This window comes from Triturus cristatus, chromosome 8 (assembly GCF_964204655.1).
Source record: "Triturus cristatus chromosome 8, aTriCri1.1, whole genome shotgun sequence".
NCBI lineage: Eukaryota > Metazoa > Chordata > Amphibia > Caudata > Salamandridae > Triturus > Triturus cristatus.
Genome location: NC_140591.1, coordinates 104794533 through 104866621, shown reverse-complemented (window position 1 = coordinate 104866621; position 72089 = coordinate 104794533).

Here is a 72089-nt window from a genome sequence, read left to right as displayed (position 1 = left end):
GACCGTGGGGGGTGCCTGAAGCCCCCACGGTCCCGCCAGCTCCAGCCTCCTGTGGGAGCCGGCATTGCTCTTTACCCCCAGTGAGCTGTTAAGATGCAGCTCCCTGGGTGTAAAAAGCAATGGCTTTTTTTTAAACAAGCAAGAGCAAAATGCTAGCGCTGGCTCTGGGGAGTGGTGGTCCTCAGGGTCGTTTACAGTTCCAGGAGGGGGTCCGCATGGCCCCCTCCCACTTTTAAAATAGACCCGGGGAGGAGGTGGTCCCCGGGGCTGCATGGGGGGCTGGAGCCCCCCACGTATCTTATTTCAATATAGCCCCGGGGAGGGGATGGTTCCTGGGGCTACGTGGGGGGCTGTAACCCTGTCACGCATTATTATTATAATAAATATAATAAAGTATATCCCCGGGGCTGCAGGGGGGCTGTGTGGCCCCCACCACAATTCAAACTATTAGCCCCCGCATCTTTATTTTTAATTGCCCCTATGACTTGGACCACCAGGGGGTCTAAAGTAAATGAAGCACGGGATCCCTGCTTCGTTTTTTAAAAAACTTTCTGCGGGATCCACGGATCCACCGCGAATCCTGCCAATTATTATTTTTAAGTGCTTTTGTTTGTCCCTGGGGTCCCTGTGGGACCCTCTGAACAGGCTTAGGGGGTCAGGGTGTTTCTACCCTGCCTCTTTTTCTTTAAAAAAAAATGTTTTTATTGTAATTCGGTTCAACTGGGTCACAGGATGGCTGCCAACACGTCTTAGTTTGAAGTGTTGGCAGCCAATCAGACCTCAGGCACGAGATTGGGAGGGTTCACAGATCCACCAGGGCCATAGTTGTATATCTGAGAAATCTGTACATTTCTCAGGAACTACTGGACGGATTAACAACATTTAACAAAAAAGTGCTTTCTGTACCAAGAGCTACCTGTCTGCCAAACTTGGTGTAATTCCGTTCAGCAGTTCGGGCTGTAGCCTTGTCTAAAGTTTCCTATGGAAATTAACATAGAGAAAAAGCATTTTGGGACCCCCCTTTCTCTAAGGCCCCGCTTGATGGATCCTCCCGAAACTTTCAACACAGCAGCTGAAGTGCGTGAGGTATTAGTTTTGAAACTTTTGCAAAGATTCGTCAAACGGCGCTAAAGATATTGGCAAATGGAAAAAACGCTCTTTTATGGAAACCAGGTCCTCACTATAACTACCTCCTGGCGACTGCCAGTAGGTAAGATATATTTATATATTCCCTGAAAAAAACCATAGGTTTCAGGGACGTTATAGTTAGTTGGACATTTCACTCATACAAAACCATAGAAATTCCCCCGTTATAGTTAGTTCAGCTAACTATAACTTGCGCCCCGCAATGCACTGCTGAGGACGTCACATATTACATAATTCATGACATGGTCAGTGACATCACTAATGACATCACTGACGACTTCTCAAATGACATCACTGATGACATTATCAAGTGACTATGTTTCTGTAAAGTTTAAATATGTTTTATATATATGCAAAGGTGTATTGAAGAATAAGTGGGTGTATAAGTGTCTGGATGAAGGATTTAGTAGGTACGTGACTGACTGTATAAGTGAGTGGTTAAATGTGTCTCACTGAATGCATGAGTTAGTGACTAAACTGTCTGAATGTCTGTATCAGTATGTCTGTTGTTGTGTAAGCTGTTGAATGTGTTGGTCAGGAGCTACATGAGTGTCTATATGGGTTATTGATTGGTTGCCTAAGTTTTTGTATGGGAGACTGAGTATGTGTGTGGGTGGGTGGGAGGTGTGTGATTCTGTGCATAGATGTGTGAGTGGTTGAATCACTGGGTGTATGGGTTCAAGAGTGCATGTGGAAACAGCTGTATGGGCCGGTAAGTGTGTGTATGGGTATATTAGTGAGAGATGGGATCCTTCAGTGTCACATGTCCAAGTAACTACATATGTAAAAGGCAGTGTATGTGAGAGTTAGATTATATAAATGACTATATGTGAGTGTCAGTGATTGTGAGAGTGGCTGTATGGATGAGTGTGTACTTTCATCAGTGATTGTATACGAGAGTAAGTATGTGTTAGTATATGTTTGAATAAGTGAGGTGGTGTGTGTATAACTGTGTAGGTGAGGAAATGGGAGTGTGATTGATTCTTTGCATTAATGACTAGGTGTGTGAGTAACTCCATGGATGAGTGGTGGTGTGTGAGTGTCTGTATAGGTGTATGAGTGCATATGATAGTGTTGTATTGATGAGTGACTGTATGTATGAGTGATTGTATGGGTGAATGAGTGGATGTGTTTGTAGACCTAGGAATCAGTGAGTGCCATTGTAGTAACTGGTATTGGTGTGTCGATGGTTTCGAAAATGGTAGTCTGTATTTTACAGTGGGTGTATCAAAGTTTATATTAGACTGTGAAGAGGTGCATCAGATTTTCACGTGGATGACGTCATCAGCGATGTCATTTGAGATGTCATCAGTGATGTCATCAGTGATGTCACTGACCATGTCATGAATGATGTAATATGTGACGTCATCAGCAGTGCATTGCGGGGGCGCGAGTTATAGTTAGCTGAACTAACTAAAACGGGGGAATTTCTATGGTTTTGTATGAGTGAAATGTCCAACTAACTATAACGTCCCGGAAACCTATTGTTTTTTCAGTGAATTTCAATGTTTTTTTAAATGCTAATTGCTAACTATAAAGTGCCTGAAACCTATGTTTTTTCATAAATTTCAAAGGTTTTTTAAACGCTAATTTCTAACTATGCCTACAAAGGTAGGACATGTGAAGAAAGAAGAAGAAAAGCGCAGAAAGAAGCAAGACAAATGCAGAAAGAGGCAACAGAAGTCCATAAAGACAAAGAAAAGTACAGGAAGAAACAAGAGATGTGCAGAAAGAACCAACAGAGGAGCAGAAAGTCCTCCTGTGCCCCCACCTTTTTACTGACGGGTACAGGTGGTAACTGACTGACTAACCCAGGACCGGAGCCAGTGCTATGCTAAAAGACACTTAGAATACAGTGAAAACACCTACATACACTAGGGAACATTATGCGTTGGGGTCCCACTGTGATTACCATGAACTCCTTGGTATTTACCATGAGTTAGTGCGTGGGTCATTGCATGAGTACATGGGTACTGACTGGAAGATTAGAGTACTGCAAGTAGAGCGCATGGTGAATTTATAAGTGCTTGGGTTTTGGCGGAGTGATTGGATAAGTACATGGTGCTGGCTGGGTGATTGGAGGAGTGCAAGGGTAGTGATAAGGAGATGGCTGGACTGCATCAGTAGTGCTTAGGGGATTGTAGCAGTGCATGTGTTAGTGCCTGGGTCATTACATGAGTACATGGGTAGTGACTGGATGATTAGAGTGCTGCAAGGACAGTGCATGGTGAATTTATAAGTGCTTGGGTTTTGGTGGAGTGATTGGATAAGTACATGATGCAGGATGGGTGATTTGAGCAGTGCATGGGTAGTGACATGGATTTCTGGAATGCATGGGTACAACCTGGGTAATTGGAGGAGTGAATCAGTACTGTGTAGGTGGTTAGAGAGCTGCATGGGTAGTGCACAGGGGATTGTAGCAGTGCATGTGTTAGTGCCTGGGCCATTCCATGAGTACATGGGTACTGACTGGAAGATTAGAGTACAGCAAGTAGAGTGCATGGTGAATTTATAAGTGCTTGGGTTTTGGTGGAGTGATTGGATAAGTACATTGTGCTGGCTGGGTGATTGAAAGAGTGCATGGGTACTGACAGGGTGACTGCTGGACTGCATGGGTAGTGCTCAAAGGATTTTAGCAGTGCATGTGTTAGTGCCTGGGTCATTGCATAAGTACATGGGCACTGATTGGATGATTAGAGTACTGCAAGGACCGTCCATGGTGAATTTATAAGTGCCTGGGTTTTGGTGGAGTGATTGGATAAGTACATGGTGCGCGCTTGGTGATTGGAGGAATGCATGGGTAGTGACAGGGCGGTGGCTGGACTACATGGGTACTTCTCAGGGGATTGTAGCAGTGCATGTGTTAGTGCATGGGTCATTGCATGAGTGCATGGGTAGTGACTGAATGATTAGAGTGCTGCAAGGAGAGTGCATGGTGAATTTATAAGTGCTTGGGTTTTGGTGGAGCGATTGCATAAGTACAAACATGTCACATCAGGCCCCGCCCCCTCCCTTCACCACTGTGCAATCGCACCCCCTGGCGGGTTTTAAGTTGGGGATTAATTCCCCTTGAATCCTTTGCGTCCCTGGGGGTCAACTAGCCCACCAGGTACCTCCAGTAAGTGCCACAGAGCTGCGTTGCAGACAGGTGGTCTGAGGCCACGCCCCTTTTTACACCTCACTGCAACGCGACTCTGTGGCGCTTACTGGATGTACCTGGTGGGCTAGTTGGCCCCCAGGGACCCTCAGGATTCAAGGGGACTTAATTCCCCAACTTAAAATGCGCCACAGGGCATGTTTGCACACTTGTCACATCAGGCCACGCCCCCTCCCTGCACCACTGTGCAAACGCACCCCCTGGTGCATTGTAAATTGGGGGATTAAGTCCCCTTGAGTCCTGAGGGGCCCTGGGGGCCAACTAGCCCACCAGCTAGCTCCAGTAAGCGCCACAGAGCTGTGTTGCAGAGTGGTGTAAAAAGGGTGTGTGGCCTTGGACCACCTCTCTGCAATGCAGCTCCCTGGTGCTTACTGGAGGTACCTAGTGGGCTAGTTGGCCACCAGGGACCCTCAGGATTCAAGGGGACTTAATCTCCCAACTTAAAACGTGCCACAGGTTGCGTTTGCACACTTGTCACATCAGGCTACGCCCCCTCCCTGCACCACTGTGCAAATGCGCCCCCTGGAGCGTTGTAAATTGGGGAATTAAATCCCCTTGAGTCCTGAGGGCCCTGGGGGCGAACTAGCCCACCAGCTACCTCCAGTAAGTGCCACAGAGCTGCGTTGCAGAGAGATGTAAAAAGGGGTGTGGCCTCGGAACACCTCTCTGCAACGCCGCTCCCTGGCACATACTGGAGGTACCTGGTGGGCTAGTTCACCCCCAGGGACCCTCAGAATTGAAGGGGACTTAAACCCCAATTAATGTGCCCGGGGCTGCGTTTGCACACCTGCTATTTCAGGCCCTGCCCCCTCCCTGCACCACTGTGCAAACGCGCCCCCTGGCACGTTGTAAATTGAGGGATTAATTCCCATTGAGTCCTGAGGGTCCCTGAGGGCCAACTAGCCCACCAGGTACCTCCAGTAAGCGCCACAGAGCTGGGTTGCAGAGAGGTGTAAAAAAGGGGCGTGGCCTCTGAACACCTCTCTGCAACGCAGCTCCCTGGCGCATACTAGAGGTACCTGGTGGGCTAGTTGGCCCCCAGGGACCCTCAGTATTCAACGGGAATTAATTCCCCATCTTACAACGCGCCAGGGGGCGCATTTGCTGAGTGCTGCAGGGAAGTGGCGGGCCTAGCCGAGATGCATTTCTCTTTCCTTTTTTTGGGCCCTGGGGACCCCATCCCCCGGGGCATGGCCATCATTTTTTATTATTATTATTTTTTTAAATGTAGGAGGGGGGGCTGCGTGGCCCCCCTCCTGAGGCCTCAATTATAATCCCCGGGGATCCCATCTGCCGGGGCAGTGCCTCTTCTATTCTTTATTTTATTTTTATTTGAAGGAGGGCCCCCCTCCTAGACCACTCTTGGCCCCGAGGGCCCCATCCCCCGGGGCCTGGCCTCTCCGTTGGGGACCGTGGGGGGTCCCCAATTCCCCCACGGTCCCACCGGCTCCCCGCCTCCTGCGGGAGCCGGCATTGCTTTTCCACATGGGGAGCTGCTGACATGCAGCTCCCTGTGTGGAAAAGCAATCTGGTTTGGATTTTGTAAGTGAGAGCAGGAAACCTGCTCTCGCTTACAAAATCCAAACCAGAGTTTGCTATGACAGAGTGGGAGCCACATGACTCCCGCCCTGCCAATCGCAAACAGCAGTGTCCCGGGGTGGGCACCCTGGGACACTGCAGGAGCTGGCCCTGGGGGGTAGCGGTCCCCAGGGCCATCAAGGGCATGGCCCCCCTCCCACATAATGCACAGCGGTGGTGGCCCCCAGGGCTTGGGGGTCTGTAACGGACCTCCACATTTGAATATTAGTGCTCCGGGGAGGTGGCGGTCCCCGGGGATGTGGGGGGGCTCGAGTCCCCCACACAGGTGCATTTTTTGTAATAAAAAGCCGGGTGGCGGTCCCCAGGGCAGTGGGGGGCCGTGTGCCCCCGCAAAATAAATAATAAAAGCCCCGGGGGGTGGCAGTCCCCAGGTCTTGGGGGGCCTTTGAGGCCTCCCACAAATTAAAAAGAAGCCCAGGGGTGGCGGTCCCGAGGGCTGCGGGGGGGCTGTGTACCCCCGCAACTCATTAATCTTGCTCTGGGGAGGTGGCGGTCCCAAGGGCAGTGTGGGGGGATTGGAGCCCCCCACACATTTTTTTCACTGCCCCCGGGACCTGGCCCACCCGGGGGCTTCAATACAACGAAGCGCGGGAGCCCGTGCTTCGTTTTTTTAAATTTTCTCTGCCGGATTTGCGCACCCAATTCGAATTTGGTCGATTTTTTGTTGTTGAAAAAATGCTCTTTTGAGCCCTGGGGGCCCTTGTGGGACCCCCTGAGCAGGTCTAGGGTGTCAGAGTGTTTCTACCCTGCCCCCATTTTCTTGTTTTTCGCGTTTGTTTTTCTCTTTTCTTGTGATTCGGTTCTACCGAGACAATTAGAATAAAGCTTGTGGTCGGGAGGGTCCACGGATCCACAGCGCCTCTAAATATCGAAACTTTTATTTTTTGATTTTCTCATCAACTACTGAATGGATTTACACCATTTAACAAAAAGGGCTCTTTCTGAACCAAGGGCTACCTTTTTGCCAAATTTGGTGTAATTCTGTTCAGCAGTTCGGGCTGTAGCCGTGTCTAAAGTTTCCTATGGAAAATAACATGGAGAAAACACGTTTTGGGACCCCCTTTTTTCCTCAGCTCCCGCTTTGTGAATCACCCTGAAACTTCCAGGATAGGAGCTGAGAAGAGCGGGTCACAAGTTTTGAAAATTTCGCGAACATTCGTCAACCGGCGCCAAAGTTATTGGGAAAAGAAAAAACGCTTTTCCTATGGAAACTAGTTCCTAACTATAACTACCTACTGGCGACCGCAGTAGGTTTTATATATATATATATATATATATATATATATATATATATATATATATATATATATATATATATATATATATATATATATTACCTACTGGCGGTCGCCAGTAGGTAGTTATAGTTAGGACCACGTTTCCATAGGAAAACCTCAACATTCTATTTTGAATAACTTTGGCGCCGGTCGACGAATCCTCGCGAATTTCTCAAAATAGGTGGGGCGCTACGCTCCGCTCCTACCCTGAAAGTCTCGGGGGGATCCGTCAAGCGGGGGCTGAGATAAAAGGGGGGTCCCAAAACGCGTTTTTCCCATGCATTTTTCCATAGGACCTTTAGAACGAGCTACAGCCCGAACGGCTGAACAGAATTACTCAAAATTTGGCAGAGAGGTAGTCCCTAGGTCAAGGAAGTGCCTTTTGTAGGTTTGGTGTAAATCTGTTCAGTAGATTCTGAGAAAATAGCCTTTAAATCAATATATATATCTGAGCCCGCTTACGGTACGCTTACCGTACGCTTACGGTAAGCGTACGGCGGCGTGCGCGAGCGCGATTCTGATTGGCTGTTAGATCTTAGTAAACATTCGAATCGGTCGAAACCAGGAAGCGGCGGCCGCCATTTTGTGTATTTCACTCTGAAAAAAAAGAGTGAAAACAAGGAAAGGGGGCAATGAGGAGAGTTACAGACCCCCTAACATTTGTAAGGGGGTCAAAGAAGGACAGAAAAGTACAAAAAAAACATTTATTGATTTAAAAAAAAATCACGGGGTACGCGTACGGTAAGCTTACGGTAAGCGTACGGTAAAAAAAAAAAATAGATAAATGAAAAGCAGATTTAAGAGTTTAGAAATTAGGGAGCTCTAAAAAGAGCTGTTGTGTTTATGAAGTCATTTTTTTAGTGGTACCTACAAGTAAGTACCGATGCAGAGTCTAAGGTTCAAGAGGAAGACTCTGTTCCCTTCATCATTGAAGTGCACACCATCTCCTCTATAAATGTCTTGCATGTCATAACGCAAGTTGTTGTGGTAAATGGCACCCATACCATAGTCACGGAGGAAAGCAGAAACAGATTTGTTGACGTGCTTTCTTGCTTTGTCAATCTGTGGACAGAAATGATTGGACCAGTTCCATTTTTGCCTTTGGCATATGTTGGAAAACACAAAGGCAGTTTTAGGGAAAAGTGTAAACAGTTGTGCAAAGGTGTCCTTCATAAGCATTTCCAGACCTACCCCAGTCAAAGTGCCTAGGTCATTGCCACCACAGTGCACTATTATGAGGTCAGGGTGTTGGATTTGAATGAAGGATTTCACCAATGGCATCAATTGGTGCCACTTTAACCCTCTCTGACCAATCCATTTAATGTCTACATTTGGCAAAGCAAGGTCTCTCACCATATCTGTTTTCTCTGCAAACTTTTCACTCCAGAAGACATAGCTGTGCCCTACAATCCACACTGTGAACATCTTCAAAGGAGAACTGGATGCACTCAGGAGGTGTCTTTCAGTAGAATGGCAATATGAAAAGAAAGACAGTTTGGAAATGGAGGCATACATATTTTTTTAAAACAAAAAGAACTGATTGGCTGTTTCATACCATTCTAGAATAAAAACTAGGCTGTATGTGAAAATTAATAGAAGCATGTTTTGTATTGGTACAAAAAAATGTGTAACCAAAGAACAGTACTATGGATTTGCTGTAAGGTTTGAAAAGTCAAGCACTCTTGCTCTGTGGAATTGAAACATTGTGTGTCGAACTTCTGACCTAACTGCACACAGCAGTGTTCCATGAGCTGTTGCTATGGTAGCAGGCAGAAGTCAAGTTGGGGGAAGGGTACTAGGCAGAAGTCAAGTTGGGGGCAGGGTACTTTTGGAAAAGGGTTGGTTTTCAACCAATAGAAATGTGTGATTACATTTGAAAAAAAGGGGGAAGCACTGAGATTTGAAACTTACATGTATATGTGTGGAAAAATAGAGGGAAAGTTTGCCATTATCTGGTTCTGCTGAGAGGAGAGAGGTGAACACAACAGAGATCCTGGCTCTGATAATCTGCTGTTTGAGTGTCACATTTCTTTCACAACTAACTAATTTTAAAGGTGAGTTTAGAGTTTGAGAGGGGATGTATGTGGTAACTTAAGAAATGAATAATAGAAATGGGAATTGTTTTTGTTGTAGTTACACATGGTGGTTTCATAATGTGACAGTGTGTAAAAGTGATTTACACTTGCCCCGAAAAAAAAAAGAGCAGTAAGTGTGCTTTCAAATTGGCAAAGAAATTTCGTTTTGGGACTAATGTGAAAACATGACTCTGTGTGCATAGAAGAATTATAGGCAGAGATTTATTGCGTCTTGCTCTGGTGATTTCACAGTTGCATTAGATGGAAAGGGGGAGCGAATTTTTTGGGGAAGAAGCAGAGGCTTAGCACACACCCATGTGCTTGCCATGTATAGTCATGCACAGTATTTAGAAGCCAGTGGGGTTTTCAGGTTTAAGTCTGTAATGCAAATACATTCAGCATCACTAAGGCTGGTTGCCCTTGGTGGAGTGTAGGCAGTCACAGAGAATGCACATGGTGGTGGTCTGAAAAAAAACAGCTTGGACACGTGCAATTAAATAAATCAAAAATAGTGGTTTCATAATGTGTCAGTCTGTAAAAGTGATTTCAAATTGTAAAAAGAGATTTTCACTTGGCCCGAAAAAAAAAGAGCAGTAAGTGTGCTTTCAAATTGGCAAAGAAATTTCGTTTTGGGACTAATGTGAAAACATGACTCTGTGTGCATAGAAGAATTATAGGCAGAGATTTATTGCGTCTTGCTCTGGTGATTTCACAGTTGCATTAGATGGAAAGGGGGAGCGAATTTTTTGGGGAAGAAGCAGAGGCTTAGCACACACCCATGTGCTTGCCATGTATAGTCATGCACAGTATTTAGAAGCCACTGGGGTTTTCAGGTTTAAGTCTGTAATGCAAATACATTCAGCATCACTAAGGCTGGTTGCCCTTGCTGGAGTGTAGGCAGACACAGAGAATACACATGGTGTTGGTCTGAAAAAAAAACAGCTTGGACACGTGCAATTAAATAAATCAAAAATAGTGGTTTCATAATGTGTCAGTCTGTAAAAGTGATTTCAAATTGTAAAAAGAGATTTTCACTTGGCCCTAAAAAAAAAGAGCAGTAAGTGTGCTTTCAAATTGGCAAAGAAATTTCGTTTTAGGACTAATGTGAAAACATGACTCTGTGTGCATAGAGGAATTATAGGCAGAGATTTATTGCGTCTTGCTCTGGTGATTTCACAGTTGCATTAGATGGAAAGGGGGAGCAAATTTTTTGGGGAAGAAGCAGAGGCTTAGCACACACCCATGTGCTTGCCATGTATAGTCATGCACAGTATTTAGAAGCCAGTGGGGTTTTCAGGTTTAAGTCTGTAATGCAAATACATTCAGCATCACTAAGGCTGGTTGCCCTTGGTGGAGTGTAGGCAGTCACAGAGAATGCACATGGTGGTGGTCTGAAAAAAAAACAGTTTGTACACGTGCAATTAAATGAATCAAAAATAGTGGTTTCATAATGTGTCAGTCTGTAAAAGTGATTTCAAATTGTAAAAAGAGATTTTCACTTGGCCCTAAAAAAAAAGAGCAGTAAGTGTGCTTTCAAATTGGCAAAGAAATTTCGTTTTAGGACTAATGTGAAAACATGACTCTGTGTGCATAGAGGAATTATAGGCAGAGATTTATTGCGTCTTGCTCTGGTGATTTCACAGTTGCATTAGATGGAAAGGGGGAGCGAATTTTTGGGGGAAGAAGCAGAGGCTTAGCACACACCCATGTGCTTGCCATGTATAGTCATGCACAGTATTTAGAAGCCAGTGGGGTTTTCAGGTTTAAGTCTGTAATGCAAATACATTCAGCATCACTAAGGCTGGTTGCCCTTGGTGGAGTGTAGGCAGTCACAGAGAATGCACATGGTGGTGGTCTGAAAAAACAGCTTGGACATGTGCATTTAAATAAAAGAAAAAAAAGTGGTTTCATAATGTGTCAGTCTGTAAAAGTGATTTCAAATTGTAAAAAGAGATTTTCACTTGGCCCGAAAAAAAAAGAGCAGTAAGTGTGCTTTCAAATTGGCAAAGAAATTTCGTTTTAGGACTAATGTGAAAACATGACTCTGTGTGCATAGAGGAATTATAGGCAGAGATTTATTGCGTCTTGCTCTGGTGATTTCACAGTTGCATTAGATGGAAAGGGGGAGCGAATTTTTGGGGGAAGAAGCAGAGGCTTAGCACACACCCATGTGCTTGCCGTGTATAGTCATGCACAGTATTTAGAAGCCAGTGGGGTTTTCAGGTTTAAGTCTGTAATGCAAATACATTCAGCATCACTAAGGCTGGTTGCCCTTGCTGGAGTGTAGGCAGACACAGAGAATACACATGGTGGTGGTCTGAAAAAAAAACAGCTTGGACATGTGCAATTAAATAAATTTTTAAAAAAGGTTTCATAATGTGTCAGTCTGTAAAAGTGATTTTCACTTGGCCCGAAAAAAAAAGAGCAGTAAGTGTGCTTTCAAAATGGCAAAGAAATTTCGTTTTGGGACTAATGTGAAAACATGACTCTGTGTGCATAGAGGAATTATAGGCAGAGATTTATTGCGTCTTGCTCTGGTGATTTCACAGTTGCATTAGATGGAAAGGGGGAGCGAATTTTTTGGGGAAGAAGCAGAGGCTTAGCACACACCCATGTGCTTGCCATGTATAGTCATGCACAGTATTTAGAAGCCAGTGAGGTTTTCAGGTTTAAGTCTGTAATGCAAATACATTCAGCATCACTAAGGCTGGTTGCCCTTGCTGGAGTGTAGGCAGACACAGAGAATACACATGGTGGTGGTCTGAAAAAAAAACAGCTTGGACATGTGCAATTAAATAAATTTTTAAAAAAGGTTTCATAATGTGTCAGTCTGTAAAAGTGATTTTCACTCGGCCCGAAAAAAAAAGAGCAGTAAGTGTGCTTTCAAAATGGCAAAGAAATTTCGTTTTGGGACTAATGTGAAAACATGACTCTGTGTGCATAGAGGAATTATAGGCAGAGATTTATTGCGTCTTGCTCTGGTGATTTCACAGTTGCATTAGATGGAAAGGGGGAGCGAATTTTTTGGGGAAGAAGCAGAGGCTTAGCACACACCCATGTGCTTGCCATGTATAGTCATGCACAGTATTTAGAAGCCACTGGGGTTTTCAGGTTTAAGTCTGTAATGCAAATACATTCAGCATCACTAAGACTGGTTGCCCTTGCTGGAGTGTAGGCAGACACAGAGAATACACATGGTGTTGGTCTGAAAAAAAAACAGCTTGGACACGTGCAATTAAATAAATCAAAAATAGTGGTTTCATAATGTGTCAGTCTGTAAAAGTGATTTCAAATTGTAAAAAGAGATTTTCACTTGGCCCTAAAAAAAAAGAGCAGTAAGTGTGCTTTCAAATTGGCAAAGAAATTTCGTTTTAGGACTAATGTGAAAACATGACTCTGTGTGCATAGAGGAATTATAGGCAGAGATTTATTGCGTCTTGCTCTGGTGATTTCACAGTTGCATTAGATGGAAAGGGGGAGCGAATTTTTTGGGGAAGAAGCAGAGGCTTAGCACACACCCATGTGCTTGCCATGTATAGTCATGCACAGTATTTAGAAGCCAGTGGGGTTTTCAGGTTTAAGTCTGTAATGCAAATACATTCAGCATCACTAAGGCTGGTTGCCCTTGGTGGAGTGTAGGCAGTCACAGAGAATGCACATGGTGGTGGTCTGAAAAAAAAACAGTTTGTACACGTGCAATTAAATAAATCAAAAATAGTGGTTTCATAATGTGTCAGTCTGTAAAAGTGATTTCAAATTGTAAAAAGAGATTTTCACTTGGCCCTAAAAAAAAAGAGCAGTAAGTGTGCTTTCAAATTGGCAAAGAAATTTCGTTTTAGGACTAATGTGAAAACATGACTCTGTGTGCATAGAGGAATTATAGGCAGAGATTTATTGCGTCTTGCTCTGGTGATTTCACAGTTGCATTAGATGGAAAGGGGGAGCGAATTTTTGGGGGAAGAAGCAGAGGCTTAGCACACACCCATGTGCTTGCCATGTATAGTCATGCACAGTATTTAGAAGCCAGTGGGGTTTTCAGGTTTAAGTCTGTAATGCAAATACATTCAGCATCACTAAGGCTGGTTGCCCTTGGTGGAGTGTAGGCAGTCACAGAGAATGCACATGGTGGTGGTCTGAAAAAACAGCTTGGACATGTGCATTTAAATAAAAGAAAAAAAAGTGGTTTCATAATGTGTCTGTCTGTAAAAGTGATTTCAAATTGTAAAAAGAGATTTTCACTTGGCCCGAAAAAAAAAGAGCAGTAAGTGTGCTTTCAAATTGGCAAAGAAATTTCGTTTTGGGACTAATGTGAAAACATGACTCTGTGTGCGTAGAGGAATTATAGGCAGAGATTTATTGCGTCTTGCTCTGGTGATTTCACAGTTGCATTAGATGGAAAAGGGGAGCGAATTTTTGGGGGAAGAAGCAGAGGCTTAGCACACACCCATGTGCTTGCCGTGTATAGTCATGCACAGTATTTAGAAGCCAGTGGGGTTTTCAGGTTTAAGTCTGTAATGCAAATACATTCAGCATCACTAAGGCTGGTTGCCCTTGCTGGAGTGTAGGCAGACACAGAGAATACACATGGTGGTGGTCTGAAAAAAAAACAGCTTGGACATGTGCAATTAAATAAATTTTTAAAAAAGGTTTCATAATGTGTCAGTCTGTAAAAGTGATTTTCACTCGGCCCGAAAAAAAAAGAGCAGTAAGTGTGCTTTCAAAATGGCAAAGAAATTTCGTTTTGGGACTAATGTGAAAACATGACTCTGTGTGCATAGAGGAATTATAGGCAGAGATTTATTGCGTCTTGCTCTGGTGATTTCACAGTTGCATTAGATGGAAAGGGGGAGCGAATTTTTTGGGGAAGAAGCAGAGGCTTAGCACACACCCATGTGCTTGCCATGTATAGTCATGCACAGTATTTAGAAGCCACTGGGGTTTTCAGGTTTAAGTCTGTAATGCAAATACATTCAGCATCACTAAGACTGGTTGCCCTTGCTGGAGTGTAGGCAGACACAGAGAATACACATGGTGTTGGTCTGAAAAAAAAACAGCTTGGACACGTGCAATTAAATAAATCAAAAATAGTGGTTTCATAATGTGTCAGTCTGTAAAAGTGATTTCAAATTGTAAAAAGAGATTTTCACTTGGCCCTAAAAAAAAAGAGCAGTAAGTGTGCTTTCAAATTGGCAAAGAAATTTCGTTTTAGGACTAATGTGAAAACATGACTCTGTGTGCATAGAGGAATTATAGGCAGAGATTTATTGCGTCTTGCTCTGGTGATTTCACAGTTGCATTAGATGGAAAGGGGGAGCGAATTTTTTGGGGAAGAAGCAGAGGCTTAGCACACACCCATGTGCTTGCCATGTATAGTCATGCACAGTATTTAGAAGCCAGTGAGGTTTTCAGGTTTAAGTCTGTAATGCAAATACATTCAGCATCACTAAGGCTGGTTGCCCTTGCTGGAGTGTAGGCAGACACAGAGAATACACATGGTGGTGGTCTGAAAAAAAAACAGCTTGGACATGTGCAATTAAATAAATTTTTAAAAAAGGTTTCATAATGTGTCAGTCTGTAAAAGTGATTTTCACTCGGCCCGAAAAAAAAAGAGCAGTAAGTGTGCTTTCAAAATGGCAAAGAAATTTCGTTTTGGGACTAATGTGAAAACATGACTCTGTGTGCATAGAGGAATTATAGGCAGAGATTTATTGCGTCTTGCTCTGGTGATTTCACAGTTGCATTAGATGGAAAGGGGGAGCGAATTTTTGGGGGAAGAAGCAGAGTCTTAGCACACACCCATGTGCTTGCCGTGTATAGTCATGCAAAGTATTTACAAGCGAGTGGGGTTTTCAGGTTTCAGTCTGTAATGCAAATACATTGAGCTTCACTAAGGCTGGTTGCCCTTGCTGGAGTGTAGCACTGTGGACATGGGCTTTTTAAAAAATCTGAAAAGTGGTTTCATAATGTGACAGTTTGTAAAAGAGATTTTCACTTGCCCAAAAAAAAGAGCAGTTTGTGTGCATTCAAATTGGCAAAGAAATTTTGTTTTATGACTATTGTGAAAACAAATGTAGTAATATATTTAAATACAATAAAGGATTTTTTTTTTAGTTTTTTTCAGGTATTGCTGAAGAACAGTGAACAAAATTTAAGATGCCTACAAAATCTCGAGCTCAAAAAACGCTAAAAAAAAAACTATATTTGAAGACAACTGGAGGACCAAAGTTAGTAGAAGATGCTCATGTTGGGAAAAAGAAAAAATCTTCTGGTAAGCAGAAAAAACAATTTCTTAACAAAATATTCAAAACAAAGAAAAATGTACAAAATGTCTGTCCTCGGAAAAATGTAACAAAACATAGAGAACAGCAAAAAATTGAGAATTTAGTTAATGCAAATATACCTTCTGCAATTGAAAAGTTTAACATAAACAGAAAAACAGCGTTTAAAGAGATACGTAGAAAAATGTTTCAGAGAAGAGTTATGTCCAATTTGATAAAGGATGTAAAGAAATATAAGCAAAAGGCAAAATATTACAAGAGAAAAAAAGAAATTGAAGCCATTGCAGCAAAAGCATTAGAATTAAAAAGGAAACTATTCATATTAATTTTGAATAGGATGCGTACATTAGATAAAATGGTTAATGTACTGAAATCACAAAGCAAAAGCAAAAGAGTAGTGAACAGAACAAACTTTTGTAAAGTGTTTTTAGGAAAGTGGATGCATAGTTCAAGTAGTGAACCTTTTTTTAATGAAGAGAGCTATTTTCAAAGTAATAGTTTGCTGCATGCAGTTGACACCAGAGGTCGTTCATACGAAGTAAAAAATGGTTGCATAATGGAGAAGGAGATAATGGTTCCAAGAGATGAGGTACAAGTGATGGCAGATGAGGCAATGGGGAGACGTCCTAAAGCCCCAGTGTACACTTGGAATTGTAGTAGTATTTGCACTGTGCGTCAGGAATCTATTGACAGATTTCGAGAGTTTCTAAGAGAATATAGTAAAAAAAGTGTAAAACAAAAGATTAAGGTGCTTCAAAGTCTGGATCCATGCAGAGTGAGAGAGAATACTGGTTTGCAGGGTCATTCTCTTGCTTGTCTATCTAGAAAAGTGTGCAATAGTGTTTTCCATCATTTTAGGATGCTGGCTGTTCATCATACTGAAATGAGAAAGTTTGTGAGACGGTTGTATTTTGCCAAAAGTCCAGCAATAAAGTTAAATGAATTGAATAGGGCTCTGTTCCGAGGAACGGTATCAGATGTAGAGAAGGTTGTTGATGAAATTCAGTTTTGTTACTTTGGTCCTGAACAAAACAGTGCAGAGAAGGACACAGTAAATGAGGCAGAAGTGGAAGAGAATGTAGAACCCTCTGTAAGTAACACATTTAATGATCACATAACAAAATTTGCAATAGTCTCTAATGAAAGACCAAATGTTACTTGTATTTGTTGCCGCAGAACTCATTATAGAAAACAAACTAGGAATGTTGATCTCTACAGAAAGAGTGAAAATGAAGATAATTATAAGTGGATGGATTTTGCCACATATATATTTCTTGAAAATTGTTTTGAATTGGGTGAAGATCAGCGTATTTGTAAATACTGTTACAACAAGTTAGAGGAAAATAGAATGCCGACCAGAGCTGTACATAATAATTTAGAATTGGATGCTATTCCTGCTGAACTTTCTGAATTAAATACATATGAGTCTATACTCATTCAATGTGTTCATCCGTTCCAGACCATAGTACGTATGGAGCCCAAAACTGGTAAATTACCTCCTTCAGATTTACTGAGAGGTTTAAAAGGTAGAGTGGTGTATTTGCCCTTGGATTTGAAAAAAAATATGGAAACTATTGATGCGGATACTTTGGAAACTGAACCATTAATTATTCTGGTTAATGGTGTACCTACAAAGAATAAGAAGATTTGGCAGGAGCTGGTAGATGTGCGGAAAGTACAAAGAGCAAATTTGTATTTGAAAAAAAATAACAAATGGTATGAATCAATTTATATAGAAGAAGAAGAAGAAGAAGAAGATTTTCAAGAACACACAGAAACACCAACTGGACAAATTGAAAAAGTGGACAAGTCAAAGGAAGAAGAAATTTATGAACATTTTAGCATACATCCTCTCCATTCGAAAGAAGTTATGGGAGACAATATTGATCTCTTTCAGATGAAGAAAGCAAAAGGAAATCCCGTGAGTGTATGGGAGGAGAGCTTGGAAGCTCGATGTTTTCCCCAGCTGTTTCCTAAAGGAAAAGGAGGACGATACGATGAACGTCCAGAACAGATTCCAGCTTCAGAGTATCGGACTACAAGACTATATGCTGAAGATCCCAGATTTCGACAAAGTATTCCTTATTTGTTCCATCTTTTATTTGAAAGCGACTTGTCTGCACTGTCTTATGCAGTAAATCACATTTTAAAAAGTGGAGTACATTTACAAAATGTGTCTGCTAAGGATTTTATGGAGAAAGTGCAGCACCGAGATGATCATTTGGAAACACAACTGATCAATCTGATGGCTTGTCAGCGTGGGACAAATGAATATTGGTACCGACGCCATGGTGAACTAAAATGCATGTTACGCAATTTAGGAACACCAACATGGTTCCTTACCCTAAGCTGTGCCGAGTACGCTTGGGATGATTTACTGGATTTTCTACGAGAGGCCAATTCAAACATTAAAAACATCGAATACAAGACAGCAGGAGAACTGTGCTCATTGGATCCGGTTAATGTTTGCAGATATTTCAATCATAGATTTGAGGCTATGATGTCCTTCATCTGCAATAAAAAAAATCCACCCCTTGGAGAAGTAGTGGATTTCTTTTGGAGAAAAGAGTACCAGGCAAGAGGTGCTCCTCATATTCATATGCTGCTGTGGATCAAGGATGCCCCAAAGTTTGGAACAGATACTGATGAAGCAGTGTTATCTTACATTGAAGAATATGCAACATGTGGTATACCAAAAAGCAAAGAAGAGAACAAGTTAAAGGAGCAAGTTCTACGTTTCCAAAGTCATCGGTGTGGAAAATACTGTCGACGGAAATACAAGAGCAAAGAAAAATACTACACTAAATGTCGATTTGGATTTCCTAGACCTGTTCTTTCAAATGGAAGAGTCAACAGTTTTATGTCAGCTGTGAGACATACTATCACAAGAAAATCACCTAAGAATACCTACAACCTTAAAAGAAAAGAAGAATCAAAAAATATAAATGACTACAACCCAGTCATTTTATCCATGTGGAACGCTAACATGGATATACAGTATGTAGCTGACAATTCCATTGCTGTTGCACGATATGTAACGTCTTACATTACGAAATCAGAAAAAACAGAATTGAAGGAAATGTGGGAAGAGATTTCTCACGAGAAGACTGTCAGTAAGAAGCTGTACAGTTTCAGTTTGAAGATGTTATCGCATCGAGAAATTGGATCCTACGAATGTTCAGATAGGTTATCTTCTGCAAGTCTCTACTCGAAGTCAAGAAGAATAATTTGGGCAAGTTTAGGCCTTGCAGCAATGAGAAATCGGGTACTGAAATCTGTTGGAGAAATTGAATATTTGGCCGAGAATGACCCAGAAAGTACAGATATATTGAAAACAAACATGTTGGACACATATTATCCCAAGAGAAGTCATCATCTGGAGAACATGTGTCTCTATGAAGTGCTGCAGAACTACATTTATTCACGGAAAGCTGCAGAAGACATCAACAGTGGAAAATATAAAGTTGTTGGTGAAGAAGGATGTTTGGTGAAGCAAACCAAAGGAAGTTTGATAAATCACCGGAAGCTGAGTTGCGACACAACCGACAAGAAAGAATTTTACTACTTGGCTCTTTTATAGTTGTTTAAACCATGGCGTACAGAGGATGAACTACTGGGAGAATTCCAGAGCTATGAAGATTCTTTTAATGCTTGCAAAGACAGCATACAATGCAGTACATTCTCAACTTATCTGCAAATGTTAAATGAAGAAATTGAACAGGAAACTACAATTGCAGCAGAAATAGCTAGAGACAGTTCTCAGGACAGCCAAAGTTCAGGAACATACAGTCAAGATCCCCTAGGACAACCAATCGTTGAAAATGAAGCATCAATAGCCATGAATGAAGTGGAAACGGCTATGAATCAAGCTCAAGATGAATTTATAGACTTACAAAATTTGGAAAGACAACTGAATCAAGAGCAGCAACACATTTATGAAGAGATCAAAAACAAAATTGATCACGGATTTCTACATATAAAAAAAGAGTGCTCATGCACATCATTTCATCCAATCAGGATGTATGTAAGCGGACAAGCTGGCACTGGAAAAAGTTTCCTAATTAAAGTCATCAGAAGCTACCTAAAGCAAAAAACGGATTCTACTTTGTCTTGTGTGGTTACTGCTCCAACTGGGTTAGCAGCATATAACATAAAAGGAATCACCTTACATCGTTTGCTAATGTTACCAGTGGAGCATGAGAACAAAATACAATTCAACAAGCTAACTGGAGAAGCATCCTTGGAAGTTTCAAGAGTATTGAAGAAGATGCAAGTTCTCATTATTGATGAGGTGAGCATGGTATCAAACTTAATGCTTGCCTTTGTGCATTTAAGAATGCAGCAAATTTTGAAGACAGACTATGACGTGTTATTTGGTGGAAAACACGTCATAGTTTTTGGGGATCTTTTGCAACTTACTCCAGTTAAAGGACAACCAGTGTTTAATACTGTGACACATGAAGACACGAAGAAGTCATTGGGAAGCATTGGAAATACAAATATTTGGTCCTTCTTTGAGTACAAGGAACTTACAACTAATATGAGGCAAGCAAACGATGAAGAATATGGAAGTATTCTGAAAGATATCAGAATTGGACTACTCACAGAAGTTGGGAAAAAAGCATTACAGAGTCGGCTGCTATATAATTTATTTCCAAAGGAAGAAATAGTTGCAGAGAAAATATACAAGAATATTGCAGAAAACAAAAGTGTCATCTGCTTAATGCCAACTCTACGTGAATGCTCAATATTTAATGAGGAGCTTTTGAAATTGGAAAAGGAAGAGATCAGGAAATTGGAAGCAGTGGACAAAATTGAGGATGGAAGAATTACTGTCACAGTAACAGGCAAACTGAAAAATAAATTGGACTCACTAGAGAAGAACATCTCCAAAACAGCAGGATTAGAAAAAAATCTATATGTTTGCATGAACTGTAGAGTATTTTTAAGGAGAAATTTGGATGTTGAGAAAGGCTTAGTGAATGGAGCGATGGGAAGAGTTGTGGGTTTTATTAATTATCAGAAAAAAGAAGGAATTGAATGTTTACAGATAAAATTTGATCAGATAGATGAAGTTAAAGATATTTGTCGTTGTACAGTTCGTTTTATGCTTGTGAAAGACTTATATGTACGTAGGAAGCAGTTTCCGTTTTCTCTAGCATATGCTGTAACTATCCACAAGTCCCAAGGATTGACTGTAGATTGTGCATTTGTGAACATTGGTTCAACTGTGTTCAAAGAAGGTATGGCATATGTAGCTTTGTCACGAGTCAAAACATTATCAGGTTTATTCATGATAGACTTTGATGACTCAAAAGTTAGTGCTGATACAAACTGTGTAAAGGAGTATAATAGATTAAGAAGAAGCTATGCTCCTCATTTAGGTCAGTATCCTGTGTTGGAGAAACGTGTAGTTTCTCGTAAAAGGAGAAATGAGAATATCTGTAATGAAGATATAGAGAAGAGGAAAAAAAAGAGGAGTGATGTAATTGCAAGCAAAAAGAAAAAGGACAATGAAGAACAGGTTGTAGGATGTCATTTTGAAAATAGCTCTGGTGTCAACTGCTACGCTAATGTAGTGCTGAATGTTGCATTTTATCTGGAAAGTTTGCAAGAGCAGATAATAGTAAATCAGGGAAAAAGATTCTGTTCAGAGCTGAGTCTCCTTTTTCAAAAGCTGAGTAAAGATAAAACTCAAATAGAAAGTGCTACTGATATTAGAAAACTTTTAGATGTATGTTCAGGACGAACACAGTTTTCTCAAAATGAACAGCAAGATGCACACGAATTTTTGATGTATTTTCTTCAGGTAGTGGAAGAAGAAGGAGTTCCCATTGACATTTTTTTTGGTCTCTCTTATAAATGGGAACATAGTTGTGATAATTGTTATAATATATGTGGCTCTATTGTTGATAATGAAAGGTTTATTTATTTGACATTGCCAGAGAGTAAAACAGTCACTTTTGCAAAATTAGTTAAAGATGCTAATCATAGCATGAAATGTGGTGAGTGTAATTCTGACATGTTTTCAACATTAATTTTAAGGGAATACGGACAGTATGTAATTTTAATGATGCAACGATGTAGAGCTGATGGTTCAAAATTGGATACTTTAATAAAGAAGTTTACAGGACAGCAATTATCAATTTCAGGAAAAACTTTTGTAACTGTTGCAATAATTTTCCATGATGGACCTACTGTTACTTCTGGACATTACACAGTTTATCTAAAATGTGAAAAAGGCTGGACACTGTGTAATGATTCCCAATTGATTTTCAAACAACGTTTGCCTTTTGATTTAGCAAATTCCTATCTAATCTTCCTGAAACCTAAATTTTAGAGAGACTTGGCAAGATCTGGACAAAATAATTTTACCATTTTACTGGATTACCATTGCAATTTTGTAGAAAAAATATTTTTAAAATTATCATTTGGCCTAAAGGAAAGATAACCAATTGTAATGTGGACTTTTTTAATTTTTAATGCAATTTTGAAAAACCAATAATTTATAGATAATCGGTAACTTCTGCACATTTTAAATTTTGGAATGCTATTGGACTGCCATTGGAAATTTTTTCAAAAATGATTTAAAAAATTACTATTTGGCCATGTGGAAAAGTAAGCAATTCTATTGTGGACTAAATAAATTATTCAAAAAATTTTCGTGAACCAAAATGTTACAGAGAATCGGTGAGATCTGGACAGATTAAACTTTAGAATTTTAATGGATTTCCCTTGGAAATGTATTCCAAAAAAAAAAAAAAAAATACTATTTGGCCTAAAGGAAATGAAATCAGATGTATTTTGGAGTTATTTGAGATATAATATTGTGATTATACTTCTGAAACAAACATATCAGACGGTATTTTAAAGAAATAAGTATTGTTTTTAGATGATATTTTTTTAGAATAATATGCATTTCTGTAATGATAAGTTTAAGTGAGAAGAGATTCTGGGCTTTTTTAATACAATCTTTGAGATTGTTATTTTTTTTTGCCCGCTGTAAAATGATGAATGCAATTGCTTTCACAATTTATAGTGAAATGCAATATATTCTGAAAACAGCAAAAATAAGGCAAAAATATTTTTTTGAAAAAAATGTAAATATGTATACTGTATTATAAATTGTTAAAAAAATATTAATACTTTTTTCTTTTTTTTCAGATCGATATAGAAAATTTTCGAAAACTACAACCATTTTTAAAACTATTTTTTAAAAAAACAAATGAATAAATATTTTTTTGAGTGAGTATGGTAAGTCAATAATAATAATTGTAGTCTCTCAAGGACCTTGTAATGTGATAATTGATTTTTAGTGTTTTTTTTAAAAAATAAAAAAAAGGTACGCGCACCGTACGCGTACGGTAAAAAAAAAAAAAAAAAGGTTTTAAAAAACATATGTAAAAAAAAGATGAAAGATAAGGTTGGCTCTTAAAAGAACCGTTGTGTTCATGCAGGGACAGAGGAAAGGAAGCATGGGAAAATCATTCAAAGCTACAAATGTGCTGATCTATTTTGTTGTTCACTAGGGAAACACTGGTCTCCCTATGACAAATTAGACCTTTACAAAATGTGCAATGAATATCAACCTTCCGAAATCGAAGGTTCATTTCCAGAGGGCCAGCAAAAGGCGATTCTCCCCCCACAGATGAAGGGCTCACCTGACCTGCAGAAGAAGGAGTCAGCCCTGCAGATGATGGTCCAGGCTGAGCTGCTGTGGATGTACTGGCTCGTCTTTCTGAAGAGTTACCTCCAAAAAGATGACCATGTGTCCTTCTGTGTACATCCTGGAGGTGTCTCTTCATGGTGTGATTCCCAAAGGAATACTTCCTGTTAGGATTACCTCTAGAAAGTACACGCTTACACAGCTTGCAAGTAACTAAGGGTGCATTCACCTTTTGCTGGCCTTCTGGAAAAGTAAAATAATCCCAAACATAAGAAGGCTTTTGTTTCCTCGATCTCTGCCTCAAGACAGTGCTGCTGGTGCTAGCCTCACTCTCAGAAGAGCTCTGCTGTTCTGCCATCGTATCCCAAAGACAAACCAGCTCCTTCTCCCAAGGGATCACAAGCAGAAATGAGGGGAATGGGTGTGGTGTAGGAGAGTTCTAGAACTGAAAGTAGTTTCAACCAATCAAAAGTTGTGTTTCAAGATCACATGACCTACCGTACGCTTACGGTACGCTTACGGTACGCTTACGGCAAAAAGTACGCGTGCGCGTAAAAAAGACACGCGCTTGCGCACATGCGCATAACAGTCACTCCCCGGCACTTCCGCGTAACGTGCGCGTGTGGCGTAAGCGCGCACGCGTCCCACGCGCAGTACGCGCGGCTACGCAAAGTGCGTAACTATACGCAAGCAGCGTAGATAGATTACGGACGTTGCGTAAACCGTACGCTTACCGTGAGCTTACGGTACGCGTACTATAAAAAAAAAAAAAAAAAAAAAAAAAAAAAAATCTGGTAATAAATTTTACATGTTTATTTTAAAAAATATATTAAAAAAAAATATTTAAGGATTTAAAAAATTTAAGCATAGTCTTTATAAAATGAAAGAAAATTAAATTAAAAATATGTTTGAAAAAAATGAAGAATAAAAAAAAAAATTAGCATTTAAAAAACCTTGCAAATTCACTGAAAAAACCATGGGTTACACACACGTTATAGTTAGGAATTAGCATTTAAAAAACCTTGCAAATTCACTGAAAAAACCATGGGTTTCACACACGTTATAGTTAGGAATTAGCATTTAAAAAACCTTAGAAATTCACTGAAAAAACCATAGGTTTCACACACGTTATAGTTAGGAATTAGCATTTAAAAAACCTTAGAAATTCAGTGAAAAAACCATAGGTTTCACACATGTTATAGTTAGCTGGACATTTTACTCGTAAAAAACCAATGAAATTGCCCCGTTATAGTTAGTTCAGCTAACTATAACTCACGCGCCCGCAATGCACTGCTGATGACGTCACATATTACATCACTCATGACATGGTCAGTGACATCACTCATGACATCACTGATGACATCTCAAATGACATCACTGATGACATCACTGATGACATCATCCTTGTGATAGAGTGGCAGACCTCCTCTCACCTTAATATAAGCTTTGATACACACATTCAAAAATAGAGACTAAAATTTTCAAAACAATGGACATACCAATACCAGTTACAACAACCTCTTCAGTAATTCTAAGATCCACATACACATCCACTCATTCACCAACAGTCCTATACAGTCACTCATACATGTACTCACTCATCATATGTACTCATACACCTATACATCCTGTTACATAATGCCACTCATCCATAGAGTTACTCACACACATAGTCACTCATGCTAATAAAGAATCAAACATACATTCACCTGCATATACAGTTATACACACACCACCACACTTACTTCTACGGAAACTTACACATACTTAGTCTTTTAAACAATCACTTATAGAAACACATACTTATTCATACAGGAACTCTTTCAATCTCTCCCTCTCACATATACTCACATATATACACCAATAGTCACATATACTAGTTTAAAACATATGTAGTTACTCCTGAAGACACTATTGGGACAGTCATTCACTCACTAACACACCCATACACACACTCATCCACCCATACAGTCCTGCACACATGCTGTCTTCAACACATACAAACAGTGAGTCACTCATTCATGCACCTATGCACTACGTAATACCCCCCACCGAACCATACAGACACTCAGACTGATACTCAAAAAAACAACTACTAACCTATATAGACACCCATGTAGCTACTCACCAACCCATGCAGCCACTTATACACAAAGTGAGAGATACACTTAATCAGTCAGTTACACAATCAATTTTTTAAAAACAAATCATCCATTTAGACACTTATATACCCATTTATTCTTCCATCGACCTTGAGATATACATATATAAAACATATTTAATTTTCAGAAAAACACACATTCACTGGATGATGTCATCAGTGAGGTCATCAGTGATGTCATTTGAGATGTCATCAGTGATGTCATGAGTGATGTCACTGACCATGTCATGAGTGATGTAATATGTGACGTCATCAGCAGTGCATTGCGGGCGCGTGAGTTATAGTTAGCTGAACTAACTATAACGGGGCAATTTCATTGGTTTTTTACGAGTAAAATGTCCAGCTAACTATAACATGTGTGAAACCTATGGTTTTTTCACTGAATTTCTAAGGTTTTTTAAATGCTAATTCCTAACTATAACGTGTGTGAAACCTATGGTTTTTTCAGTGAATTTCTAAGGTTTTTTAAATGCTAATTCCTAACTATAACGTGTGTGAAACCCCTGGTTTTTTCAGTGAATATATATATATATATATATATATACATATACACACTTATAAATTCACTGAAAAAAACACAGGGTAGAGGGACGTTATAGTTAGTTGGACATTTCACTCGTACAAAACCAGAGAAATTTGACCGTTAAAGTTAGCTCAGCTAACTATAACTCGCGCCCCCGCAATGCACTGCTGATGACGTCACATATTACATCACTGAGGACATCAAAGCGTCCGTGAAAGTGATCAGGCAGATCTTTTCAGGCTGGCAAATGGTGCGCGCGCCCGGCGCACATGCACTGTATTTGGAGTCACGGCCGCTTTAATGTCCTCAGTGGCCGCGCGGCTCACTGAGGACATCAAAGCGGCCGTGAAAGTGATCAGGCAGTGCTTTTCAGGCTGCCAAATGGTGCGCGCATGCACTGTATTTGGAGGCCTGAAAAGCACTCGTTTGCACTTCCAGATCCCCCTTTAACAAAAGCTCTCGCGAGAGCAGCGCTAAAGCGCTGTCTCAGGCGAGACCTAAAAAATAGGTTCTGACCCTCTTGTACTCAGTAACTTCCGCCCAATATCGCTGCAACCCTTCCTGGGAAAAATTTTGGAGGCCCATGTAGCCAACTGCCTGAGCACATTTATGGAACTCTCCCACTACCTAGATCCACATCAAGCGGGCTTCAGGCCTGAACACTCCACGGAGTCCATTATTCTGGCAGTCCACGATGAACTCAGGAAGGGGGCTGATCAAAACACCACACAGGCACTAGTGCTCCTGGATTTGTCGGCAGCTTTCGACACCGTAGACCACAATTTATTTGTTGACCGGGTCGAGAGCGCCGGCATCCAGGGGCCACCTCTAAAATGGATCACGTCCTTCCTCAAAGATCGCTACCAGGCAGTTTGTCTCACCAATTTCTCCTCGGAGATAAAAAGACTGACCTGCGGGGTCCCCCAGGGCTCTTCCCTCTCCCCTTTTCTTTTTAATCTATATATTTTCCCCCTGATCTTAGATCTTCGGAACAGAGAAGTAGTCACTTTTAATTACGCGGATGATCTCCAACTTGTTTTCACCATTGACTCGTCACCCTCCTCTATAGAGAACTTTCAATCGACCATGAATTTTATCAGCAACTGGATGAACCTAAACCAGTTAAAGCTCAACCCCGATAAGACGGAGCTTGTTCTCACAGGGACCCCTGGCAATCCGTGGAACTCTAACTTCTGGCCCCATTCATTGGGCTGCCCTCCCTCCCCAGTCAGCTCTGTCAAAAGCCTAGGTGTAACTATCAGCAGCGACCTTACCATGAAGACCCAGATTAACTCAGTGGTCTCCGCCTGCTTCTTCCACCTGCGAAGAATCCGAAAAATCAGCATATTCCTACCCTTTGAAGCCCTTACCCAAGTCACTCTGGCCTTAGTAATCTCGCGCATCGACTACGCCAACTCTATGTATGCAGGTATCCCCGCATACCAATTGCACCGGCTACAAATGATACAGAATCAAGCCGCCAGGCTGGTCTACGGCCAGCCAAAATACCACCATGTGACTCCCCTTCTTAAAAACCTCCATTGGCTCCCAGTGAACCAGCGCTGTCTCTTCAAACTCGGCTGCCTGATCCACAGAGCCTTATCATCCCACGGCCCCGCTTTCATTGCTACCAAAATCCAACGCTATGTCCCCTCTCGCGAACTACGCTCTTCTAGCCTGAACCTATTGACCCCTTGTCCATTCAAACGAAAAAAACACGGCGGTCTTAGTGTTGCCTCGAAGATTCCTCGGGAGCGGTTCGATGCCAAAAGGGGTCCCTCTCTCGACAGCCCAACCCTGATTGCTGTTAAAGCACAGGAGAGCGGGATGGTCAAGCGGGGGAAGGAAAGGATGGGAACAGCAGGGAGGGAGATCTGAAAAGAAAAAAGACACTAAAACATTAGCCTCCTGGCCCTTAATGGAGGTAACTCCAGCCTGTGGGGGTATTGTATCTAACACACCTGTAAATCAAATAAACTCGTGTTCTCCAGGTGTAATCATCCTGGACTTCACACAATCAATAATAGGTTCTGTATGCCACTATGGTTTCTATGGAGAAAAGGAGACCTGGTAAGTACATGCACCCTTCACAACTCCACCATGCACCAACTCCCAGCCTCGCCCGGTACCCATACACACCAGAGTCAATACCGTGCTTCTCGTCACAGGGGAAGAGCAGACTGCCGCCTCTTAAACCCCCTGTTAAAGCATACAAGGAAAGGTGAGTTAAAATACTTCTTTCAACTCCAGATATAGCGCTGGTCACAGGGTTATAATGCCTCAATAGGGGTACTGGTTTCCTAATCACCTAACCCCCTCAAGACTTGCAGAGGCCTGTCAATGTTACCAGTGCTCAGCTCACAGGAATACAAACAACGCCCGTAGCATATGACTTGCCAAGAGCAACGCGTTCTCCGCGTAAATGTCACGAGAGCCGGTCGGCTCACAAGGTTCACGATGGTGCAGGTGCACCCTTACCCTACACGGGTGGCTTGTAGATCGGGGAATCGAAATACTGCTTAGAAGTCCTCGGCTGCATCCAGGAATAACCAGCAGCGAAGGAAATGCCAAGCGGTGTTTTAAACAGGAGCCGCTTCCGGGTTACGCCCACGTGATCGGCGTCAGTAACGGCGAGCTGGGTCACCTGGGAACTGTAGTCCTGCTGCCTGGCGTATGTTCTGTCCGGACTGTCCGTCTCTGTTATTGTCTTCGAGTTGCCCCCACCACTCGGTCAGCCACCCCCAAAGGGCCTTCGCTTTGATTTCTTGCCTTATGCCCCCGCCACCTCTCCGCGAGGTCAGAGGTGTACACGGTACGCACGATGTTCGGGGGGGGAGGAGCATAACAGCACATCCTTCTTTCGGGGCCCCTTTCCGAGGACCAGGTTTATTCGGATGGTTCTTGTGGAAAAGAGCGACTAGGCGAGGAGCGTGTATATTCGCCGCTGGCTCCCATGAATTTTCTTCGGGTCCGTAGTTTTTCCATGCCAAAAGGTACCACAAGGTCTTGCGTCTCCATTTGGAATCAAGTATTCTTTTCACCTCGTACTCGGGTTCCCCGTCTATTAATACCGGGTTCTGTGGTGGTTGTTGTGGTCTGGTTGAAGGTTTCAGAAGGGAAACATGAAAAACCGGATGGATTTTCATGTGTGAGGGCAAGGCAAGTTTGAACGCCACCGGGTTGACTCTTTTCAATATGCGATATGGCCCAATGTACCGAGGATTAAATATACTGTATTTGCGAAATCGTAAATTTCTTGTAGAAAGCCACACGAAATCGCCTTTCTTATAGTCTGGGCCCGCCCTACGATGTTTATCAGCCTGTGTTTTGTATAGGTCCTTAGTTTTTTGTAAGTTCTTCCTAGCGTTCTTCAAGTTCTCTTGTATGAGCGTAATTCGTTCGTGTACTTTAGGTATCCTTTCATTGCCGTGAGGTTTTGCCATGGGGAGGAAGCAAGGATGAAATCCATAAGTACAGTAGAATGGTGTGAGATTACTAGAACTGTGCCGGGCATCGTTATAAGCAACCTCGGCCAACCATAGTAGATCCACCCATTCCTCTGTTGATTGGTCGACATAGCATCGTAAATATTGTTTTAACGTTTGATTAAGACGCTCTGTCTGTCCGTCTGTTTGGGGGTGGAACGCCGTGGATGTATTGTTTGAAATGTGCAGGGTTGCGCACCAGGTTTTCCAAAACCTGCTGGTGAATTGAGGGCCCCTGTCTGTGATGATGACTTTGGGTAGGCCGTGAAAACGAACGATGTTTGTAAGCAATATCTTTGCCAACTGAGATGACGAAGGGAGACCTGTACATGCAATAAAGTGACCCAACTTTGTAAGGCTATCCACTACCACCAGGATGACTGTGTAACCTTGGTCCTTAGGTAATCCTACAATGAAGTCCATAGATACACTTTCCCAAGGTTTTTCAGGAGTGGGTAACGGTTGCAGCAATCCTGAGGGTTTCCTGTGGTCTGCCTTGGCCTGGCTGCACACTGTGCACTGTTGGATTCTTCCAGTAATGTCTTGTCTGAGTTTGGGCCACCAAAAGTTTCGTGATATTTTCTCCATGGTTTTCTCAATCCCTGCGTGTCCTGCACATGGATTCTCATGACACCAATTGAAGACAGTTTTCCTTAAAATAGCGGTTGGGATTAACAACTGACTTTTCCTCATGGGAAGGCCATCTTTTACTTGCCATTCGGTATTTTTTTCCAACCATTTCTTCCATGCTACACCTTTCATGGCTTGTTTCACTTGGTCCAGGAATTTATCTGTTTGGATTACACAGATAACCTTATCGGAGGAAATGATGGCGTGCAGTTTAGGTTGTTCTACAGCAAGGGAATTGTCACGGCGAGATAGGGCATCTGCCTTCCGGTTCTCAGCCCCTGGTCTATACGTCACTATGAAGTCAAACTCAGCGAAGAACAACATCCATCGTAGTTGCCGCGGTGTAAGCAAGCGGGCTGACTTCATAAATTGCAGGTTTCTGTGGTCCGTATAAACCGTGACCGTATGTTTGGCTCCCATTACATGATGCCTCCACTCCAGAAAGGCGTCTTTGATGGCTAGGAGTTCTTTCTCCGCTATCGTGTAGTGGGTTTCTGCCGTGTTCAACTTACGGGACATATAAGCCACCGGATGTAGTTGCCCGTTATCCTTATTTCTTTGGGATAAGATGGCCCCTACCGCCACATCCGATGCATCTGCCTCTACTATATAGGGCACTTCAGTGTCAGGGTGAGCCAAAACAGGGGCGGTGGTGAAGGCGGTTTTCAACCTGTCAAAAGCCTTCTGGGTGTCTTCAGTCCATGTATAGGCAACGTTTTTCTTCAGTAGTCCTGTTAAGGGGGCTGATACCTGTGAGAACTGCTGGATGAAACGCCTATAAAAGTTAGCGAATCCCAGAAAACGTTGTAGCTCTTTCACATTCTTGGGAGGTGACCAATCTAGGACGGCTTGTATCTTCCGTACCGCCATCTCTTGTCCCTCAGCTGATAGAATTATTCCCAGGAATTCTACCTTTCTCACCTGAAACTCGCATTTGCTTAAATTGCAATATAGGCGATGTTTTCTAAGAGTAAGCAACACTGCCCGAACATGTTCAATGTGGTCTTCTTCTCTTTCTGAATACACCAAAATATCATCGATGTATACGATGACCGTGATATCAAGGAATTCCCGAAGTACATCTGTCAAAAAGTATTGAAATGCGGCTGGGGCGTTACATAGTCCATAGGGCATAACGCAGTACTCAAATAACCCATATCTGGTACGAAAGGCAGTTTTCCATTCATCGCCTTTGCGCATCCGTACCAAGTGGTATGCGCCTTTTAGGTCCAAGCGGGTATATATTACCGCTTGACGTACTTGATCTAATAGCACGGGAATAAGCGGCAAGGGATACCGGTTCTTTATGGTAATGCTATTCAGTGCCCTAAAGTCCACACAGGCTCTAAGTTCTTTGTTTGCCTTTGGTATAAAAAAGAGTGGTGAAGCTGCGGGTGATTGGGATGGTCTTATGAATCCGTTGTGCAAGTATGTGTCCAGATAATGGCGCAGATGCTTATTTTCTGGCTCGGTGAGGGCGTACACTCTTCCACATGGCACCACTGCCCCTGGTATCAAATCTATTTGGCAGTCGTAGCTGCGATGCGGTGGCAATACATTGGCTTGGTCCTCGTCGAATACGTCCTTAAGATCCTGATAGTGGGACGGTAAAAGGACTTCCTTTTCTTCAGCTGTGGCTATCACATGTGTTGGGAAAGGTTCTTTCCCTGGTCTGTGGCTATGGAGGCAATGTTCCTTACAATAGGTTGATGTGAAGTCAATTACTTCTTTCTCCCAATCAATGGCTGGATTGTGCTTTCTGAGCCATGGAAGACCTAAGATAACCCCATACTGGGGTGCATGTATGACGTTGAAACTGAGTGTTTCCCAGTGTTGGTCTTCCCAGGAGATTACCAGATCCTTGGTGCAATGCCGAATGGGGCCCGAAAGCAGTTGCCGCCCATCCACGGTCATCACTATTTCCGGTTCGGATTTGGGTATCAATGGTATCTGCAATAAGGTAGCTAGTTCTTTATCCATAAATAGGCCTGTGGCCCCTGAATCCACCATGGCTGTAAAAGAACACACCCTTTCCTCCAGGTGCATGTGTAGCCGCACATGGAAGTGGGATGTCGGTCCTTCAACGGTGTTTTGAACCGAAGGGATTGTTTTCATGCCCAAGAACCTCCCTTCTTGACTTCTTGAGCCCTGGGGTTTTCCGCCTTTGTGCCTTCGCCTCTCATACGAGGTAACAGCTCTCTGTCCCTCCCTTTAGGTTTTGCTACACAATCCTTCACGTAATGGCCTTTCTTACCGCAGTATAAACACAATCCATTCCTGCGTCTTTGCTCTTTTTCCTCTGTAGTGAGGGGGGCCCGTACCGAACCTATTTCCATGGGTTCAGGTGCTGTAGTATAACTTCCTGGAACTGTTCTAGCTCTGTCATACCTGAGTGTGGGTTTATCTCCTCGTCTTCTATTTTCACGGCGGTCTACTAAGCGATGATCTAACCTCTGGGTTAAACTTATAAGAGCTTTACAGGAGGTGGGTTGAGGGTCGATCGTCGCTAGGGCGTCCTTGAGGTCATCTTTAAGGCCCTGATAAAACAGTGCGCTTTGTTTACTATCTGGCCACTCAGTTTCCGTAACCAACCGTTGGAAGGCGTTTACGTAGGCTACTAGGTCCCTGTTTCCTTGTCGTAATTCTAGCAACTCACGGTCAGCTGTAAAGGTGGCTGCCCTGCGATCAAACACTCGTTCAAATTCCTCACGGAACGCGTCCCAGTCGTACAACAGGGGATCATCTCGCCTTACTAAGGGAACGGCCCACTGGGCAGCATCGCCGTTTAAGTAAGAAATAGTAAAGGCCACCCGAGACTGGTTAGAAGGGAATGCCTTAGGCTTACAAGAAAAATGCAGGAGAATTTGTGTAATGAACACCTGGACCTTATGGGCTTCTCCTGAGAACCGTTCTGGTGCAGCAAGCGGAATAGGCGTTGGTAATTCTACGCTAAATGGGGTGGCTGAAGCTGAAAAGCTCCCTGAGGGAAACCTTCCTATACCTGCATCGAAGGGATTTCGTTGCATCCCTTCGAATCTTTGTTTTAAGGCCGCTGTCTCTTCCCGAGAGGCGGCTAGCTCTTGCTGCACTAGTGACAGGGCACCCAATATCTCTTCTAGTGTTGTCATGTTTGCATTGACCCGCCCAGGAGGAAATCAATTCGTGGGCTGGTTATTCTGTTGCCTCGAAGATTCCTCGGGAGCGGTTCGATGCCAAAAGGGGTCCCTCTCTCGACAGCCCCAACCCTGATTGCTGTTAAAGCACAGGAGAGCGGGATGGTCAAGCGGGGGAAGGAAAGGATGGGAACAGCAGGGAGGGAGATCTGAAAAGAAAAAAGACACTAAAACATTAGCCTCCTGGCCCTTAATGGAGGTAACTCCAGCCTGTGGGGGTATTGTATCTAACACACCTGTAAATCAAATAAACTCGTGTTCTCCAGGTGTAATCATCCTGGACTTCACACAATCAATAATAGGTTCTGTATGCCACTATGGTTTCTATGGAGAAAAGGAGACCTGGTAAGTACATGCACCCTTCACAACTCCACCATGCACCAACTCCCAGCCTCGCCCGGTACCCATACACACCAGAGTCAATGCCGTGCTTCTCGTCACAGGGGAAGAGCAGACTGCCGCCTCTTAAACCCCCTGTTAAAGCATACAAGGAAAGGTGAGTTAAAATACTTCTTTCAACTCCAGATATAGCGCTGGTCACAGGGTTATAATGCCTCAATAGGGGTACTGGTTTCCTAATCACCTAACCCCCTCAAGACTTGCAGAGGCCTGTCAATGTTACCAGTGCTCAGCTCACAGGAATACAAACAACGCCCGTAGCATATGACTTGCCAAGAGCAACGCGTTCTCCGCATAAATGTCACGAGAGCCGGTCGGCTCACAAGGTTCACGATGGTGCAGGTGCACCCTTACCCTACACGGGTGGCTTGTAGATCGGGGAATCGAAATACTGCTTAGAAGTCCTCGGCTGCATCCAGGAATAACCAGCAGCGAAGGAAACGCCAAGCGGTGTTTTAAACAGGAGCCGCTTCCGGGTTACGCCCACGTGATCGGCGTCAGTAACGGCGAGCTGGGTCACCTGGGAACTGTAGTCCTGCTGCCTGGCGTATGTTCTGTCCGGACTGTCCGTCTCTGTTATTGTCTTCGAGTTGCCCCCACCACTCGGTCAGCCACCCCCAAAGGGCCTTCGCTTTGATTTCTTGCCTTATGCCCCCGCCACCTCTCCGCGAGGTCAGAGGTGTACACGGTACGCACGATGTTCGGGGGGGGAGGAGCATAACACTTAGATTCTCGACCCTAGCACCCCAATTCTGGAACTCACTCCCCCCCCCCCCCGAACTGCGCCAGGTTCCCTCTTACCCCCAGTTTAGGATATCTCTTAAGACTTGGCTATTCTCCCAGGCCTACAACTAATTAACTGTCAAGAATTCCTGTCATACGAGGGGAGGAAAACGGTAACCAGCGAAAACGGACTACATCTCCCAGGATGCTTAGCGGTTGAGAGGTTATGTAAACAAGAGAGCTGTTACATAACTCAAGGGAAACACGCCCTTATGTAAACAGGAGAGCTGTTACATAACTCAAGGGAAACACGCCCTTATGTAAACAGGAGAGCTGTTACATAACTCAAGGGAAACACGCCCTTATGTAAACAGGAGAGCTGTTACATAACTCAAGGAAAACACGCCCTTATGTAAACAGGAGAGCTGTTACATAACTCAAGGAAAACACGCCCTATAAAGGGAGGAACCGGGAGGCACAACGCTGTCGGATATTGTGTTTACACCGACGTACCTGCTTCGTGAAGAGCAGTGTTCCGGAGTGGTGCTCCAGTAAGGCAAGAACGGAGGTAGGTCGAGTCGTTACTCCCTGGGCCGTGTCTTGCCCCATCGTCACCTGTGAAGGACCCGGAAGCTCTACCGGTCAACCATTGAGCTTCGCTTTTTGACTCGGCTGAGTCCAAGCGCAGTGGCGCTTTTGCTGGTTGGAGTCGTAACTCCCAGCCCGACCAGAGACACAGGGACTGCCAGCTGTAACGCACACCAGGAGGTGTTTGCCGCGTTACAGACTCGGAAGTCCACAGGATCGATCGAGCGGCTGCTCTCGGTTCAGTCTTCTTGCTTTTGATTGGGGTATCGGTGACGCATCACCAGGAGGTGACTCCGCGTCCCGGTGCAGTCAGAGGAAGAGGTTGAGCGGCTGCTCCCTTCAGGTAGAGACCCCGGCTGGGTGTTTCCCTGACTCCTCGATTCTCCCCAACACTCTTCGTGCCCCTCACAGCCTACCGATTGGCATTGTCGGCCATTTCATTTCTGCCCTCTGTTGGCATACGCCGGGATCGGCGTATATGCAGAGGACGGTTAGGACCATCCGTGCTGTGGGCTGGTAACGTACTTAGCCTGGAGGATTCCAGTGACTATAACTTTTGTTTATTCCTTGTATTATATTTGCCTTCATTAAAATAACTAACCCTTCACAAGTGGTTGCGTCCTCATTGTCGTGTCTGTTAAACGATCCTGAGACGTTCAGGGCGTTACAAAATATCCGACCTTAATAACACTAACTATCTCCCGGTCGATAACAGACATGGCAACACTTGATGATGTGCTGGCTGCTTTAGCGGCCATGCAAGTTGAAGTGGCTGCCTCTAGGCAAGAAACAGCCGATGTAAAAGCCAGACTGGATGCTATCCAAGTGGACCCGCTCACGCCCAGCACCTCCCTCACGAACCAGACACCTGCGGTAGTAGTGGAAATGCCGGTAGCCATCCCCTTGGCGACACCAGAGAGGTACAGTGGGGATCCTAACACAGTGCAGGTATTCCTCACACAAGTGGCGCTACATTTAACGTGCAAACCAAAGGCGTTCCCCACGAGTCAGGCTCGTGTGGCCTTCCTTATATCCTATTTGGCTGGAAACGCGGCACAATGGGCCGTACCTCTGGTGAGCAGGGACGACCCCATCTTATGTGATTGGGGTGCTTTTCGCGAGGCATTCCTGAAGGTATTTGACAGAAGGGCTGACTCGTACACGGCGGACCGTGAAATGCTTGAGTTGAGACAGGGATCCAACGACCTGGTGCAGTATCTCAACGCGTTCCGAAGGCTGGTTGCGGAAACCAAGTGGCCTGTTGCTAAACAGACGGCGCTCTTCCATCAAGGGCTGTGCGATGAGCTCAAGGACGCCGTGGCTCATATTGACCCTCAACCCAAGACATGTGAGGGCCTTATCAACCTGGTATTACGGCTGGAACATAGGCTAAGTGAAAGAAAGGGGGATCATGGGAGAAAAGGAAAATCCCTTCCATCCTATGTGACGGTGGGAAGACCTGAAATTTCCACCGCATCCAAGGAAGAACCCATGGACATCGGCGCAATACGAGCGAGCCTCACAGCCACGGAGAAAGAGTCACGCCGTAAACAAGGATTGTGCCTATATTGTGGCAAAAAAGGCCACTACGTACGTGAATGCCCTGCCAAACCGAAGACGTCACGTTATCGGGCCAACCGGTCGGTAACAGCCGTGGTGGACATACCGGCGGAAAACTAGAGGACTCCCAGACCAAAGAAGGGGCATCTCGGAGTCACTCATCCATCCCTTCACTTTCCAACTCGGTCACTAAGGGACAACGACACCTGTTTCTCACGGTGCACGTGGGAGTGCATGACCAGTGGATACCCGTTGTGGCCATGGTGGATTCAGGGGCCACTGGCATGTTTATGGACCACAACGAGGCATGCAGGCTAGGGCTAGTGCTTCTTCCCAAAGCTGTACCCGAAGACGTCTATGCTGTAGACGGAAGGCGATTGGTGACGGGGCCCATCGGGCAGCACACGGGGGTCCTTCCGATGAGATATGGGAGGAACCATTTGGAACAAATCGATTTTAACATCATCCGAGCGCCCCAATATGGCGTCATATTGGGATTGCCGTGGCTACAGAAACACAACCCCTTTGTGGATTGGCCAACACATCGCATCGAAATGACGTCACCGTATTGCATCCTGCATTGTGGAATAAGAACGGAATCCCTTGACGCAGATGAGAGCGGGAGTCAGACGGTGGCTACAGCGGCAGAAAAAGATGTGGCTCTCCCCCAGGCTTATCACAGTTTTGAGGATGTATTTGATGAGGTGAAGGCGGAAGTGCTACCACCACATAGACAGTTTGACTGCCAGATCGACCTGGTGCCAGGGGCCAGCGTTCCCAGCGGCAGGCTGTATGCCCTGACGGAGCCTGAAAACGTGCATCTCCGGGGGTACCTGGATAAACTCCTCAAACTAGGATTCATCCGCCCGTCCAAGTCTCCGGCCGCCTCGCCACTCTTCTTCATCCCGAAGGCTAATGGGGAGCTGAGAGCCTGTGTGGACTTTAGGGCATTGAATGCGATAACCATAAAAAATCGGTACCCCTTGCCTCTCATCAGTGTACTTCTGGAACAGGTCAAGAAAGCTCGTATCTACACCAAGTTGGATTTGAAAGGGGCATACCATCTGGTGCGCATGAGAGACGGAGACGAGTGGAAGACCGCCTTTAAGACCAGGTTCGGCCTTTTTGAGTACCTCGTCATGCCGTTCGGTCTGTGCAACGCCCCGGCAGCCTTTCAGTACTTTTTGAATGAGGTATTCAGAGAGGAGTTGGATATCTACGTGGTCGTATATATCGACGACATCCTCATCTATTCGTCCAGTGTGGAGGAGCACGTACACCACGTCAAAGCTGTGCTCCAAAAGCTGAGGGAAAACAAGCTGTTTTGTAAACTCAGCAAGTGTGACTTCCACGTCACATCCGTGGAATTCCTCGGAGTGATGCTGAGTCCAGAGGGACAGGAGATGGCAGAACGAAAGATCAAGGCGGTGAAAGAATGGCCGGTGCCCCAAAGCGTGAAGGACGTCCAAAGTTTCATTGGCTTCGCCAACTTTTACAGGCGGTTTATAGATGGATTTTCAGGAGTGGTGGCCCCAATCACACAGCTACTGAGAAAGTCCAAGGAGTTTGTCTGGTCCCCTGAAGCGAACAAAGCCTTTGAGGCCCTGAAAAGCGCCTTTGGTAAGGCGCCGGTGTTGGCTCACCCCGATCCGGATCTCCCCTACGTGGTGGAAGCGGACGCGTCGGATGTGGCGCTGGGGGCTATCTTGTCCCAACGCAACCACGACACAGGGGTGCTTCATCCCGTTGCGTACATGTCCCGCAAACTCAACGACGCCGAACGCAACTACCATATTGCGGAGAAGGAGCTTCTCGCAATCAAGGACGCCTTCACCGAATGGAGGCATTGGTTGATGGGGGCGAGACATGTGGTATCGGTGTACACGGACCATCGGAACCTACAGTTCATGACGGCCACTAGACACCTTTCTCCCAGGCAGCTGCGGTGGATGATCTTCTTTGCGGGGTTCAACTTCCGCATCACATATCGGCCGGGGACGGAAAACCGGAAGGCGGACGCCCTGTCCCGTCAATCTGCAGTTAAGGAACCATTGCCTGCGACCGAGCGTTCCATCATTTCCCCGAGGATGGTATTGGGGGTTATCCAACCGGATACTTTCCTGAGGGGAATAAAGAGAGGGATCAGGTCATTCGCGTGGCGGAGGTGGCTCCTCAGTCACAGAGAATGGCAGCTGAAGGACGGGATACCCCTGAAGGGCAGGTGCCTATTGATACCCACGCCTAGGCTAAGGAAACAAGCATTCATCTGGTGCCATGACTCTCCATGCGCAGGTCATTTGGGCTTTGAAAAAACGGTGGCTAGCATGGGATGGCATTTCTGGTGGCCAACCATGAGAGTGGATGTCAGGAGGTGGGGACAGGAGTGTCCTACGTGTGCTACCATGAAGGCCGACCATGGCCGAACCCAAGGGCTCTTACATCCACTTCCGACCCCGGATAGACCATGGGATAGCATATCACTGGACTTCGTGGTGGGCCTACCGGTAGACCAGGGGATGACGGCAATACTGGTGGTGGTGGATTACTTGACGAAAATGGGGCACTTCATCCCCTGCAAGAGAGTCCCTACGGCCGGGGAGTTGGCGTCACTACTCCTAAAGAATGTGGTACGACTGCATGGATTACCTGGGGTGATCGTGTCGGACCGGGGGTCGCAGTTTACTGCGCAATTCTGGAAGACTTGGTGCACTGCGCTGCATGTTAAGACCGCCCTGTCCACCAGCTACCACCCTCAAACGGACGGCCAAACCGAGCGCCTGAACCAAACGCTCAAACAGTATCTGCGATGTTTTGTGAACCAGGGCAGGGAAGAATGGGTCGACTTGCTATGGGTTGCAGAGATAGCCTATAACAACGCCACTCACAGCTCCACACAGTCATCGCCGTTCTATAGCAACTATGGCCAACATCCCAGGTTCTTGCCGTTTCTACATCCGTTCAGAGAGGACAGGATTCCCGCCACAGCGGACAGGGTGGCACACATAAAAGACACGTTGATGCGCTCAAGGGCTGTCCTAATAGAGGCCAAGAGAAGATACAAGGCTGCGGCAGATAGGAGGAGAAGGCCCGGGCCGCTGTACCGCACTGGAGACTACGTCTGGATATCCACAAGAAACATGAGGTTTCGAAAGAACAGTGTGTTCCATCCCAAGTACATGGGCCCCTATCGAATTACCAAGTGTATGGGTCCCGTGAACGTGAAGGTGTGCTTGCCCCAGTCATTGCGGATACACCCTGTCTTTCATGTATCATTGCTCAAACCAGCACCCTCCAAGCCGTCTGGGACACCTAGGCCGGTATGCGTGGAGTCGGATATGAAGTATGAAGTGTCGGGCATACGGGCGTCCAAATGGCGCAGGGGGAAGCTGTGGTACCTGGTTGCGTGGAAAGGCTATGGCCCGGAGGAGCATTCATGGGAACCGGCTGAAGGGGTTCATGCTCCGCGCTTGGTCTCCTTGTTCCATCGGCGTTTTCCTGCCAGCGCTGGACCCGTGGGGAGCCGCTGAGAGGGAGGATGTACTGTCAAGAATTCCTGTCATACGAGGGGAGGAAAACGGTAACCAGCGAAAACGGACTACATCTCCCAGGATGCTTAGCGGTTGAGAGGTTATGTAAACAAGAGAGCTGTTACATAACTCAAGGGAAACACGCCCTTATGTAAACAGGAGAGCTGTTACATAACTCAAGGGAAACACGCCCTTATGTAAACAGGAGAGCTGTTACATAACTCAAGGGAAACACGCCCTTATGTAAACAGGAGAGCTGTTACATAACTCAAGGGAAACACGCCCTTATGTAAACAGGAGAGCTGTTACATAACTCAAGGAAAACACGCCCTATAAAGGGAGGAACCGGGAGGCACAACGCTGTCGGATATTGTGTTTACACCGACGTACCTGCTTCGTGAAGAGCAGTGTTCCGGAGTGGTGCTCCAGTAAGGCAAGAACGGAGGTAGGTCGAGTCGTTACTCCCTGGGCCGTGTCTTGTCCCATCGTCACCTGTGAAGGACCCGGAAGCTCTACCGGTCAACCATTGAGCTTCGCTTTTTGACTCGGCTGAGTCCAAGCGCAGTGGCGCTTTTGCTGGTTGGAGTCGTAACTCCCAGCCCGACCAGAGACACAGGGACTGCCAGCTGTAACGCACACCAGGAGGCGTTTGCCGCGTTACAGACTCGGAAGTCCACAGGATCGATCGAGCGGCTGCTCTTGGTTCAGTCTTCTTGCTTTTGATTGGGGTATCGGTGACGCATCACCAGGAGGTGACTCCGCGTCCCGGTGCAGTCAGAGGAAGAGGTTGAGCGGCTGCTCCCTTCAGGTAGAGACCCCGGCTGGGTGTTTCCCTGACTCCTCGATTCTCCCCAACACTCTTCGTGCCCCTCACAGCCTACCGATTGGCATTGTCGGCCATTTCATTTCTGCCCTCTATTGGCATACGCCGGGATCGGCGTATATGCAGAGGACGGTTAGGACCATCCGTGCTGTGGGCTGGTAACGTACTTAGCCTGGAGGATTCCAGTGACTATAACTTTTGTTTATTCCTTGTATTATATTTGCCTTCATTAAAATAACTAACCCTTCACAAGTGGTTGCGTCCTCATTGTCGTGTCTGTTAAACGATCCTGAGACGTTCAGGGCGTTACATTAACTCTCTCTACATATATCAACGCATCTCTGCTAAGCGCCAAGAAACCACTGGTGTATGTGTGCTCTATAAATAATTTTATCATTTTTCATATCATATGTGAATCTTGGAGTATATAAATGACTACATGTGAGAGTGAGTGATTGTGAGAGGCACAGTGTATGTGAGAGTTGAAGTATATAAATGACTATACGTGAGTGTCAGTCATTGTGAGATTGGCTGTATGGATAAGTGTATGCTTGTATTAGTTATTGTATAAGAGTGTAAGTATGTGTTAGTATATGTTTGAATAAGTGAGGTGGAGTGTGTATAACTGTAAAAGTGAGTAAATGGGAGTGTGATTGATTCTTTGCATGACTGACTAGGTGTGTGAGTAACTCTATGGATGAGTGTTGGTGTGTGAGTGTCTGTATAGATATGTGAGTGCATAAGATAGTGCCGTATTGATGGTTGACTGCTTGTATGAGTGACTGTATGGGTGAATGAGTGGATGTGTGTGTAGACCTAGGAATTAGTGTGTGGGTATGTACTAACTGGTATTGGTGTGTCTATGGATTTGAAAATGGTAGTCTGTATTTTAGAGTGGGTGTATCAAAGGTTATATTAGGGTGTGAGGAGGTGCATCAGATTATCATGTGGATGATGTCATCAGTGATGTCATTTGAGATGTCATCAGTGATGTCATCACTGATGTCACTGACCATGTCATGAATGATATAATATGTGACGTCATCAGCAGTGCATTGCAGGGGCGCGAGTTATAGTTAGCTGAACAAACTATAACAGCTGAATTTCTCTGGTTTTGTACGAGTGAAATGTCCAACTAACTATAACATCCCTGAAACCTGTGGTTTTTTCAGTGAATTTCTAAGGTTTTTTTTAAATGCTAATTTCTAACTATAACGTCCCTGAAACCTGTGTTTTTTTCAGTGAATTTCAAAGGTTTTTTAAATGCTAATTTCTAACTATAACGTCCCTGAACCCTGTGGTTATTTCAATGAATTTCAAAGGTTTTTTTAAATGCTAATTTCTAACTATGCCTACAAAGGTAGGACATGTGCAGAAAGAGGAAGAAGGGGGCAGAAAGAAGCAAGAGAAATGCATGAAGAGGCAACAGAAGTCCAGAAAGACAAAGATAGGTGCAGAAAGAAGCAAGAGATGTGCACAAAGAACCAACAGAGGAGCAGAAAGAGGCCTTGTTGCAAAGTCATCCTGTGCCCCTAACTTTCTGCTGACGGGTACTGGTGGTAACTGACTCTAACTAACCAGGCCTGGAGCCAGTGCTATGCTGAAAGACACTTAGAAAACAGTGAAAACAACTACATACACTAGGGTACACTATGAGTTGGGGTACCCCGTGATTGTCATGACCTCCCCTGTATGCCCCTAGTACATAATAGGGCAGGGAGATTAAAACTACCTCTAACTAAGAGGTGCAGAAGGAGGAAAGAGAAGTACAGAAAGAAGCAACACAGGTGCTGAAAGAGGCAAGAGAGGTGCAGAAAGAGGCAAGTGAGGTGCAGAAAGGAGCAAGAGCAGTGCAGAAAGAACCAATAGAGGTGTAAAAAGAGGTAAAAAGGGGTGCAGAAAGGGGTAGGTGAGGTGCACAAAGAGGCAAGAGAAGTACAGAAAGAGGCAGGAGGGGTACCGAAAGAAGGAAGAGAAGTGCAGAAAGAGGCAAGAGAATTGCTGAAAGAAGCAACAGAGGTGTAGAAAGAAGCAAGATAAGTGCAGAAAGAGACAGGTAAGGTGCAGATAGAAGCAAGAGCAGTGCAGAAAAAACCAACAGAGGTGCAGAAAGAGGAAAGAGGGGTGGCGAGAGAGGCAAGAGGGGTGCAGACCAAGGTAGGATGGGTACACAAAGAGGCAAGAGAGGTACAGAAAAAGTCAGGAGGGGTTCAAAAAGAAGGAAGAAAAGTGCAGAAAAAGTCAAGAAAAGTGCAGAAAGAGGCAAAAGAGGTACATAAAGAGACAACAAGGAGGCAGAAAGAAGCACGACAGGTGCAGAAAGAAGCATGGAAAGTGTAGAATGAAGCAACAGGGGTGCAGAAAGAGGCAAAAGAAGTGTAGAAAGGAGCAAGTGAAGTGCAGAAAGAGACACCAGAGGTGCAAAAAGAGGCCAGAGAGGTGCAGAAACAGACAAGAGGAAGTGCACAGAGGCAAGAGAATTGCTGAAAGAAGCAACAGAGGTGCAGAAAGAGGTAAGAGGGGTGGAGAGAGAGGCAAGAGAGGTGCAGAACAAGGCAAGAAGAGTGCAGAAAGAGACAAAAGAGGTACATAAAGAGACAACAGGGGTCCAGAAATAAGCAAGACGGGTGCAGAAAGAAGCATGGAAAGTACAGAATGAAGCAACAGGGGTGCAGAAAGAGGCAAGAGAAGTGCAGAAACAGGCAAGAGATGTGCACAAAGAGGCAAGCGAATTGCTGAAAGAAGCAACAGAGGTGTAGTAAGAAGCAAGAAAAGTACAGAAAGAGGCAAGTGAGATGCAAAAACAGACAGGAAAGGTACAGAAAGAGGGAAGATGAGTGCATAAAGAGACAACAGGGGTGCAGATAGAAGCAAATGAGGTGCAGAAAGAGGCAACAGACGTGCAGAAAGAGAGAAGAGAAGTGCAGAAAAAGGCAAGAAAAGTGCAGAAAGAGGCAACAGAGGTACATAAAGAGACAACAGGGGTGCAGAAAGGAGCAAGACAGGTGCAGAAAGAAGCATGGAAAGTGCAAAATGAAGCAACAGGGGTGCAGAAAGAGGCAAGAGAAGTGTAGAAAGGAGCAAGTGAGGTGCAGAAAGAGCCAACAGAGGTGCAAAAAGAGGCAAGAGAGGTGCAGAAACAGGCAAGAGAAGTGCACAAAGACGCAAGAGAATTGCTGAAAGAAGCAAAGCAGTTGTAGAAAGAAGCAAGAAAGTGCAGAAAGAGGAAAGTGAGATGCAAAAACAGGCAGGAAAGGTACAAAAAGAGAGAATACGGGTGCTGAAAGAGACAACAGGGGTGCACAAAAGAGCAAATGAGGTGCAGAAAGAGGCAGCAGATTGCTGAAAGAGGGAAGAGATGTGCAGAAAAAGGCAAGAAAAGTGCAGAAAGAGGCAAAAGAGGTACATAAAGAGACACCAGCGTTGCAGAAAGAAGCAAGACAGGTGCAGAAAGAAGAATGGAAAGTGCAGAAGGAAGCAACAGGGATGCAGAAAGAGGCAAGAGAAGTGCAGAAACAGACAAGAGAAGTGCACAAAGAGGCAAGAGAATTGCTGAAAGAAGCAACAGAGGTGTAGAAAGAAGCAAGAAAAGTGAGGAAGAGGCAAGTGAGATGCAAAAACAGGCAGGAAAGGTACAGAAAGAGGGAAGACGGGTGCAGAAAGAGACAATAGGGGTGCAGATAGAAGCAAATGAGGTGCAGAAAGAGGCAACAGACGTGCAGGAAGAGGAAAGAGAAGTGCAGAAAAAGCCAAGAAAAGTGCAGAAAGAGGCAAAAGAGGTACATAAAGAGACAACAGGGGTGCAGAAATAAGCAAGAAGGGTGCAGAAAGAAGCATGGAAAGTGCAGAATGAAGCAACAGGGGTGCAGAAAGAGGCAAGAGAAGTGTAGAAAGGAGCAAGTGAGGTGCAGAAAGAGCCAACAGAGGTGCAAAAAGAAGCAAGAGAGGTACAGAAACAGGGAAGAGAAGTGCACAAAGAGGCAAGAGAATTGCCGAAAGAAGCAACAGAGGTGTAGAAAGAAGCAGCAAAAGTGCAGACAGGGGCAAGTAAGATGCAAAAACAGACAGGAAAGGTACCAAAAGAGGGAAGACGAGTGCAGAAAGAGACTTCAGAAACTATGTCCTATCCAGAACTACCTACTGTTATAAACAAGCATTTGCAATGCAATAGGTCTCGCATTTATAAGAGTTTGAGCTATTGGCATTGTAAAATTACAATGACTTTTATTTATGTTTTGGTTTTAAAACAAATAAAAGGCATTGTCATTTACAATGTCAGTAGCATAAACTCGCATAAAAGCAGTGTGTGGAGTGCAGCAGTGTGCGGCGAGCAGCAGTGTGAGGCGTGCAGCAGTGTGAGGCATGCAGCAGTGTGAAGCATGCAGCAGTGTGCGGCGTGCAGCAGTGTGTGGCGTGCAGCAGTGTGTGGCGTGCAGCAGTGTGAGGCATGCAGCACTGTGTGGCGTGCAGCAGTGAGCGGCGTGCAGCAGTGTGCGGCGTGCAGCAGTGTGCGGCGTGCAGCAGTGTGTGGCGTGCAGCAGTGTCGTGCAGCATGCAGCAGTGAGTAATGCAGCAGTGTGCAGCAGTGTATGGCATGCAGCAGTGTGCGGCATGCAGCAGTGTGCGGCGTGCAGCAGTGTGTGCCATGCAGCAGTGTGTGCCATGCAGCAGTGTTTCATGTAGCATTGTGCGGCGTGCAGCAGTGTGTGGCGTGCAGCAGTGTGTGGTGTGCAGCAGTGTGTGGCGTGCAGCAGTGTGTGGTGTGCAGCAGTGTTTCGTGTAGCAGTGTGCGGCGTGCAGCAGTGTGCGGCGTGCAGCAGTGTTTCGTGTAGCATTTTGCGGTGTGCAGCAGTGTGTGGCGTGCAGCAGTGTGTGGTGTGCAGCAGTGTTTCGTGTAGCAGTGTGCGGCGTGCAGCAGTGTGCGGCGTGCAGCAGTGTGTGGCGTGTAGCAGTGTGTGGCGTGTAGCAGTGTGTGGCATGGTTTGTAAACAACAAGAAAAGCGGACATCAAAGGAAGGGTGGGAGGGAACGAGCATATGGGGTGTGTAATGAAAGTTAATTGTTGTAAGAGGGGATGCAGGAAGTGAGGCCGAGCGCACGCTGGCGAAAGCAGTCTGCTGCTTTCAAGTCCGATGCCAGATGCCAGCTTCGCGCTTGAATGCCTCACATGCACTGGCCATAAACCGCATTCCTAAGGTCTTGTGCCCCTTACTAAATCTCTCTGAATGCGTGAGGCTGCGCACACGCAGGAAGTAGCTGGTGGCAAATGGAATGCGCGTGGTTGTGCGTGTAACCGCCACCCGATCCGCCTGGGAAGCCTTTGGAAGCATTTTCTGAAGCCCCTACATAAGTCTCGCTGAGCGATCGCTTACGCGATAGCCAGGCGAGACCTAAAAAAGGTGGTTGAGGGTTAAAAAAATGCAGGATTAGTGTGCACTGGTGAAACACACCTGAAAACAAGGGAAGCCACTTTTGCTCAGGCCCCCTGTCCCCGCTCAATATGCATATATTAATGGGCCGGCCCAGCGAGAGTAAGGGAGTGACACCTCTGCCGTTGATAAAAGGGAGGTAATGAGAGCCCATCTACCTCCAGAAAGGCCACTTAGGTACCCATTGAGCCGCTGGCAGCATCAAACAACTAAGAAACAGCCCACATCGCCCCCGGCTGCTCAAAAAAGCAGCCCACAGCTGGAATTCAGACACCGTTCCCTTGGCTATTGCCCGAGAGTGCCCGCGTTACCAATCCGAACCTGCCCCAAAGAATAATTTTGGCCATATGGCTAAATGTTAATAGAAAACTTAGCACCTAGTGCGAAGAATCAATAAGTATATTTGAGGTCTCAACTCAGGCTCCAATGTTGCTAAAGCATTCTGGATTTCATTGCCTATCCTAATTTTGGATGCACATTTTTTTACTTACCTGTTAATAAAAGTATTTTTTTCTAAAGTGAAGGACTGACTGGACATTGAGTGATAACTCACACTGAATCAGAGTCTTTAAACCCCTCCACCTCCAGGAGTAAGTCTTGATTGATCATCTGATAGTCCTGCTACACTGTGGTAGTTCCTTGCTGTAGGAGAGTGGAATCTGACTAATGGTTGCCCCCAACTTTTTGCCTGGTATTTAAGTGGTTTTTGACTAGTCTGGCTGGGGTCCTGCTATCCAGGACCCCCGCCTATCTGCTTTCTCCCTAAAACTGTTGTGAGTACTCTAGGTACAAACCTAATCGGATGCTGGGCATGCCCTACCAGTCCCTTGTAGATGGTACCCTAGGTACCCAGGGCATGGGTCCCCCAGTAGGCCTACCAGGGCTGCAGCACTTATTGTGCCACCCTGGGACAGCCACCCAAACTGACACCACCAGGCCACTACTGTAGCCTGGGTAAGGTGGTGCTAGCACCCCTTACAGGGATGTAGGTACCCTATGTCCCATACCATACAACACATATACTCTCATAGGTCACCCCTATGGCAGGCCCTGGTAATCCTACAGGGCTGGGTGCTGAGGTATGCGTGAGGGGGGACCCCTACGTGAGTAGGACCTCTCTGCAACCTTCGTAAAATCGTTACTGGGTTGTTTGTAATGTAGCCATACCATATACTCTTAACCGCCTTATAAGTTATTGCGTCATCGCTGTAACTTAGGAATGGCTACACAGAACCATATCGTGTTTGGTGTCAAACATGAAGGAATCATACCCCCAGTCCAGCCATGGGCATGGGGGCACGATTCCCCCTTGCTAGGAGGGTGATATGGGAAAAGCTGTAGAATTTGGACACCAATTTAAAAGTGCACATGTACCACAAAATGGCTACTGTTCGCCACCTACACGACTCTGGCTGGCTGTTGCTGGGGAAAACCCCAGCCTCGCCATCTGGACAATAGGGCTTCTGTGGCAGGGAGGTGCCAGCACCTCCCCAGACAGGATATGTGGATTGGAACAGGGTGGGTGCACCAAATGTCCTTTCAGAGTTGCACGTAGGCAGCTGCAGAGCCCCAATTCTGCATACACCGCCTGGAACCGGTTCAGGGGCGTCCTGCCCATCGCCCAGGCGGGAAACACACAAAGGGGAGTGGGTGTAGCCACCCTTTCCCGCCTCTACTCTGATTGGTAGGCTCTCTTTTGGACCATCCCCTAATCTTGGGGATATATGGGAATAACTTTGCCCTAGAGCCTTAGATTCGTACAGGACTTCACAGAACTGACCTTCGACGAGCTGCTACCCAGCTGACTGAAGAAATCTCCCTTGGGATAAAGGAGTTATCCCCCTGCTTGGCAGGCACCTAAAAGACTACAAGATACCCGGTTGGAACTTCGTTGCTCTCACGACCTTCGACGCCTTCCAGCAACCTCGAGGTGGGTCTCCAGTGCATCCCAGCGTCCTGTGAGTGTGCCCAGCAAGTCTGAGCACCCTGGACCACGCGGGTGTCGAGATCCCCGCATACCCCGAGACACCGGCCACCTCTTGTCCAGCACACGACCCCGACCAGTGGGGAAGTTGTGCTTTGGCCCATTCTTGAGCCAACCTTCAAGCAGCATTTGTGCCGACCCTCAGCTCCCTGGCCCGCTCCGGTGGCCCGTGGGAGCCCTTTTACGCACTCCATTTTGCTGCCTTCTGCGGTCCCTTGTCTCTCGACTTGTGGGCCCTGACGGAGGACAATCTTCTTTTCTAAGAGTTCCCCTGGTTGCTCCAGGCCTGCTCTACGCTGCCTGCAAAGGAGAGCACCCTCAGACCACGTGGGTCTGCACCAGCAGCTGCTTTGTTCATCTTGCGTGGGTTGCGGTTGCCAATGCTTAGTGGATCCAATCGGGACACTAACACCGCAGCGACCCTCAGCCGACGTGGGACAGTCGCCCTCCAGAAGCTGGCCTTCCTTGAAGCCTCCCGGAGCCCGTGACTGCAGAGCCCAGCTGCACCTTCCACACCTGAAGCACCCGACATCCACGAGCTCCTTCCTGTGAGCTCCCTGGTCACTGTGCTGTGACCCTGACTCTGTCCCCTCTGCTTTCAGGTTCATCTTTGTCTTTTCTTCAACTCTAATCTTCACGACTTCAACGACACTTCCAGCTAGCAGCAGTTTGGACTCCTTTTCCATAGAAAATCAGCCCGCGACCCGACACCAGAATCGACCTATGCACCCGGCTTCCCTGGGGCAGGTAACAGTGGTACTTCCGTGGTGGTGGGCTCTCCAAAGCCTTAAGTCTCAAGCCTTAACTTTGTACTGTTGTTAGAAGTGTCCTTAAACCTTAATTATTCAACCGCGACATTCTCATAGGCTAACATTGCGATCCCGATAGCAACTTCTCGCACTGCACACGCCTCCCGTGGGTCCCCTTCCTCTTAACTGTGGGTGGATTCTGAAGGGGCCAGCGATCCTGAATGCCCTAGGCATTGCCTGTAGAATTGTCGTGGTTCTTATACCACTATTTTAGTATATGGTTTGGTCCCCCCCTTGGGCCCATTGATTTCTGTGCTATTTATTGTGTTTATAAATGCTTGTTTGAAGTGTAACTTTGCCACTAGCCACATAAAGTGACTGTGGGATTCTGTCTAGAATAAATACATATATTTTATGTATATACCTGTGTGGGCTACTCTTTCATTTGGTGATTCAAGAGGTTATTATGGTAAAACAATAAGCTTAACACTCCTTCAAGACTTAGCCTGAAGGCTGCTCTCCACAGCTACCACTAGGATAGCTTTCTTTAAAGGTTGTCTTAAACCTATCATCAATAGGAGTCGAATTGGACTGGTGCAAGGTGTCCCTATAACTAGGAACAGCATATGCCAGGCCAACTTCTCACATTGGTGTGCAGCGGTTGGATTCAAGCTTGCCATTGTTTTACCAGATAACAAATTGAATTTCTAAAGTGAAAGCCACAAGGTACCAAAGGTACATATAAATTCAAGCTAGAATACAATAAGTTCTACTGAACTGGGAGTTGTGTGTAGAGGGTTTAGCACACCTTGACTACAACTCAAGAGAGGGTTCAGTAGGCCACACTTAGTGTAGGTAGATACATCACTACACTAAACATGTCTTCAGGTGCAGGTGCCACTAAGGCTATGGAAGGACCCCAGAGGGTCCCAGTAGATAAGTATGATAATTTCACCTTTGCAGAGCTCAGGGAAATGTGCACCCTTAGAAAACTGAAGACAAACAAAGGTGCCAACACAAAACGTCTCAGGGAAATCCTGCTCATAGCAGACTTTATGGAGTCCATAGGGTCCAGAGGGACGGACAGAGTGGGTGGGCACCCATCAGAAGAGGACACTCCCAGAGTGGACTCTGATGATGACCAGGAAGAGGATGAAAGTCCTGACCTGGAAGAAACAGACCACTCACAACATGGAGGTGATGGCTCAAGAGGCACTCCCTCCACCCTTAAAAGGAGAGTGGTGGATCCAAGAAGGGACAGATCCCCCTCAGTGGGATCCAACCATTCTAGGAGATCCAAAGGGTCCTCTGCCTCTTCTCAGAGAAGAGAATCCTCTCATGAGAGGAAATGCAGACTGATCAAATTTGAGCAGGCTAAGCTTGAGCTTAAAAGAGAACAGTTAGCATTGGACAGGGAAACCCTGGAGCTTCAGAAAGCTTCAAGAAAGTGGGGTCTAGAGATCCCTGGTGGCAGTAATGAAACCCCTAGAGTTAGAGAGAAAGTCCCTGACGATAGGAACCTCCACAAGATTGTGCCCCCCTATCAGAATGGGGATGATATCCACAAATGGATATCTGCTCTTGAAAGGGCCTGTAGAGTACAGAGGGTCCCAGTAGAGCAGTGGGCAGCAATCCTGTGGCTCTCCTTTTCAGATAAAGGAAGAGACAAGCTCCTCTCTGTAAGAGAAGAGGATGCTGATGACTATTATATCTTGAAAGATGCTTTGATAGATGGGTTTGGCTTAACCACTGATCAATACAGACTTAAGTTCAGAGACACCCAGAAAGCACAGAATCAAAATTGGGTAGACTTTGTGGATTGTGCAACCAAGGCACTGGAAGGTTGGTTAAATGGCAGTAAAGTTAATGATTATCAAGGATTGTATAATCTCATAATGAGGGAGCAGATTCTTAATAATTGTCAGAACCAACTTTTACACCAGCACCTGGTGGACTCTGATCTGACCTCTCCCCAAGAATTGGGAAAGAAGGCAGACAAATGGGTCAGAACCAGGATTAGGCCTAAGAACCAAGTTGGTGACCAGAAGAAGGATTCCACTAAGCCCAAAGAGAAAGGTGGGGATGATAAACAAGAAAAGTCCTCTGAAGGGCCCCAACAACCCAGTGCTGGGGGTGGGTCCCAAAATACTTCCTCTAATAACAAAAAACCATATTGCCATGTGTGTAAGAAACCTGGCCACTGGAAAACTGACTCCAGCAGTCCAAAGAATGACAATAAAGAGAATGTTCCTCCAAAACCAGCTCCAACACCTCCTGTTACTACTAGTAGTAATCCCCCAGGTGGTGGGAGTTCACCCAAAAACTTAGTTGGGATTTCTTGGGGTACTCAGGGGGACTCTGGCCTATCCAGGTCCCCTACTCAAGCAACTATGGTCTGTGATGGTGGCATGGGGTTTGCCAACTTTACCATGAGCCCCAGTATTCTGGGCAGGTACAGACAGGAACCAATAATCAATGGTCAGCAGGCTGTGGCCTATAAGGACACAGGGGCCAGTGTCACCATGGTGACCAAGAGGCTAGTGCCCCTAGATCAGCTTTTACCTGGGTTTAGCTACCAGGTGACCAACATAGATGGAATCAGGACAGCTCATCCCATGGCAGCGATAAATCTCAGCTGGGGAGGGGTCACTGGCCCCAAGACAGTGGCAGTGTCCCCAAACTTGCCTGTAGATTGTCTACTGGGGAATGATCTAGAAATCTCAGCCTGGGCTGAGGTTGACCACAAGGCCCATTTGAAAATGGTAGGAATCCCTGAGAAAGTGGATGAGACCCTGAGGGCCTCACCTCCACCCCAGGAGGAAATAGAAAGAGTGAAGCCTGAAACTATGGATCACTCTACCCAAACAGAGAGCATAGGGGAAGAGGAACAGTCCTCCCCCCACCAGACTACAGGTAAGGGTCAAGTTTCTCAGGGAACTGATCCTGCCCCTTGTGAAGTAACTGCCCCAGAAGTGGACAGGCCTGACCTGCCCACCTCTCTGATGGCAGGGGATCCTTCCAAGGTGGTACCCAGTCTGGAGCAGGTATCCTGCCCCTCTCTACCCTGCCTCAGTCAGCCCAGGGCTGCAGAGGTCAGGGAGGTCAGTGGACCCTTATTGGGCTCCTGCCCAGAGGAACCCCCTCATCAACAGATCAGGGACACCCAGCAGAGTAGTTTCAGCCAGGTGAATATTCATCTACAAACTGAGGGATCCCCCTTACCCCTAGGTATAGACACCCCTCAAATGGATGTTGTTGAGCACAGGGAAACCTGGGGCCTAGCGGCCCCAAACCTTCCAGTGCCCTCCACTATTCCAGCCAAAGGGATCCAACCCCCAGCTGTAGGCAGCCAGAGGTTGACCCTTAGGGCCAGATATGACACAGTCATGGGCAGAAAGGCTTCCATAGTGGCCAGTGATCTGAGGAGGTTGAGACCAACCCAAGTAGGGTCTCACTTCCAGACTCAGACACCCCACCAGCCCACCTCTGACCCAAAAACCAATACAGGTAATTTCCCTAGACTTTGGAGAAACTCTAGAACCCCTTGGGGTAGGATTTCCCAAGTGGACCATGACACAGGGAGCAACCATGTTAGTACAGGTTCTTCCTTATATGGCCACTCAGGAAATAAAGGCTTATCTGGACAAGGTTTGCCTTATCTCCTTTCGTTTGGGGGGGGGGGTTATGTAGGAGAGTGGAATCTGACTAATGGTTGCCCCCAACTTTTTGCCTGGTATTTAAGTGGTTTTTGACTAGTCTGGCTGGGGTCCTGCTATCCAGGACCCCAGCCTATCTGCTTTCTCCCTAAAACTGTTGTGAGTACTCTAGGTACAAACCTAATCGGATGCTGGGCATGCCCTACCAGTCCCTTGTAGATGGTACCCTAGGTACCCAGGGCATGGGTCCCCCAGTAGGCCTACCAGGGCTGCAGCACTTATTGTGCCACCCTGGGACAGCCACCCAAACTGACACCACCAGGCCACTACTGTAGCCTGGGTAAGGTGGTGCTAGCACCCCTTACAGGGATGTAGGTACCCTATGTCCCATACCATACAACACATATACTCTCATAGGTCACCCCTATGGCAGGCCCTGGTAATCCTACAGGGCTGGGTGCTGAGGTATGTGTGAGGGGGGACCCCTACGTGAGTAGGACCTCTCTGCAACCTTCGTAAAATCGTTACTGGGTTGTTTGTAATGTAGCCATACCATATACTCTTAACCGCCTTATAAGTTATTGCGTCATCGCTGTAACTTAGGAATGGCTACACAGAACCATATCGTGTTTGGTGTCAAACATGAAAGAATCATACCCCCAGTCCAGCCATGGGCATGGGGGCACGATTCCCCCTTGCTAGGAGGGTGATATGGGAAAAGCTGTAGAATTTGGACACCAATTTAAAAGTGCACATGTACCACAAAATGGCTACTGTTCCCCACCTACACGACTCTGGCTGGCTGTTGCTGGGGAAAACCCCAGCCTCGCCATCTGGACAATAGGGCTCCTGTGGCAGGGAGGTGCCAGCACCTCCCCAGACAGGATATGTGGATTGGAACAGGGTGGGTGCACCAAATGTCCTTTCAGAGTTGCACGTAGGCAGCTGCAGAGCCCCAATTCTGCATACACCGCCTGGAACCAGTTCAGGGGCGTCCTGCCCCTCGCCCAGGCGGGAAACACACAAAGGGGAGTGGGTGTAGCCACCCTTTCCCGCCTCTACTCTGATTGGTAGGCTCTCTTTTGGACCATCCCCTAATCTTGGGGATATATGGGAATAACTTTGCCCTAGAGCCTTAGATTCGTACAGGACTTCACAGAACTGACCTTCGACGAGCTGCTGCCCAGCTGACTGAAGAAATCTCCCTTGGGATAAAGGAGTTATCCCCCTGCTTGGCAGGCACCTAAAAGACTACAAGATACCCGGTTGGAACTTCGTTGCTCTCACGACCTTTGACGCCTTCCAGCAACCTCGAGGTGGGTCTCCAGTGCATCCCAGCGTCCTGTGAGTGTGCCCAGCAAGTCTGAGCACCCTGGACCACCTGGGTGTCGAGATCCCCGCATATCCCGAGACACCGGCCACCTCTTGTCCAGCACACGACCCCGACCAGTGGGGAAGTTGTGCTTTGGCCCATTCTTGAGCCAACCTTCAAGCAGCATTTGTGCCGACCCTCAGCTCCCTGGCCCGCTCCGGTGGCCCGTGGGAGCCCTTTTACGCACTCCATTTTGCTGCCTTCCGCGGTCCCTTGTCTCTCGACTTGTGGGCCCTGACGGAGGACAATCTTCTTTTCTAAGAGTTCCCCTGGTTGCTCCAGGCCTGCTCTACACTCCCTGCAAAGGAGAGCACCCTCAGACCACGTGGGTCTGCACCAGCAGCTGCTTTGTTCATCTTGCGTGGGTTGCGGTTGCCAATGCTTAGTGGATCCAATCGGGACACTAACACCGCAGCGACCCTCAGCCGACGTGGGACAGTCGCCCTCCAGAAGCTGGCCTTCCTTGAAGCCTCCCGGAGCCCGTGACTGCAGAGCCCAGCTGCACCTTCCACACCTGAAGCACCCGACATCCACGAGCTCCTTCCTGTGAGCTCCCTGGTCACTGTGCTGTGACCCAGACTCTGTCCCCTCTGCTTTCAGGTTCATCTTTGTCTTTTCTTCAACTCTAATCTTCACGACTTCAACGACACTTCCAGCTAGCAGCAGTTTGGACTCCTTTTCCATAGAAAATCAGCCCGCGACCCGACACCAGAATCGACCTATGCACCCGGCTTCCCTGGGGCAGGTAACAGTGGTACTTCGGTACTTCCGTGGTGGTGGGCTCTCCAAAGCCTTAAGTCTCAAGCCTTAACTTTGTACTGTTGTTAGAAGTGTCCTTAAACCTTAATTATTCAACCGCGACATTCTCCATAGGCTAACATTGCGATCCCGATAGCAACTTCTCGCACTGCACACGCCTCCCGTGGGTCCCCTTCCTCTTAACTGTGGGTGGATTCTGAAGGGGCCAGCGATCCTGAATGCCCTAGGCATTGCCTGTAGAATTGTCGTGGTTCTTATACCACTATTTTAGTATATGGTTTGGTCCCCCCCTTGGGCCCATTGATTTCTGTGCTATTTATTGTGTTTATAAATGCTTGTTTGAAGTGTAACTTTGCCACTAGCCACATAAAGTGACTGTGGGATTCTGTCTAGAATAAATACATATATTTTATATATATACCTGTGTGGGCTACTCTTTCATTTGGTGATTCAAGAGGTTATTATGGTAAAACAATAAGCTTAACACTCCTTCAAGACTTAGCCTGAAGGCTGCTCTCCACAGCTACCACTAGGATAGCTTTCTTTAAAGGTTGTCTTAAACCTATCATCAATAGGAGTCGAATTGGACTGGTGCAAGGTGTCCCTATAACTAGGAACAGCATATGCCAGGCCAACTTCTCACACTTGCCTATTCACTTAGGAGTGTGCCATTATTGTGCCCTTCTATCACCAAAGGTAAGCAATGGTACCTACAAAGGGTACTGCCAAGTAATCATCAACTGCACATTGACCCCAAGTAAAAAAAGAACACAATGCTCTTAAAACAAGCCGACTAAAAATGTACAGCAGATTCCCACGATTGTACACAATTTTATGTGGCGGGTGCACTCTACTCATGTGCGATATGAAGCTCGGCTCAGAACAGTGCGGAGGAGGGTGATTCCCCAGGTTGCCTAATAATAGATGGTTGGTTGAGGCATGGAATTTTTCACTATCTGGTGCTTGTGGCTGATGCTCGAATCTAGCACGCTTTGCTCGAATTGGTGCTCCTTGTGAGTAATTCTATACATTCTGGGATGCATCTGTCTGAGGTGCTGTCTGCTCAGTCACTTTTATTTAAATCATGTGCCAAACAAATTGTCACCTAAGGTGCCCTGTTGGCAGGTCGGCAGGGGGGGGGTTTACACATACGAATCAGGAAACGGGATGGCAGCTCAAAAAAGGATATCTCCTCGAGTCCCAAAATATCTTGACACAAGCCCAACTGTGTGCCTGGCTTTGGCTGGGTGTATCTACAGCTATGCGCAATGCTAAAGAATAACAGAAAAGGGAGCTGTGTGACTGGCCCTGTTTGCCCAACTGTGTGTCTGAGTGACATGCTGTGCATTGTACCACAAAATGATAGCTCAGGTATGTTATTATACATTTTCTGGATGCATGATAGGTGGGGAAAAGACGTGATGGGTGGACAGCTTGAGCATAGTTATAAAGTTAAGTATGTTTTTACGCCTCCTGTTGTAGCTGGACATAAACTGCTGCTGTCTACGTAGACTCTGAAGTAGCATGCCAGTGTCATGATCCTCGCGAGCCATGTGGCTTCCAGACAGCAGATCGGCGCCACCCGGGGGTATCTAACAGCGCGGCAAAGGAGCGCACTCCTAAGGCCGACTACAAGTCCCAGAAGACCTCGGGACATCCAACGACGGAGCACCGGAAGCGGGGTCGGTCACATGACCGCAGCTATAAGACCATCCCCCTCTGGAGAAACGGCGCTTGACAATCCGAGGAGGTTCCCTGAAGACAGCGCTTAGCGGATGGTATTCCCCGCTGGAGGACGAGCGCTCGCTTACCATTGCAGCATCGTGACTTCCCTGTCCAGTACCCGTTGTTATGCCGCTCCTGAAGTCTCCCTGGTTCCCGTTCTTGCCTGAGGTGCCTAGAGCCGGTATCAGGTAGGACACTCCGTTGGGAGGAGCAGGAGCACCCGTTTGCATAATCATCTGCTAGGCAGTGACGTAACTGCCGTAGCCCAGAGTCTTTCCCGAGGAATTCCCGATTTCCGTCTCCTTCGTCTGCGTCCTGCGCGAACAGCGCGAGGAGGCGTGGAAGCCCTGCCGCTTACTTCGACAATTGTTGACAGAGAGAGAACACCATATTGTTTAGATAGGCATTGCTGGATACTGCCACGGTAGTGAGGTTAACTACCGCGTGGGCATCAACAGAACGAACTGGTTCTGCACAAGCCATACCCTATCTACCGTTTCCAAGACCGTGATGCCAACGGTCTCCCTGACTGGGGAATCGAAGTTAGCGCCCACAGTAGGTGAGTGGTGGCCCTTGAGAGGGGAGCAGGGAGGTAGGAGGTAAGTGGTACTTCCGTCCCTAATGCTGTGCCTTGTCTGTCTCCCCCTTACTGCAGCTTACTAGAGCACTACCCGTCAGACCATCCGGTTCCGAGACAAGCGGACCCGATCCTTCCCTTCATTCGTTCCTCTCTTTTTCCCCCTAAGTGCCTCTACCACGCGTTGGTTGTTTTGGTTCGCCAGCGTGGGGTTGCACCAGTGGGAAGGGAGAACTATCTACACGCCATCGTTCCTGCCGATCGATCCGCAGGTTAGTAGGAGCCTAGAGTATACGGCTACTGCCGGCCTGACAGCCAGACTGCGTTCTGGAATTGTGTAACTGGCTCAAGAAATGTCTTGAAGTGCTCTGGGGCTTGGTTCTGTGGCCAAGAAGACACCTGCTGCAATCCTCAGGCTCCCATGCGCACACTCCTGAATACTGTTATGAAAATGGAAAGTTACTCAGGTAAGAACGTACTTTATTATCCACCACCAACGTAGTCCATAGCCTTTTAGTCACACAGGACCCAAGGAGGCTGCAATAGAATGTTAGGAACACAGGTGGGAGGTACCATATGGTAAAAGGAGGGGGGGGCGGAACAAACCACAGGTTACAACACATCTCCCTGGGCAGGGAAACATCACAGCAGAACAGCAGAAACCTTGGAGGATTTCAGGAAAACTGCCCCTGTAGAGAGCTATAAAATGAAACCTATAGCATGGATGGTCTGACACTGTAAACACAGGCCATATGAGCACACTAAATATATTGTCTTTCTTCTAGAATATCTTCTCTAAAGATGGCGTTGCCACCATCTCAGCAAGGGCCAGATTACAGGTGTCCACACTTGAATGGGGCTATAGGGCATGGATAGCCTGTAACAGCCTGTTTTGCTCTGAAAGCAGATCTGTACCCGGCAGCCTCTTGGGGAAATGACAGAGTGTGAGAATGGCGATGGAGGCCCAGAGCTCAGCCTCCACATACCTCTGTGAATCCGTTACACAGAAGGAGAGAATGCCTACACGCGTGTTTTAAGGGGAAAGGTTTCCCCATCTCTGAGAGAAATCTCTCAGAAACATCACTCTGATGGTTAAGCCACATACAACAGATATAGCATGTGAATCAATTTGCTGGCACGAGCCATCTACGAGTTCAATTCTTTAATTAAGGCACTATGCTGGCATTTTTGCGAGTTTGCAGTGCTAAACAAAAGAGAATTTTACAGCTTGGGTTTAAATATGTTGTACAATTATATATGATGCATGTTTGAGTAAAAGTGACCTGTTGGTGAAGGTTTTGGTCCATGTGAGAGTCTACAGTAGATAGTGAATTGGTTCTTATATCATGTTTCAGTGGGTGTGATTACTCCATGTAGTTGCATATTAAATTTAATATGAATACCTGTGCGGATACTGTGACATGGTTTGGAATAATTGCTTGACGAGAATAAGGGCCTGGGATGGCAGATTTCGTTCATATCTGAGGCATGTTCCATACCTCGCACACGCAAAACATTTGCATCACCAATCGTACAATTAGTGACTCGTAATTAGAAGTTTTTACAAACTTGGGGGCATATTTACAATGCGGTGATAGAAAATTTTCGCCGCTTTTGCGGCCGTTTTTGGCCGAAAAGCGGCGATAATTTTATCGCCTAATTAGCAAGGTCACGCTAACGCGTGAAACCTTGCATTAGCGCACGAATTCTTAACGCCCAGCTTTGCATCTGTAATGAGATGCAGAGTGGGCGTTCCTGACCTGACATGACAGGAGAAATGTCGCTAAGCGCCATTTCTCCTATCATCAAGTCCTACGCTATGAAGCATAGCGGCAAGAAAAGTAGCGATAACCCCTGTTATCGCTACTTTCCTTACGCCTGCTTCAGGACTGACGTAGCCATGATATCCTATGGAAGGTGGATATCATGGCTACGTTTGTGAGTCCCTATCATCAAGCTAACGCCACATTTCGTGAGATTATCGCTGGATTTCCAGCGATAATCTCACGTTAGGCAGTTAGCGTGAGGATTTTTATCGCTTTTGAGATAAGCGTTGCTAATAGCATGGTATCTCAGCGATAAAAATCCACGTTAGCCGGCGATAATTATCCTAGCGCTAAGTGCGCTTAGCGATAATTATCGCCGGTTGTTGCTGATATGCCCCTTGAATTCCTTTAATTGAGCCTACGATATTGAACCATGTACCCCTGTGCAGGGGCATGCTGCTGCTGCCTACACTTTAGAAAACGGATCTGGGCATCACCCATTGCTGAGAGGAGTGTGTGGATGGCAGACTGGTCTTTTATTGAATACCCCTTCATGCTATCTGCTTGAAAACAGCATGCGTCGGCACTATTTATTTTTTTACTCTACCATGAGCTGGTCAAGATGCAAGATTCTGAGTTCGGGCACAGCTGCCAACACATCCTGCTTAGAAAAGATATTTTCGACAGTTTTAAGATGCTTTAAAATGACGCACCGGTGATAATTGTACATTTGGAAGAATGAAACATTTGTTATGTCATCCTGTAACCATCTGATGATGCCAATCCATGAATGAATCATCCCGACCCTCACTGCAATCTGTCAACATGCATGATTTGAATAGATATCTACAACGCCCTCTGGTGGGCATTGCTCAATTTAACAATAGCCAGTTCCCAAGAAATATTACAGGGCTTTTATTCCCATTGTGATGAAAGTGCAGTGTTTTTAAATTATACAGAGATAGGAGGGAGTGTGTAAAAACGAACATCACATGCATTACTTAGGGATAGCAGGTAACGTTAACAAACATTAACTTAATCAGGTATTCTATTCCGAATACTTTTTAGAACTATAACGCTAACGGGAGCACTTATGAAGTGGTGAGGTGGAGCATCAATGAATGACTACGGGTGCTGCTAGAAAGAAAATACATACATTTTGAATTTTAACATATATTGAATATTTGTTTTACTAAATTGCACTTTTTTAACACGTCACCATTCTTAAGACGGATGTGTTTCTTCAGTGATAGAGGCTTCAGCTGTCAATGTGTTACCCCCTTCTTTCACATGGAATATTCAAATACGAATGGGCCATGGCTTCCTCTTTAATTAGCTAACAGTAGACGTGCTTGTTTCTAACGGAGTCGAGAACGCTACAGGATATAATCGAGCTGTGATCAAACAGATTTTGGGATGTAAAATGAGGGATGTAGCTCCCTCACTGTTCCATTTACTCTTTGGATAAAAACGGTGCATTTCATCTATTTACATTGGCCTGGAAACAAACTTGCATCCGTTAAGTGCAGAAGCTGCCAACTTAAATCACTTATTACAGGACAGAGTGAGCCGCTACTCTGCGGATTTATTCGATTCAGTACCATGCAAATACCATCAATGTGCCTGTTGCTGATAACTGATAGCTAGATCAGAAAGGTTATCGATTGATGAGTTTCTCTGTCAAAGGTTTGTTTTTGAAATCTCTTTTCACTCTGGAATCTGTAGCGAAACACACTCTTATGTTGGGCGCCAAAAGACGTTCCTTTTAGCAGGCGGAGGCGCACTGTATTCCGTGGGCACAGATGACCATTGCTAAGGACCTGAGCTGTCATTGCGGAACTGGAGAACAATATGGGTTCGTTCACCAAAAGCTGCACGTTTTATTATGAATTGTTTGTAGACTCAGGGGTACAAGCGGGCCTCCTGAGGTGGTTCTGCAGGCTGCGCCCAGCATAGCCGGTCCACCCCCGGAGGGCTGCCAAGGGCTCGCACCTACTGCGGCCGCACTTGCCTCGTACCTTAGGACACCTTCTCCAGCCCCTGAGGTGAACCCCGCAATCCTTAATACCAGCGAAGCAGCCAATGCCTATGGGAACGTCCGCAAGTTGCGGATCAGAAGTCAGCTGCGGGTTGTGGGTTGAGGGTGAATGCAGATTTTCCACATTTAGAAATGGGTAGAAAATCATGATTTTAATAAAAGCACGGAGGCAAATATTATGCATGCTCCCTTTTATTGCTCCCAAACAGCAGCAACAAAAAAACACTAGAATCAGAATAATAATAAGCTCTAGAACACTGGACATGCATAAACACATTAGAACTGGCAGCCATCTTCCTCTTTTAGGTACTGCGGACAAAAAACAAAGTCTCTTCCTGAAATAATAAACAAATTTCCATCTGCCAAACTCGACTCGATGCAGAATCTTCCCGATTTTCCAAACGTCTCCTTTGAACAAAATCTTCTTCTTTATCCTGCATAGCAAAAACAAACAATTAATAACCTGGGAGGGAATAGCGGAGGGATAATATTTGCCTCCGTGCCTTTATTAAAATCATGATTTTCTACCCATATCTAAATGTGGAAAATCTGCATTTTACATCAAGGCCCGGAGGCCAACATTATGCATGTTCAAAGTTCATCCAAAACTCTATCTCACACATTCTCCACTCGCTTAAAATAAAACCTCTTAAAAGTTGATTCATTACTCCAATCAGCTGCCTTCATTATTCCCCCTAAACTAAAACCTCTCATAAATGCCTTGCTTGCCATTGCTCCTCTAACAGAATGTGCCCCAAAGACACCCACATCTACTCCTGCCTTCATCATTACCTCTCTCACCCACTTAGCCAACGTAGGAGTCGACACAGGCCTAAAAGGCTTTTATAAGAGATTAAGAGTTGAGAACAACTAACCTGCCTCAATCCAGGAGTCCTTCTTTCATATTCTCTCAAACAACTTACTACACACAAATTAACATTGCTTTCAAAATGAGGATAAAAAATTGTCCTAGACATAGTCTTCGTTCTTTTCCTTAACTCAAAACATACACCCTTCGGTTGATAACACCTAGAATCCACTTCTAAAGCCCTTATATCAGACACACGTCTACAAGAAACTAGACAAAGGAGCATAGCCATCTTCCAAGACAAAAACTTAATATCCAAAGAAGAATTATCACCCCAACTATCTATTTCTTCCAGGACCAACAAAACATCCCAAAGCACAGCGTACTTAGCCTTTGGTGGTAAAACCAACCTCACACTCTTTACCAACCTTCTTACCAACACATGTTGCCCTACTGGCAGTCCATCCACCAAAATATGCCCTGCAGAAATTGCAGATCTGCTTATATTCACAGTATTGTAGGCTAAACCAACTTTATACAACTCAGGCAAATAATTAACCACCTCAACTACAGAAGCTGATATGGAATCCAAATTCCTCTCAGCACACCAACCAGACCATCTTCTCCATGATGATCTATATACCTTAGTCGTTCCCTTGGACCATGAGTCTGCGATAAGATCCTCAGCCTCTTTTGATAATCCATGCACCTGCCATATTCTCCTGAAATCAGCCATGCCACTAACCTTAATTGACCTTTCACAACTAACTCGTGAGCCTTTCCCTCTGGATCTAGAATAATTTCCCTTATGTTCGGTAACAACACCGGATCCTCTATCACCATATCCATCATATCTGGAAACCACACTTGAGGTCTCCAGAAAGGTGTTGTCATGACCAACTCCGCCTTCTCCCTCCTTACTTTCAATAACGCCCTCTGAATCAAAGAGAAAGTGGGAATAGCATAATTCTTATCTACACACCAACTCTGGAGAAAAGCATCTATCCCCTTCGCCTCTGGATCCAGTCTCCAACTGTAAAAAAAATTCAACTGACAATTCAGTCTGCCCGCAAATAGTCCACCTGAAATGGACCCCATCTCTCCTCTAACCTCATAAAAACCTCTCTGTTTAATCTCCAATTGCTCACATCCTTGAGATACCTTGAAAACCAATCCACTTCTACGTTGTTCCGACCCGGAATATACTGAGCTTGAACCACAATCTCCTTCTCTAAGCAAAAGTTCCAAAACTCTTTCGCTAACTCCGCCAAACCCTTCGAACGAGGACCCCCTAACTTGTTCACCTACCTTACGGCCGACAAATTGTCCATCTTTAAAAGAACACAACACTTCACCTGATCCCTCAGGAAACTTTTCACTACAAAAGACCCTCGTAGAAGCTCCAGACACAATTTATATGCATCTTTCTCTCCAGCTCCGACCATTTTCCCCCTGTTGACATTATACCACAACGTGCTCCCCATCCGTGAAGACTTGCATCCAACTCTATCTCTACCTCTGGTACCTCCCCAAAAATCGCTCTTCTGTTCAACGCATCCAGATTCATCAACCACTAATTCAACTCCTCCTTCGAATCTTGACTCAGCGATATCTTTTGAGAATACTTCGCCCCTCTTCTCAAATGATATCCCTTCAATCTCTGTAACGCTCTGTAATGGAGTGGAGCTGGAAATATTGCTTGTATTGATGCTGATAACAGGCCCAGTAGGCAAGCTAATTGTCTCAAAGTAATCCATTCCGAACAACTCGCTCTTTTCACCTCCTTTTTTATTTTTCTCACCTTCATCATAGGCAATGTCAACACACATTCCAACGTCTGAATCTGAAAGCCTAAAACACGGTATCTCCTGATGAGGCACCACACATGATTTCTCCTTGTTCACTACAAACCCTAAATCCTCCAATATCCTTACTGCAAACTCTGTCTGCTCTAATGCTACATCCTACTTCTCCGCCATAATCAAAACATCGTCCAGATAGACAATCAAATGTATCCCCCTTGATCTCAACCAAGCCGCCACCGGTCGCAACACCTTTGTAAAACACCATGGGGCCGATGTCAACCCAAACGGGAGACTCTTGAATCTCCATAACATCCCTTTCCACCTGAACTGCAGAAAATCCCTCTGATCCTCGCACATCGGAATAGTCAAATAGGCATCCTTCAAATCCAATCTTGTCAGCCAATCTCCCCTCCTTAACAGATCCCTTAACAAATGGATCCCCTCCATTTTTAAATGATTGTAGGTAACCCAATCGTTCAACTCTCTCAGATTGATTACTGGATGCATTCCTTTTTCCTTCTTTTCCACTAGAAAATTATTGCTTATGAATCCTCCTTTTACTTTCTTTGCTCTTTCTATAGCACCTTCCTCTCTAAGGCCTCTCTTTCCTTTGTCACCATTTCCTCTGAAAATCTCAAAATATTCGGAACCCTCTCCTGCACTGGGGTTTGAATGAAATCTATCCTGTAACCTGATACTGTTTCCAAAACCCATGGATCCTGTGTAATTTTTTTCCATCGCGAAACAAATAGGGCTAGTTTGCCGCCCAACTTTATTTGGATAGAAATATGGCCTTGGAAACAGCTTACCTGAGGCACCCCTTGTACGCCTCTCTGAACACATTCCTCTGGCTCTGCTTCTTTGTCTCTGCGGGAAGACGCTTCCCAGCCCCCATCTTGATCCGTAGAAACTGGATCTAAAACCAATCCCATAGGGTCTGCAACCTCTTCCAAAATTTCCTCTGGAAATGCCCTGTCCGCAGCCTGGAGACCGACCCCGCATTCGCCCGGCCACGCCAAAAACTCTCCTTATATCTTTTTGCACTTTTTCCAAAGAACTAAGGGCCTCATGTAGGTAGCTAAATACCGGTCCGTAACGGCCGAAATTCGGTAAATATGCTGTTACCGACCGGTATTTAGACAAGTGAGATGTAGGAGGCCAAAAACCAGTTTTCGGTAAATATGAAGCGGTAAATACCGATTCATAATTACCGAATTCTAAAATACCGATTCATATTTACCGAATACATATTTACCGATTCGGTAAATATGAAGTGGTAAATATGAATCGGTAAATATGAAGTGGTAAATATGAAGTGGTAAAACTGAAAATGACATGTAGGAAAAATCGGTAATTAAGAAATCCATGAAATTCGGTAATTAAGAGTCGGTAATTAACACTGAGTGAAAGCAGGTGGTAACCATCAACAGACCATATAAGCAATCCCAAAATGCAACAGCGTGGACAACATGGCCGCTCTGTATGTCATTGCAAGGCGCCTACGTCTACAGGCAGCAGGTCTGAGGATATGGAGACGGGAGGAACGCATCTACAGACAGCGCATCACACTCTTCCAACTGACTGATGCAGAGATACATGAAAGGTACAGGCTACACCCCCAAACCATCATGGACCTGATAAGGGACCTGCACCCACTCCTTGACCAGCCAACAAGAAGGGCGCATGCCATACCACCACATGTGCAGGTGCTCTGCAGCCTACATCTACTGGCATCTGGCAGTTATCAGGTGGTGATAGCTGCGGTGGGTGGTGTATCCCAGAGTTGCCTGTCCCGTTTCTTCAGGAAGTTCCTGGATGCCATGATGCAGAGAATGCAACACTACATCAGCTTCCCAAACACACAGGCTGAACTGCAGAAAACTAAAACTGACTTTTATCACATGGCACAGTTCCCCCATGTCATTGGCTGTATTGATGGCACACACATCCCAATCTGCCCACCAGCTGACACAGAGCACATCTACAGGAACAGAAAGTCCACCCACTCCATCAATGTGCAGGTGATCTGTGATGCAGGGAACATCATCACTGATATTGTCGCGAAGTTTCCTGGGAGCACCCACGACTCTTACATCTTCCAGAACAGTGGGATCTACACACGACTGAGTGCCGGAGAATTTGGAGAGGGATACCTGCTAGGTAAGTAACAGTGACGCCCCTTGAAACCTGCAAATCATAGTGTATAGAGGCATGTGACTGATGTTTCCCTTTTACTCACCTAGGCGACAGTGCATATGCCTGCCGGTCATTCATCCTCACTCCCTACCTACACCCATCAACCCAGAGTGAGAGACGATATAACGTGGCACACAAATCTACACGCAACGTGGTGGAGCGCACGTTTGGACTACTGAAAAGCAGGTTCCGCTGCCTCCACAAGAGCGGAGGCGCACGCCAGTACACACCCATCAACTGCTGCAAGATCATTGCCACTTGTGCAATGCTGCACAACCTTGCCACGAAGAAAGGTACAGATGTGGAACTAACACATTTTGAGGACAACGAGGATGAGTCAGGCCAGCCAGAGGGCAACGCAGCTAGAGTGCCAACTGCAATAGATGGGAGAGAGAGACGGGCAGAGATCACATGCAACTATTTCTGAGTAAGTAAGGGGACACAGCCAGTTGTGGTATGTAATGACGTAGTTTTAATGCGGCACTACGCCATGAACACAAGATCAAGCCAATCTGGCAACATAGCATATATACAAGGAGTAAGTCCAGGGTTACGTCACCCATTGGGAAGTGGCCACGCAGGGCTGCATCAATGTTTGCGCATACGCGCTGCAGTGTTGGATGGCACGGCTTGAGCATCCTCACTAGAGCCAACCCCAAGCCGCCTGCTGCTCCTGCGTCCTTCTGGAACAGGGGGTGTGATGCTGCTCCTGCTGCTGGTGTCGATGCTCTCCGCAGCATCCCCTGCAGCAGTTGTCGCCGCCTGACTAGTTAATAGCACCTCTAGTGCACTTGTCACCTGCACCATCCCCCGAGACACGTCGCTGCAGCAGTGTGTCAGGCCCTCCTGCCTCGACACAGAGCGCCGGCAGAGTAGAGAAGTGGCAGTTGCCAGACGGTTGAGTGCCCTGGTGGTAGTGTCCCTCCTCTGCCGTTCCCGGCGCCGTGCATCTATGTCAGCATCTAATTTGCTGCACAACTGCTGGATTGACTGGGACAAGTCCCGAATGCCCGCTGCCATAGCGCTGATGTTATTGTCCATGTTGACTAATGTAGATTTCATGAACCGCATGTGCCTCTGGACTGACATGACTGCCTTTGTTTGCAGGCGCTGTTGTTTTAACATTTGGCCCTCGAGCCCCGAGAAGACACCATGGCTGTCAATGGTTGCTGGTGGACTCTGGACACGTGACCTGCGGCGCCCTCTTGCTCCCGTCTGTGCTGCCTGTGAGGTGTAGGGCACAGTGGCATGGCTCCCATCCTGGGGCATGGTGATTTGTTCAGGGCCCCTGCTGTCATCAGACGAGGTGTCTGAGGCTCGCAGCCTGGCTGCAGGACGCCTCCTCATTCTCACACCTGCAGGCGGTGATGTGGCCGGTGACTCAAACATGAGTGGCGATGCTGGCTCTGGGTGAGGTGATGCTGGCTCTGGGTGAGGTGATGCTGGCTCTGGGTGAGGTGATGCTGGCTCTGGGTGCGGTGATGCTGGCTCTGGGTGAGGCGAGGCTGCCTGTGTTGGTGGTGCGGCTGCCTGTGGCCCTGCTCCCTGGGCTGAACTTGTGCTGGCCAGAGGTGATCTTTGTGGCCGGTGTGTGAGAAGTTGGCCTGATGTATGATGTCACTAGTTATAGTGTACACCTTATATCAGTCCAAATACCCTTATGGTGATTGGTTGTAAAGTCAACCTTATAGACCAGCTATCCTAGTGGTAGCATGGACAAGAGCAGTCTTAGGCTAAACTCTGAATGGCATGTGAAGCCAGCTGTGATACCATATATAATCCCTTGAATACCAAATGAAAGGACACCACAACAGATATATATATAAAATAAAGTGTATTTATTCTAAGCAAATCCTCAGCACTCTTTATGAGATTAGAGGTAAGTACAACACAGTCTTATTAATGCATACAGTAAGTCACACAGGTAAGTAATACAGTTAGGCCCTAGGGGCCACGCAAACCATATACTAAGTAAGTGGTATAAGAACCACTGTCACGGAAATAGAATAGGCCTAGGCCTAGGGAATCGCTGGGGCTACACTACACTAGCGTTAGTTAGGAAGTGGGAGGCCCACGGGATTCGTGTGCAGAGTGGAAACACTCACGCGTAATGCGTAGAAGTCAATAGCAATAGTACAGTTTAGAAAACGGTAGATTTAGGACACTTCCGGAGTAGCTAGGAAGTTGAGACTTGAAAACTAGACACTAGGATAGTCACTATCCCGATGAGCACCGGAGTACCCAAGTTACCTAGCCCACAGGCTGCGGGTGCATAGGGGTGAAGATGCGTCGTTTTCGTCGTCGACTCCTATGGATGCCTGAAGAAAGATGCTGACAGGCAGTCAGTGAAGAGTGTCCGGTGGATCCCGAGGCTGGGATCAAGAAGAGAAGAAACCTGCAAGCAGAAGGGACAGAGTCAAGGTCACTAGCCAGTGACCACGTGGAACCAGGAAGGAACCAGGCGATGTCGTGAAGACTTGCAGGTGAAGGTGAAGCTTGTCGCTGCAGCCAGGAGGACCAGGAAGCGTCGAGGACGACCAGGACCAGGAGGCGAGCTGTCCCACGAAGGCTCTTGCTGTCGGCGGCGTCGAAGTTGGACTAGGACTCACCAAGCCTTGGCAAGCGGAACCCACGAAGAACGAAGGACTTGCTTCTGGTGCAGACCAGGAAGGTCTGGGGTGCTTCTTCTTTGCAGAGAAGCGGGAGCCAGTCTGGAGGAGCCAAACCAGCACAGAAGATTTCAGGGTGCGTCGTCACAGAGGCCACTAGCCAGCGGGCAAGCAACCGGACAGACGCGGCAAGCAGGAAAATGCTGAAGGGCCCCACGCAGGACTCGTGGAGTGTGGGGGGCTGATCTTCGGTGCAGATGGTGCTTGGGGTTGGGGCTTCTCAATCCCCGGTGCACAACTTCGAGGGTACCTCAGAAGCTGCACTGTAAGTTACTAGCCACTTTTCCCAGGTAGCCGGTCCCACGTCGCTCGTCGCCTCCACGGATCTCAGCTCTGCTGCAGATGTGGATGAGGGTCGGCGAAGTCTGGAAGTCAAGGCTCTGGTCGGGCTCTGCAGTCGGTTCCTCGTAGAACGGTCGCAAAGCAAAGGGTAGTCTCTTGATGGTGCCTGTTTGCACAGGGTAGCCACTCCTTGGCTACAAGGGAGATTCTTCAGTCTTCTTCTTTCGTCGAATGTCGAAGGTCCAGAGTTTCTGTTCAGTTTTGCAGGTTCAGGATAATCTAAAGTCTTGAGGCCCAACTCCCACTCTTATACTAATCTGGGGGGCTGGGATACCTGCTAGGTCACGCCTTATGGGTGGGACCTGGGAGGGGGTGGTTACACCCACTTCCCTTTGTCCAGTTTCGCGCCAGAGCTGGGGCTGGAGTGCCCCAGCGCCGGTTTGAACTGGACTATGCAAGGAACACCTTGTGTGCCCCAGGCATGTCTCATTCCTTTCAGCCCACCCTGCCCCAATACACTAAAGGCTGTCTGGGGAGGTGCTAGCACCTCCCCAAGCAGGAAACCTATTGTCCAGGCCTCCCTGGCTGGGATCACTCCCAGCTGCAGGAGGTCAGACTTGTGTCGTGGCAGCAGCATCCATTTTGTGATGCTGAGGCTTTGGTCAGAGGCTAACAGTTGAAGTATGATTTTAACATGTCTTTCCCTCTAGAAGGGGGGGATAATATTCTCATGTCCAGAAATGGCATGGGGGTATTATTCCCTAGTGTTAGACACCTTACACGACATGTTTTGATAAAGCCAAACCATAGTTACCATAACCGTTTAAGATTATAAGGCACTTTAAGAGTATATGGTAGGCTATATCATAGAACAGCTATAAGGACATGGTTCCGAAAGCTGCAGACAGGCTCAGCTCATGCTAGAGCACCATCTCACATGTTACCAAGCACTCTGCCTCCAGGATTGTTAAGGCCTGCCATAGGAGTGACTGATAGGTACACATGTGTCTATATATAAGGTAGGTATAGGAATACTACACCTAAGCAAGGGGTGATTACACGACCTTGCCCCAGCTGAGTGATCAGCCAGTTGTGTCTGATTGGAAGGCCAGACCAGGGGTGGCATAATACATGCTGCAGCCCCTGGGAGGCCTAGGGTACACCTATGCCCTGGGTACCTAGGGTACACTGTACAGGGGCCAATAAGGTGATCCTTACCAATTGGTTATGTACCTAGGGTACATGGAGTCCATTTTACAGAGAGAGCAGACAGCCTGAGACCTTGAATGGCAGGATCTCAGGCCAACTAAGTCGAAAAACCAGCTAGACACTAGGCAAAAAGTTGGGGGTAACCATAGTCAGATATCCACCTTCCTACACAACCCCCCCCCCAAACGAAAGGAGATAAGGCTGGCCTTGACAAGGTAAGCCTCTATTGCCTGAGTGGCCATATAAGGAAGAACCAGCACTGGCATGGTTACCCCCTGTCTCATGGTCCACTAAGCAATCCCTCATCCTAAAGATATCATAGGGTCTCCACCATAGGGAATCTCTACCTTTGGTGTGTCTTTGCAAAGTAAAAGGCTGGTGTTGAGATGGAGTACTGAAGTGAGTGTCCTCAAAGTGAGGCCTCAGCTTCCTCCAATCATCCTCCACCATGGATGCCTTTCTTTCTCTAACTGAGTTGCACTGTGCTCTCAGGGTCAGCCTCTGGCTACCTAAAGCTGGAGGCTGGGTCCCTTTTGTGGGCTTATTGGAGGGACAGGTCAGGTTTGGGGCCCTAAGGTCCCATGTTTGCCTGTGCCCAACAGAATCCCTCTGGGGGAGGTCCCTAACTACCTGTGAAGGGGATCCCTCAGGAATGTTTTTACCCATCACCTGGCTATGGCTACTAGCCAGGCAATCCTCATTCTTTTGATGGGGGGGTTCTTGTGGACAGGGGCCCTCTTGGGGTCCACTGGCCTCCCTGACCTCTGCAGCCCTGGGCTGACTGAGGCAGGGTAGAGAGAGGCAGGCTACCTGCACCAGACTGGGTCCCACCTTGGAAGGGGCCACTGACATCAGAGGCTCTGCCAGGCCAGGCCTGGCTACCTCTGGGGCAGTTCCTTCACAAGGGGTGAGGTCAGATCCCTAAGGAGGCTGACCTTTTCCTAATGTCTGGGGAGAGGGAGACTTTTCTTCCTCCCCACTACTCTCTGTTTGTGTGGAGTGATCCATTGTTTCAGGCTTCACTACACCTAGGTCAGTCTGAGTATGGACTGAGACCATTACAGCCCTGCCAACCTTTTCAGGAAGGCACTCAGTTTGTGTTTGAGCTGTGACTGTCACAGCTCTGCCAATTTCTACAGGGAAGTCTGTCTGTGCCTGGGCTGTGGCTACCACTGCCCTTCCAACCTTTTCAGGGGGGAAAGCTACTTGGACAGGGGTTGTGACTGGCACAACCCCACTACCCTTTTTGGAAAGGCCTACCATTTTGGAATGGGTGTCTTGTTCAACTCCAGCCCAAGCTGAGAGTTCTAAGTCATTCCCCAGTAAGCAGTCCACAGGCAAGGTTGGAGACACTGCCACCCTTTTAGGGCCAGTGACACCTCCCCAGCTGAGACATACCTCTGCCATGGGATGACTGTTCTGTTTGCCATCAATGTTAGTTACCTGGTATGAGAAACCAGGCAAAAGCTGCTCAGAGGGAACTAGCCTATGGGCCACCATAGTGATGGTAGCTCCAGTGTCTCTGTAGGCCTCAGCTTTTCTACCATTGATGTAGGGTTCCTGTCTGTACCTACCCAAAGTGTTGGGACAGGCAGTGAAGTTGGCAAACCCCATGCCACCATCACAGACAAGAGTAGCTGCTGTAGGGGAATTGGCTAAGCCAGGATCCCCCTGTGTTCCCCAAGAAAACCCAACCAAATTTTTGGGGGCACTCCCACCACCTGGGGGATTACTGCTGACAGTAATAGGTGGTGTGACAGGAGTAGTTGGAGGAACAGTTTTGTTTTTAGCCTGTGGACAACTGCTGTCAGTTTTCCAATGCCCAGGTGTTTTACACACATGGCAGTAAGGCTTTTTAACTGTGGTAGAGGAGGGAGCTTGGGACCCACCACCCTGTGTGGAGTTTTGGGGCCCTGAGGAAGATTTCTCTTTTGCTTTATCCCCTCCCTTCTCTTGAGGCTTGGTGGTATCTTTCTTTTGGTCACCACCCTGATTTTTAGGCCTAATCCTGGTCCTGACCCATTTATCTGCCCTCTTTCCCAATTCTTGGGGAGAGGTCAAATCTGAGTCTACCAGGTGTTGATGGAGAAGCTGGTTCTGACAATTACTAAGGATCTGCTCCCTCATAATCAAGTTGTACAATCCTGTATAGTCCTGCACCTTGCTGCCATTTAACCAACCTTTCAAAGCCTTAGTGGCACAATCCACAAAATCAGACCAGTCCTGTGTCTGTGTCTTCTGGGTGTCTCTGAACAACAACCTATATTGCTCAGTG